Consider the following 56,588-nt stretch of genomic DNA (forward strand, 5'->3'; position numbering starts at 1 on the left):
GGACTCTGCATTTGGTAGATATTTCTTTTGATTATGTTAACGCCTTGATGTAACTGGAATATTGTTAAAAGCGGCGTTAAACCCAACTCACTTACTCACTCATTTGATTATGTTAATGGAATGGGTGTCACTACTGATTTTTAGTGGTGTATTGAAATAATTTTAACAGCTATTTTGCCTCCAAATGGAATCTGTTTCAGCAGATATTATTAGTTATGGTGTCTTTAGTTGCCGTATACGGTGTTATATTAGGTTAGCAGAAAAATATTGGGCGAGGCTTTTTCTGCTGACCGAATTCGGCAACTGGAGACAACTTAACGAATTTATCATGCCGAAAAGTTTACACTCTCTGGTATCCATATAAAATTGACACTTACAACCGTTCGTTGACGTTAAGAGTCAAAGGGAGACTACTATTCAAACCTTAGAGTGAGTGAGTGAGTGAGTTGGGTTTAACGCCGCTTTTAACAGTATTCCAGTAACATCACGGCGTGTCAGCTTAATGTGGGAGGAAAGCCCGAAGTGATGCAGGTCTCAGACGTTTACCATTTCGGTGAAACAAACGAGCACGGGTATGGTGCTGACAGGCCCAGAAACATAATCAGGGCGAACCGGGATTCGAACCCACAATCATAGGTTTCTGGCGTGCCCAAGGGACGCAACTCTGCACAGCGAATCGCGGCGCCTTAGACGACTGGGCCACCCGTGCCCCCAAAAATCTTAGAGGCCAAACCTTGTTGACAATTTTAACGATAATCTTTATCAATAAAGTCACGAACGTGATCTAAAACACAGCTTAATTATGTCCTTGCACATCACAATTTATGAGAGTAAAACACAAATAACGAATTTCGGTACCAGACTTTTCATGTGAAATATGTGCAATCTTTGTCAAGTGTAGAACATTATTAGCGTCATAAATCTCTTAATATAATACATAGTTCAGAATGCCATCCTGGCCAAGGTCTCCAGTGAGCCTTCAAACAATGCTACATGCCAGAGCTCTGTAAGTAGTCTAATCTGGACCATACACAAAAGTGACGGTTTTTCGAGCAATGAACTACGATGCCGTAGGACAATGGCAATAATTAAACATGACCACCTGTAAAGATTGGGATCTTTGACAGGGAAGTTATTGGTTAAGATGACAACATCTTCAGAATTCAATGACAAGCATTCACCAAAGTCGGACCTCCTAATCCAATTAGTCACAACTGAAGACGTGAATGTAGCGTTGGATATCTTTCTAACCCATTGTTATATGTAATAGTAGAAGATACATCTCACTCTCTCCCATAACAGGGCTTGATCTCCAATCGCCCGCAATCTGATTGATTGGCTGAGAGTGGAGAGCTGTGTCATCCCGTTTAGATTGGCTGGCTAAAAATAATTGACGGTGCTATTTTCGGATCGGGGATTCCCGAGGTCGTCTAGTACAGGAAATCCTCAGCTGTCAAAACATTACCGTAGTGACGATGTTTCAATCTCCGAAAGTTTGTGACCAAGTGAAAAGTTGCGGGGGAGGAAGGGGTGTGATATGTGGATTGTGGAGATGTATCAGAGAATCTCGGCTTCCCAATGTACGAGATAAATTAGTTGCAGAATGAGAAGACGGTAACCGAAGCGAGATACCGCATCGTATTACGGGACCAGATGAGCCACTCCGGTAGATTCTCTACTGGGCGTTTTCAAGATTAATAAAACAACTTCTTTGATAGGCATTTAGAAGTTGGAGTACTAAGTAAGGATAAGAATTTATGGATGAACAACTTCTTTAATACATGGTGATGTTCTTTATCGTCTGTTGTACTAGTTGCTCAGGATAGTGGTTATGCTGTGTAAATACTTGTTTGAGGTGGCTTAGTTCAGTAGTTAGATGTTGCTTCGTGGAACAGATGTTGTGAGGGTTGACACAATTCCTTTCTTGACTTGAGGTGGATAGTTGGAGGCTCAGAAATCTCAGAAATCCCCTCGTCAACAGTCTGCACCCTTTGAAATCAGCCTCCCCTACTTTGGAATAGTTAGCCACAAAATCCAGAGACTCTTAAAGAAACAGGCCAACATTGATGTAGTCTTCAAAAGAAGTCATACTATTCAGAACACAAATTAAAGCCACAGGGAAACCACCATCCAGCCACAAGCAAGAACCATCAGGAGCAGTGTACCACATTCCATGCAATTGTGGACAAGCTTACATAGGAGAAACATCTAGGCCCCTCAAAACCCGAATTAAAGAACATCAAAGCTCAGTCTCTAAAGATGACTCTAAATCAGACCATATCCGTGACAACCCAAGCCACAGCATCCAGTGGGAGAGAGTCACAATCCTCGCCACCAACCACAAAGACTTCAAGATCAGGAAGCTACAAGAAGCCATCAACATCAAAAGACTTCAGCCCTCAATAAACCGTGACCCAGGCTATTACATACCTCCGGCGTACAATCAACTCATCAAAGACCCCAATCAGCCATAATCCCGTTGTTTACATTACTGACTTCATCCTTTGTTTAAGGCACTGTCTTCACCGATGATTGTCATCACTGCCCTTGTGTGTACACAACAGGCTTCTCTACTCCAGTATAACAATATCTACTCTACTGTATAAACATTGCCTCCTACTTGTATATATACTTGCCTACTACACTATGTAAATCCCCCACCAAACCAGCTAACTCGCCACCTCAAAACACCAAAAAACGCAAACTCGACACATCCACTCCACCTCCATCGCCCACACCCTCCCCGGCCGCCTTCCTCACCACCTTCGCCCTCTACTTCTTCTCAGCAGGCTCAGGCACCACTCTCTCACTAGAACTTTCGGCCGATAAAATAGGACTTTGGTTTAAAAGAGAAAAAATAAATTACAACAATATTAAAAAAGCAAACAAAGGATACCAGATAATCTTCCCTAACCGAGAATCTTACAACGCAGCAAATAAAATAACTCAAATATTCCACGTCACAGTAATCAAACAAACACCTAATTGGCAACAATATACACGAGGCGTAATTAGGGTTAACCCAAGGGAAACAACTGAGGACTTACAATTATACTCTCTAGAAGCTAACATAAACAAAGACCAAAACCCTCAACCCCTAATCACCAGCACGCGTAGAATAACCTCAACTAGAAACGGAAAAACGGTCCCAACCTCCATTGTCATAATCAACTTCAAAAAGACCGCTAAATTCCCTGAAGCCCCCAAACACATATCCTTCGGAGCCCACACCAACTTAGAAGTCAAACCCTATATAAAGCAGGTTAAGCAATGTACAAAGTGCCTCAAATACAACCACACTGCCTCCCAATGCACATACCGTAAAACTAAATGTAAAAAATGCGCACAAACAGACTGCCCAGGCACATGCACACCCTGGTGCATCCACTGCAAATCCACCCAACACACTTCACTCTCAAACCAATGCCCATACTGACACACACTCACCCAGCAGGCCAACAAACACATAAACATAGACACGGCTAAAATCCAAACACGAAAATTAGCTACACCTGCATCTAAACCACTCCTCCCTACACCACACCCAAACACCATCCCACAAACAAACACCACACCCATAACCGACAGCTCTGTCTGGGGCCCCTACCGAGAAATCGCACCCACCTCACACATACAAGCAGCCACTCAACCAACCACGAACCCTCCCACATCTCACATAGCCAAAACATCAACCCCCGCATGCAAAACAAACCTCAAAATGACCACCACAACACGACCCTCATCCAAGCACCCTCCAGCCCATATGGTAACAACGCTCTCCCACAAGCAAGCACAACAACAAAACACAAACACTAAGAAATCATCAGCTACACCCATCCCACAAACACCTTCACAATCCTCCACATCACATGCCTCCCCCATGGAAACTCAATCAGCTAAACCTAATCTAACCGATGACGAAGATTTCTCCACTACTGAGGAAACAATAGACACTACTCCAACTAAAACAAACCAAACTCCCCAACCAGCCAACACCCAAAACCTAAATAACCTCACCTTACTCCTAGCATACATGCATAGTCAAAACTCACCAAAGGCTAGCATGAAATCCTTCTACAAAGTAGCTTTCAATCTAAAATTAACCGATCTTCCCTTCTTCCTCTTTAACCTCCATCTAAAAGAACTCACCGAATAAAATAAAAAATAAATCACCCATCACCCGAACCCAATATTCGAAGGACTAAATATTTTTCAGTGGAACGCCAACGGACTCACCTCCCACGGCCATGAACTAAAAACTAAATTTAAACTAAATAAAGGCCCTCACATTGCTTGTATACAGGAAACCAAATTCTCAAAAAAAACCAAATTCACACTACCTAACTACAACTCAGTTAGAACTGACAGAGCTAAACCGAAAACAAGAAGAGCCGCAGGAGGACTAATCATATTTATCAGGGAAGATATAAATTACGAAGAAATAAAAATAGACACGCCAAACCTAGAAGCCAACGGCATTAAAATCACATTAAATAACCGAAACATAAACATCATAAATATTTACCACTGGGCGGAACAAAAAGTCCAACCTGAGGATCTAAACAAACTACTCCAAATAAGCGATAAATCTACTATATTCCTAGGAGACTTTAACGCTCACCATCCTACATGGAGCATAGATGATAAAATAGATAATCATGGCAAATTAATCTCCGAATGGATAGAAACAAACGACCTAGTACTCCTTAATAGCAACCAACCCACGAGGTACGATAAGATAAACCAAAAAATGTCGGCTATCGACCTAACCATATGCACCGCAGATCTAGCCCAAAGTACTCAATGGGAAGTGCACGACGTCCCGCTAGGTAGTGACCACTTCCCCATAAACATAACCATAGGAAATACAAACGTACCAATCCAAACAGAAAACCAAGAACCAAAATTCCATTACAATAAAGCTAACTGGGACCAATTCCAAGATATCTGCAACGAAGCTAACTTAAACGAAATAGAAAATATTGATCCAGAAACCTATTGTAAAAACCTAACAGACTATATAATAAACGCAGCCAAAACCTCCATCCCCTTCAAAACATCTAAGACAGGCAAACCGACGGTACCATGGTGGAATGAGGAAATAGAACAGACTAGACGAAAACGTAAATCAGCCTTCAATAAAGCAAAACGCGACTACAAATATTTAAACATAGCCCACGAACTAAACCACCAGGTTCAAAAACTAGTCCAAATAGCCAAAAGTAGAGACTGGAAAAAATTCTGCGAAGGTATAAATAACCGTACAGATGCCAGAACGGTCTGGCGCAAAATCCACGCCATCAGAGGCTTAAAACGACATAAAAAAAACCCTAACATTGACAACTCAACCAACCCCGCCCAAAAAGCAAATAATCTCGCCAACCACTTTTCGGCCGTTAGCAGTAACACCAACTTCAGTAAAAAATTCCAAGATAAACTTAAAACAGAAAACAAACCCACAAAAGAACCAAACAATAACAATCTAGAAATAAATCAACCCTACACAATGGAGGAGCTCCTCTACGTAATCCAAAACAGGAAAAAGGGCACAGCCCCAGGGTTAGACCTAACTTCTTACCAAATAATTAAAAAACTCCCCCTAAAACTACTCCAGGCACTACTCAAACTATACAATTTCATCTACCTAAACGGACAGGTTCCTACTCCCTGGAAACAGGCCCTAGTCATACCAATCCCTAAACCTAATAAACCAGCTAATCAAGCTAACTCATATAGACCAATATCCCTAACTTCAAACTTATGTAAAGTAATGGAATCAATGGCTAAAAATAGATTACAACATTACTTAACCCAAAATAACATCATAAACCCAGATCAAAGCGGTTTCACTCCTGGCCGCCAACCCTAGATAACCTCGCCCGACTAGAACAAGATATTAAGACAGGACAGCTAAATAAACAATATACCACAGGCATCTTCTTAGACTTCTCTAAAGCTTTCGACATGGTATGGCACGATTGGCTAATACAAAAACTTAAAAAAATAGGACTCAAAGGTCAGATAATAAACTACATCCAGGACTTCCTAAACAATCGTAAAATAACCGTGGGTATAGACCAAACTCTATCGGACCAATGTCCCCTAGAAAATGGTACTCCACAGGGCAGTATCCTCAGCCCCACCCTCTTCAATATAATGATAAACGATCTATTCGAGGGCCTATCCCCTAAAGTAAACACATCAAAATTCGCGGATGATGGAGCCATCTGGATCCGCACTAAAAGCATGAACATGGTCCAAAATTTACTCCAAAAATCTCTTAATAAAATACAACAATGGGCTGACAAATGGGGCTTCTCCCTTAACTCAGAAAAAACAACAGGAATAGTATTCAAACATAAAAACATGAAACCCGCCTCCCCAATCCTCCAGCTAAACAATCAAACAATCAAATTTCAAAAACAAACCAAATTCTTAGGACTTATTTTCGATGAACATCTCACCTGGGATGCTCACATCCAAAACCTAACAACTAAATGCAGTAAAGACCTAAACACCCTAAGATGCCTAACTGGCTCTAACTGGGGAGCATCCAAAGATACCCTCCTCTCTCTCTACATATCACTAATTAGATCAAAACTAGACTACGGCTGCGCCATATACAACACCCTAAACAACTCTCTATCTAAAAAACTTGACTCAATACAATATCAGGCTCTCAAACTAATTACACGCACCCAACATGGCACCTCCTACACCTCACTTCAGGCCTTAACAGGAGAAATGCCACTAAGTCTACGCAGGGAACAGCTAAGCTTAAATTTCTGGGCCGCGTCCCAATCAAACCCTCTCATCCAAAACTTAATAAACCAAAACATCAGCCCCAAAAACCAAGCTCTAGCTCGTAAACACCCCTTACTTACCCCAATATCCCAAAGAATAACAAACTACCTAAATGAACACCAAATTAAAAATCTTAAACAAAACTGCAAACAATCAAATATCTTCACCCCTAAACTTAAAATACCCAAAATAGACACAACACTAGCTAGCCAAATAAATAAACAAACCGACCCAAACATAGCTAAAACTACCACACTAGCATACATACACGAAAATTGGCCAAATTGGTGTCACATTTCCACGGACGGATCCTCAGATCCGACCTCCAAACACACAGGTTTCGGAGTCCATACCACACAACCAACTAAAACCACACAATCCTTCCGACTCCCAAACAACCAATCAATATTCACGGCAGAACTAATGGGCATGGCCTCAGCCCTACATAATCAAGAATCCAAAAACCACAAAAAAATCCTAATACTTACCGACTCCCTAAGTGGACTGCAAGCCCTCCAAAACAAAAATACCAAAAACCGACCTAAATTAATAAATCAAATACTTAAAAGCTCCAACGACCTAACTAAGGCAGGCAAACAAATAACCTTCTTGTGGATACCCGCCCACGTAGGAATATACGGTAATGAAAACGCCGATAAAGCAGCTAAACTATCCCCCAAAATCCCAGAAATAAGCTTAAACTTACCCATCTCAAAATCAGAAATTAAAAGTGTAAACAAGCAAAAAATCACCAAAAAATGGCATAACCAATATCTAAACTCAAACAGCCAAATCAAAAAAGTGCTCAGCAAACCACTAACCAAACCAAAAATTCTCCATCCATCCAAAAAAATCGACAGAGTAATCACTAAACTCCAAACAGGACACACCAACTTAAAAAACCACCTAAAAAAATTTAAAAAACACACTACAGGTAACTGCCCACACTGCAAACAACCAGAAACCCCAGAACACGCACTCATCCACTGCACACACTACCTAACACATCGAACCGCATTACAAACCACCCTCAATCTAAACAAGGCTCTAACTCTAGAAGCAATACTAAACCCACAAAATAAACTAGAAAACTTCAAGGCCTTAGGCGTATTCTTAATAAAAACGGAACTAATAAAACGCATCTAAAAACACAATAACCTACCAAATCAAAATCACATAAACAAACAAACATCCACCATACCCAGCTCCCTTAGTTCTCCTCCCCAATCCCATCGGCATCTATTCCAAATCTCAAAATTCCCCAATTCTATATAAGCAACCCCTAAAACCCCCCTCTTGGGTTGCACAGACCACCTTCGCCCCTTTCGGAAACACATTAAATGGCCTGGCCGGGCCCGTGTGCGAAATACGCATCAGTCGGAAAGCGCACGTTAAATCTCCAAAGTAAGTAAGTAAGTAAGTACTATGTAAATCAGTTTGAACTCCAAGCGAGCAACACCTCCCAAGCCAGCACAGAGCATTGCCTGATAGCCAGCCAAGGAGAAATCCATCATCGGTAATTATCACGTTTATCCTTTCAGCCTTATTCACATACTCTTAAAATCACTCTCATCGTTTGTTTGATCGTTGTTTAACGCCGAACCTAGCAATATTCCAGCTATAGGACAGCGGTCTGTAAATAATCGAGTCTTGGCCAAGCGAGCAACACTTCCCAAGCCAGCACAGAGCATTGCCTGATAGCCAGCCAAGGAAACTCCATCATCGGTAATGATCACGTTATCCTTTCATCCTTATTCACATACATCACTCTCACCGAATTAATCACAAAACCCCTAAATCCTTAAAACCAACAACACTCAACTCTTATAAATAACCAACACCTTATCCTCACCCATCTCCCTAACACAGCTCGCACTCATTTCTACTCGCTACCCACGCCCACCACTCAAACACACCCTTTGACCCAACTCCTAAAAACAAAAAAACACCTAACCCCCCCTTCTCCTTAACACAACGCACGCTCTTTCCTACTCACCACCCACGCCCACCACTCACATACCTCCACGCCTTCGACTAAATATCTCCTAATCCCCGCTTTCCACTTGTCTCACCTAATCCCAGCCTTCCAGCAACAAAATAAATCTTTAATAATTAATCCATTTCACAAACCCTCCTACTAAAACCAACAACAAATAACCACCGCAACCTCCTCCGCCTCCTAAACACAACTCACCAAGTAAAAACAACAAACCAACTCACCTCCCCAAAACACCACTCCCACTCCACCACCACTCACCACAACACACGCTCTCCAACTCTCCAAACAACATGACTGACACCCGCAACGCCACACTCGCAGACATGCCAGCTCCTAACTCACCCACGCCTGCGGAAGCGCACAACACTTCCGGGAGGTCACTCGAAAACATCGTCCCGACCGAGTATGGCGAAAACACGACACACACCACCCCCACCAAACCAACTAACTCGCCACCTCAAAACACCAAAAAACGCAAACTCGACACATCCACTCCACCTCCATCGCCCACACCCTCCCCGGCCGCCTTCCTCACCACCTTCGCCCTCTACTTCTTCTCAGCAGGCTCAGGCACCAATCTCTCACTAGAACTTTCGGCAGATAAAATAGGACTTTGGTTTAAAAGAGAAAATATAAATTACAACAATATTAAAAAAGCAAACAAAGGATACCAGATAATCTTCCCTAACCGAGAATCTTACAACGCAGCAAATAAAATAACTCAAATATTCCACGTCACAGTAATCAAACAAACACCTAATTGGCAACAATATACACGAGGCGTAATTAGGGTTAACCCAAGGGAAACAACTGAGGACTTACAATTATACTCTCTAGAAGCTAACATAAACCAAGACCAAAACCCTCAACCCCTAATCACCAGCACGCGTAGAATAACCTCAACTAGAAACGGAAAAACGGTCCCAACCTCCATTGTCATAATCAACTTCAAAAAGACCGCTAAATTCCCTGAAGCCCCCAAACACATATCCTTCGGAGCCCACACCAACCTAGAAGTCAAACCCTATATAAAGCAGGTTAAGCAATGTACAAAGTGCCTCAAATACAACCACACTGCCTCCCAATGCACATACCGTAAAACTAAATGTAAAAAATGCGCACAAACAGACTGCCCAGGCACATGCACACCCTGGTGCATCCACTGCAAATCCACCCAACACACTTCACTCTCAAACCAATGCCCATACAGACACACACTCACCCAGCAGGCCAACAAACACATAAACATAGACACGGCTAAAATCCAAACACGAAAATTTGCTACACCTGCATCTAAACCACTCCTCCCTACACCACACCCAAACACCATCCCACAACCAAACACCACACCCATAACCGACAGCTCTGTCTGGGGCCCCTACCGAGAAACCGCACCCACCTCACACATACAAGCAGCCACTCAACCAACCACGAACCCTCCCACATCTCACATAGCCAAAACATCAACCCCCGCATGCAAAACAAACCTCAAAATGACCACCACAACACGACCCTACAGCCCATATGGTAACAACGCTCTCCCACAAGCAAGCACAACAACAAAACACAAACACTCGTTCATGACCTTCCCAAATCTCAAGTTCACAATACCTTTAAGCACGGATATCTACTGCTGCAATGGCCAGCTGTGGGTATAACTGCCAATATATCTCGTGATTACAATAGTTAGCAGTACCTACCTATGCCTGTGGTTTTCCAAGACCTGGGTCACTTCAGGTATTCAACCAACAACAAAAACTGACCACTGCTACATGATTGCAGCAACATCATCATCCACACACTGAATACTGTTGATAATGAATAATACCCCAATAGCACTCAATGTTTGCAAAACAAGTGCTGCATCAAGATGAACACATATTGTTTGTTAAGCTAAAAGCTTAGTTACAAATATTCTGATACCCATCTAGAGGATCCTACTGAGCACAACGACCTTGCACAGCAGATGCCGGACATGGTGGCGAAGTTGCGATCCCGGTTTGAGGACTACTAGAAGACGATGGTGCCAGCCAATTACCCCAAAACGGATCCTGCATCTGATCCCAGAAAATATGGAGACGCTTGGAGCCCCGGGTGGTGCTAATCATATGTACTTGTATCAATACATCTACATGCTGACCATTCCATAATGTGTGTTTTGTTGTATGTACATACAAAATGAAAACCAGCAGTCCTTTGTACTGCATGACAAAGTGATTTGGCCATGTATATCTGCGTACAGTGCGTTTAACAAATCAATAACTCATTGAGACATCGATGTGCGGGAGTAATTAAGCAATGACTGATTAAAGCCTTTACATGAGCATCCAGTATAGCTTCAGCTCTATCATGTCGGCCAAGACTCTAAAAACACGCCCATTCACGCACTGGTATACATTCTATTAAATTGGATATTTGGAAACTATTATGCATTTAATATGTTATCATTTAATGGCGCAAAGATCCTCAACACAAAAGTTCGCATATATTCATGTATAACGATATCACGGACTTAAATTGTGTTCACGTGTTGTTTTGTGGTGAATAGTTGACTTGCCTCTGCGTCTATTTGTGATGGGTACCACTGGATGTGACGGCTACTCTCACCCTTTGGCGAACACCTGGTTCCATCACTATTTGAGAGTGATCCATGGGCATATGCTCGTGATATGGTCGTAACTGTAGAGTGGACTCTGCATTTGGTAGATATTTCTTTTGATTATGTTAACGCCTTGATGTATCTGGAATATTGTTAAAAGCGGCGTTAAACCCAACTCACTTACTCTCTCATTTGATTATGTTAATGGAATGGGTGTCACTACTGATTTTTAGTGGTGTATTGAAATAATTTTAACAGCTATTTTGCCTCCAAATGGAATCTGTTTCAGCGGATATTATTAGTAATGGTGTCTTTAGTTGCCGTATACGGTGTTATATTAGGTTAGCAGAAAAATATTGGGAGAGGCTTTTTCTGCTGACCGAATTCGGCAACTAGAGATAACATAACGAATTTATCATGCCGAAAAGTTTACACTCTCTGGTATCCATATAAAATTGACACTTACAACCGTTCGTTGACGTTAAGAGTCAAAGGGAGACTACTATTCAAACCTTAGAGTGAGTGAGTGAGTGAGTTGGGTTTAACGCCGCTTTTAACAGTATTCCAGTAACATCACGGCGTGTCAGCTTAATGTGGGAGGAAAGCCCGAAGTGATGCAGGTCTCAGACGTTTACCACTTCGGTGAAACAAACGAGCACGGGTATGGTGCTGACAAACCCAGAAACATAATCAGGGCGAACCGGGATTCGAACCCACAATCATAGGTTTCTGGCGTGCCCAAGGGACGCAACTCTGCAAAGCGAATCGCGGCGCCTTAGACGACTGGGCCACCCGTGCCCCCAAAAATCTTAGAGGCCAAACCTTGTTGACAATTTTTACGATAATCTTTATCAATAAAGTCACGAACGTGATCTAAAACACAGCTTAATTATGTCCTTGCACATCACAATTAATGAGAGTAAAACACAAATAACGAATTTCGGTACCAGACTTTTCATGTGAAATATGTGCAATCTTTGTCAAGTGTAGAACATTATTAGCGTCATAAATCTCTTAATATAATACATAGTTCAGAATGCCATCCTGGCCAAGGTCTCCAGTGAGCCTTCAAACAATGCTATATGCCAGAGCTCTGTAAATAGTCTAATCTGGACCATACACAAAAGTGACGGTTTTTCGAGCAACTACGATGCTGTAGGACAATGGCAATAATTAAACATGACCACCTGTAAAGATTGGGATCTTTGACAGGGAAGTTATTGGTTAAGATGACAACATCTTCAGAATTCAATGACAAGCATTCACCAAAGTCGGACCTCCTAATCAAGTGAAGACGTGAATATAGCGTTGGATATCTTTCTAACCCATTGTTATACGTAATAGTAGAAGATACATCTCACTCTCTCCCATAACAGGGCTTGATCTCCAATCGCCCGCAATCTGATTGATTGGCTGAGAGTGGAGAGCTGTGTCATCCCGTTTGGATTGGCTGGCTAAAAATAATTGACGGTGCTATTTTCGGATCGGGGATTCCCGAGGTCGTCTAGTACAGGAAATCCTCAGCTGTCAAAACATTACCGTAGTGACGATGTTTCAATCTCCGAAAGTTTGTGACCAAGTGAAAAGTTGCGGGGGAGGAAGGGGTGTGATATGTGGATTGTGGAGATGTATCAGAGAATCTCGGCTTCCCAATGTACGAGATAAATTAGTTGCAGAATGAGAAGACGGTAACCGAAGCGAGATACCGCATCGTATTACGGGACCAGATGAGCCACTCCGGTAGATTCTCTACTGGGCGTTTTCAAGACTAATAAAACAACTTCTTTGATAGGCATTTAGAAGTTGGAGTACTCAGTAAGGATAAGAATTTATGGATGAACAACTTCTTTAATACATGGTGATGTTCTTTATCGTCTGTTGTACTAGTTGCTCAGGATAGTGGTTATGCTGTGTAAATACTTGTTTGAGGTGGCTTAGTTCAGTAGTTAGATGTTGCTTCGTGGAACAGATGTTGTGAGGGTTGACACAATTCCTTTCTTGACTTGAGGTGGATAGTTGGAGGCTCAGAAATCTCAGAAATCCCCTCGTCAACAGTCTGCACCCTTTGAAATCAGCCTCCCCTACTTTGGAATAGTTAGCCACAAAATCCAGAGACTCTTAATGAAACAGGCCAACATTGATGTAGTCTTCAAAAGAAGTCATACTATTCAGAACACAAATTAAAGCCACAGGGAAACCACCATCCAGCCACAAGCAAGAACCATCAGGAGCAGTGTACCACATTCCATGCAATTGTGGACAAGCTTACATAGGAGAAACATCTAGGCCCCTCAAAACCCGAATTAAAGAACATCAAAGCTCAGTCTCTAAAGATGACTCTAAATCAGCTCTATCAGACCATATCCGTGACAACCCAAGCCACAGCATCCAGTGGGAGAGAGTCACAATCCTCGCCACCAACCACAAAGACTTCAAGATCAGGAAGCTACAAGAAGCCATCAACATCAAAAGACTTCAGCCCTCAATAAACCGTGACCCAGGCTATTACATACCTCCGGCGTACAATCAACTCATCAAAGACCCTAATCAGCCATAATCCCGTTGTTTACATTACTGACTTCATCCTTTGTTTAAGGCACTGTCTTCACCGATGATTGTCATCACTGCCCTTGTGTGTACACAACAGGCTTCTCTACTCCAGTATAACAATATCTACTCTACTGTATAAACATTGCCTCCTACTTGTATATATACTTGCCTACTACACTCTGTAAATCACTTGCTTGATAACGGTGTTAGAACCTACACCGAAACGTCGCTCTTAATTGTAATAAGGACGTTGTTCATCCATAAATTCTTATCCTTACTTAACTAATAAAACATATAATGAAACAGCGTTTGTGTGAGGAGCTAAACCACCACACCGACGCTAGGAAGGTGTGGCGCAAAATTCACGCCATCCGAGGCATCAAACGGCACAAAAAAAGCCCCAATATAAACAACTCAACTAACCCCACCCAAAAGGCCAACAACCTAGCCAAACACTTCTCTAAAGTTAGTAGCAACAGTAACTTCAGTAAGAAATTCCAAGATAAACTAAATAAAGAAATAAAATTCTCCAAAGAAATCAGACAAGACAACCTAGAAATAAATCAACCTTACACCATAGAAGAACTAAATCACGTACTAAACAATAGAAAAAAAGGAACAGCCCCTGGCCTAGACCTCACCTCTTACCAAATTATCAAACACTTACCTACCAAACTACTCCAAACTTTACTTAAACTATACAACCTAGTTTACCTAAATGGACAGGTCCCATCCTCATGGAAGGAAGCTCTAGTAATCCCAATACCTAAACCAAATAAACCAGCAGATCAGGCAAACTCCTATAGGCCCATATCCCTAACCTCAAATCTCTGCAAAATAATGGAACTTATGACTAAAAATAGGCTACAGCACTACCTAGACCAAAACAACATCATAAACCCCGACCAAAGCGGCTTCACTCCTGGCCGATCAACTCTCGATAACCTTGCCCAACTAGAACAGGATATAAAAACAGGACAGCTAAACAAGCAATACACCATAGGCATATTCCTTGACTTCTCTAAAGCTTTCGATATGGTATGGCACCACGGGCTTATACAAAAACTAAAAAAAATAGGACTAAAAAGCCAAATAATAAACTTCATCCAAGATTTCCTAAACAATCGCAAAATTACCGTGGGTATAGACCATACGCTATCGGACCAGTGTCCCCTAGAAAATGGCACTCCCCAGGGCAGCATTCTCAGCCCAACCCTCTTCAATATAATGATAAATGATCTATTCGAGGGCTTATCCCCTAAACTAAACACTTCAAAATTCGCGGATGATGGAGCAGTATGGATCCGCACTAAAAGCATTAAAATGGCAGAAAACTTAATCCAAAAATCTCTAAATAAATTACAACAATGGGCAGACAAATGGGGCTTCTCCCTTAACTCAGATAAAACAACAGGAGTAGTATTCAAACATAAAAACATGAAACCTGCCTACCCAATCCTCCAGCTAAACAACCAAACAATCAAATTCCAAAAACAAACCAAATTCTTAGGACTTATTTTCGATCGACACCTCACCTGGGAGGCTCACGTCCAAAACCTAAAAACTAGATGCAGCAAAGACCTTAACACATTAAGATGTCTCACCGGCTCCAACTGGGGAGCCTCCAAAGATACCCTCCTCTCACTATATACAACACTAATTAGATCAAAACTAGACTACGGCTGCGCCATATACAATACCCTAAACAACTCTCTAACTAAAAAACTTGACTCAATACAATACCAAGCCCTTAAACTAATTACACGCACCCAACATGGCACCTCCTACACCTCACTTCAGGCCCTTACAGGAGAAATGCCACTAAATCTACGCAGGGAACATCTAAGCCTTAATTTCTGGGCCGCGTCCCAAACAAACCCTCTCATCCAAAACCTAATTAACCAACAAAACATTAGCCCAAGAAACCAAGCTCTAGCTCGCAAACACCCCTTACTCACCCCAATATCCCAAAGAATAACTAACTACCTCAATGAACACCAAACTCAAAATCTTCAACAAAACTGCAAAAAATCAATTATCTTCACCCCTAAACTCAAAATACCCCAAATAGACACAACGCTAACTAACCAAATAAATAAACAAACCGACCCAAACATAGCTAAAACCACCACACTTTCATACATACACGAAAATTGGCCAAATTGGTGTCACATATACACTGACGGATCTTCAGACCCGATCTCCAACCACACAGGTTTCGGAGTCCATACCACACAACCAGTTATATCCACACAATCTTACCGACTCCCTAACAACCAATCTATATTCACGGCCGAACTTATGGGCATGGCCTCAGCCCTGCAAAACCAACAATCAAAAAACAACAAAAAAATCCTAATTCTCACTGACTCGCTTAGTGGGCTACAAGCCCTCCAAAACAAAAATACCAAAAAACGACCTAAATTAATAAACCAAATACTTAAAAGCTCCAACGACCTAACAAAAGCAGGCAAACAAATAACCTTCTTGTGGATCCCCGCCCACGTAGGAATTTACGGCAACGAAAGCGCCGATAAAGCAGCTAAATTATCTCTCAAAATACCAGAAATAAGCCTAAACCTACCCATCTCAAAATCAGAAATTAAAAGTGTAAACAAACAAAAAATAACCAAAAAATGGCATAATCAATATCAAAACTCAAATAGCCAAATCCAAAAAGTGCTCAGAAAACCACTAGCCAAACCTAAAATCCTACACCCCTCAAAAAAAATTGACAGATTAATTACAAAACTCCAAACAGGACACACGAACCTAAATAACCACCTAAAACAACTTAAAAGACACACCACAGGCAACTGCCCCCACTGCAAACAACCCGAAACCACAGAACACGCACTCATCCACTGCACCCACTACCAAACACACAGAACCACACTACAAACCAACCTCAATCTAAATAAGGTTCCTACTCCAAATGAAATACTAAACCCTCAAAATAAACTAGAAAACTTCAAGGCCCTAGGCGTATTCCTAATCAAAACAGGCCTAATCAAGCGCATCTAAAAACTAATTAATCTACCAATCCAAAATCCAATAAACATACATACACCAACCTCACCCGGCTCCCTTAGTTCCCTCCTCAACCCACCTCGGCATTGATTCCAAATTTTAAAATTTCAAAAAATCGATATAAGCAACCCCTAAAAGCCCCCTCTTGTGTTGCACACACCACTTTCACCCTTCTCGGAATACACTAAATGGTCTGGCCAGGCCCGTGTGCGAAATACGCTGCAGTCGGAAAGCGCACGTTAAATCTTCTATATCAGTCAGTCAGCGTTTGTGTAATTGGTCGAACAGTCGTTCCCGATTTTGAGCAATGGTGTTAAAAAAAACAACGTTGGACACTGAATATGTATCCAGTTAACACAGATACGCAGTGCATTACTAGGGTGTGAAACAGTTTTCAATCTTTATCAAAGCTATCGTCCAATATCGATATGATTTAGTCACTTTTTGCAAGTTACTCACAGCTGAATACTTTCCCTTGTAATCCCAAGCGGGACGTTTGTCATCTCGGTAGTCTAAATAGGCACCTCGTAATATATCAACAAACACCGATATCCACAAAATCTGTCTATATATTACATCTGTTCTCCATTTGTTATCAAATTATTGCATGCAGCTGTAGCAAAAGTTTTAAGACATTCGTGAATTACATACATGTTCGTAATACATAAATATGAGAGTGGGTTAGTTCACAGAAACATAACCCATACAATGTATTATGACCAAGCAATTAGTTATAATCAGACGTATATTCACAGTTATAGACAGTGTTTAAGATCCAACTAAAGTGACACATCAAACGGGAACCTTAAACCAATAAGTGAAAATGGTTCCACTTGGTAATTGGTCATATTCCTCTTTGTATATGTATATGAGTTTATAATATTTGCAAGTGGTGTGCATGGGTACAATGCGTATGCAGAGATCCAAAGTGTGCTCTTTTCATTAACATGCACGTGCAAATTGCGAATCGAGATGTCTCCATGAATATGTTTTGAAAGTTGCATGATCTAATTTGAGAATAAATATATTTTTATTTCATTTTACAATGAACCATAGTTACTCTGTTTCCTTTGTGCTTTATATGACCATTAGGTCGGAAAGGGAAACTGATTTTTGTCTGATAATTAAGTTTAAAGTATTGGTTCCCTTGTTTGTAAATTTCAAATTCAGACTTGCAGCCTCTTTCTGATTGAGTGGAGTCTGGTTCTGCCATTCGTTTCAAAGCATATCATGAACAGTTACTATACCTTCGGCTTTCTCTGTTTGTAGACCAATGCCTTTCATGCCAAGGAAGAAGTTTCGAGAATTGAAAGTGAATACCTGTTACAAAGTAGTATATACAAGCATCTTGTATTACAGTTGTAGGTGAACATCCGCTACTTCAATTACACTCGTTTCGTTTCTTGAGGCTAACCTTAATCCAGAATGGCATGTGACTTCACAACTCCAACCGTAGAGTTCATAGTGCATATTGTTAGGTGTATTGTATAATATGAGAATAAAGTAAGGATAAACACTTGTCATATTCTACCATTGTGAAAGAGTGCAAATGTCTACAATAACACTGTAATCTGACCTAAATATATGCCAAGGTCGTTGTTACCATTCTATGATTTAGAGTCAGAAAGTTTATGTCTTAAACTGTTCTAAGTAGTGTCCTGCAGGCGTTGACATTATACATTTATATTTACATGAAGCTATTTGATATTCCATTAATCTCATTTAATTCGTTTAAATGTTCCTACTATATTAGATAAGTTTTACCATATGTGCTTATATCAGAACACGTGTACCTGAACGTGTAGGTCAACATATAGATAGCAGTCTTTATCCAGACATGGAATATCTATATATAGGCAGAAAGTAGAAAACTGTCTCACTGCTGCTGAACAAGCAAACGCAATGGAGGTTCGACAGCTCCTTGGTCTGTTCCTGTTTTTCTTATCATTGTCTTCAGCTGAGCGCCCAAACATCGTCTTTATTGTGGCAGATGACTTAGGTGAGTGCATTTATTGCAGGCAGCTACCAAGTGAGTCAATATGAATTACCTACTGAAGCAATATGTCACTCCAACTGTGCCTCAAAGTAGAGATATTTCCAGTGGTATATTGTCTGCATAGGCGTGTATTCAGGGGAGACTATGTCTTTTTACAGGTTGGAATGATGTTGGTTTCCGGAATCCTGACATGATAACCCCAAACATCGACAAACTGGCCACAGAGGGAATCATCTTCGAAAATGCATATGTCCAGCCTCTGTGCAGCCCGTAAATATGCCATATTTGTTCGTCCTCAATTTAATGAAAACCTATGACAAGACATTGATTGAAATGAAACTAAATATGACACAAACAAAACTTTGATCACTAAGAGAAGACATAACCACATAACCATGATTTAGAAAGTTGACCGTATATACGTTTGCACAATACTTCTTATTTTTGTGTTACAGAATTTGAAAAACGTCCAGTAGATTTTATCTCAAACTCAAGCATATCGGCAGATTGGCGACAACGTATTGTGCATGTAAACTGAAATATTTATTTCGCAATTTCTAATTGACAATCAAATCAAATAATCAAATCAAATCATCAGGTATATCAGTGATCTGATATCGTTCAATAACCATCAAGTAGCCACTGATTAACACGCTAAAGACCCGGGCTCGATTCCCGACATGGGTATAATGTGTGAAGCCCATTTCTGGTGTCATGATATTGCTGGAATGTGGCTTAAAGCGGTGTAAAACCATAATCACTCCCACAGTCACAAACAACCCACCTGAACTAGAAATAAGGGAGACCAGTGAGACCGCCTCGTCTGTTTCATATTTAGATCTATAGATCTATTTTGATCTATTAAGCATAAAGATTCAGGGTGACAAAGGGACGGTCGGGTAGCTTAGTGGTTAAAGCGTTCGCTCGTCACACCGAAGACCCGGGTTCGATTCCCGACATGGGTACAATGTGTCAAGCCCATGTCTGGTGTCCCCCGCCGTGATGTTGCTGGAATATTGCTAAAAGCGGCGTAAAACCATATTCACTCACTCGCTCACTCAGAGTGACAAAACACTTTCCACAAGAATGTATGACAAGAAAGATGCCTTCAACTTTCCAATAGTCAACTTTTCCTGACCTGTTCCACAGATGGGGCAGGATACACTCACCGTTTCGCGAACAACTGGTATTAAATAGTGATTCATAATATACATGATATAATCGGAATCGTACAATCGATTTCCTATGAATATGTAAAGGGTTCTGTCACTATTATTAAAAAGCACAGCTGTGGAAAAGATAACAAGAATACATTGGGTAAAGTGGTAAATTGCTTAACTTCCTTTGTTAGTTAGACTGCTTACGTCAATGGTATAAACTGGCGTTCGTCCTTTCTTTTGGCAATGGCTGCAGCGATGTCTTTGGGGTGTCGAAAACAGACTATTCATTACAATATTACAAAATCATCAGTACCATCACTGTTTCAGATCCCGTACAGCCTTTATGAGTGGAATGTTTCCATTCCATGTAGGCATGCAGGTAATTATGTCCTTGTTTAGCAAACGTGGTTAATGCAAGTCATCCATGAACTGCATGGTTAAATTCCAAACGAGTTCAAGTGTTCAAGTGTGTGAGTTAAATATTAAGTCAGCTAGGCAATGTTTCAGCCATAATGCGAATAGAAAATGTAATTGATTAATGTGAAGGATAGACAGAAAAATTAGAAGTAGCAGATTTGTAATTAAAACTATTGTGCGATCACAATGCAAAGACCGTCTTATTAAACATCAACTTAAAGGAATAAAGATGTTTAGCATTTATCTGCTACTATATAAGTGGCATGATCTTGCAAATGTTTCATCAACCAATCAGTTAAACTGTCGGCACGTCGAATTTGTCTGTTTATGTAGCTCACTTTAGATTATTTTCATGATCGTATTGAGAAACACAAAGATAACATAGACTCACGTGAGATCGTGTGAAACATGCTTCTGTTATATTCAAGGATACATGGGAGAACATACGTGAAAGTTTGTGAACATATTACTGAATTTAAAGGAGTGTTCATATGCATCATGACATACCAAATAAGCCATGAACAATATATTCAAACTATTGATCTTGAGTAGGAAGTCGTTGCAAATGGTATTGGCGCTTACTCTTGGAATGTTCATCCCCACACGCTGCATTCGACTGTTGTGGTAGACACACTATCTCACTACACTCAACGGTTTGTGAGGTTTGAATATTTCCCAGAAGGTATTCTGCGCTGTTGCCATGGTTATTCTTATAAAGACGTTATCAAAGAATCTTTAATTTGAGATTATTCTTCTTCTTAACTTGTATTCTGTTTCCTTATAGCATGGTTTATTTACAGAAAAATACCATTTACAAGTATACCTCTTGAAATTACCCATATTTATACTGTCTATACTTAAAGATACATGTATTTCTATCCTTTCACAATTCTCATTTCTGATGAAACTGATTTCTACCAAAATATTTTGATACATTCTCATGTCCTTCTGAAATAACGTAACTAACAAATGTTTTGGTCAGACAATCACAGAATGTAATTTATCAACGATATGGTTGTTGGTATAGTTCTGAGCCGTTGTTCCGCATGGGAAGAGACACAGTTTTCGTATTAGTTTTTTTATGATCACACTGGGATTCTAGGAAAGAATAGAGGTCCGCATGAACATATTCCTGTCGTAAGCGACTAAATGGATCCGTGACTTGGTGTATTTGGAGGGCATGGTATCCATTGTGCTGATCGATGCTCATTTCGTCTATTACTGGATTGTTTGGTTGAGTTCAGTTCAGTTTATTCTTAGAGAAAAAACACCTACAGTGGTACATGCGAAACAAAGTATGATGATCATTCATATATAATAATAAAATCAATTATTGGGGTTTTGTGCTAATACATTTTGAGATGGAAAGTTTCATTGAAATATAACAAAATTAAAGTAACACGAATCTCAAACACGTTTTGTAACAGCTTCAACATTTCTAAAGATTGTATTGTGATGAATTTAAACAAGTTTTCCATAGCTTTTCCTGTAAGTCTTGATAATTTCCTTCAATCTGGTCTTTCAATATTTTTTCAATATTTAATGCGGCGCATTATGAAGAACACATTAACGGGTTGTCAAATATTTCACCCAGTTGATTCCTCAGTTGTTTAATATTTCCTAAACGAATGTTCTCCATGGAAGCTTTTTCAGAGATGCTAGCGTAGTTATGAGTGATACATCTATTAATAATATTTGTTAATTTTGGAGTTTCATTACAAATTTTCATTTTATGCCAGAATAGAATAACCAGTTGGTACATTTTGATATAGAGGGGTTCCCTTCCGAGTTCTTCATAAATCATATACATGCAGTTGTGGAGTTGCACTGTGAAGGACATCAAAGTGTAAATGCGGATATAAAACAATCCAAGGGCAAATTAATATTACATGCCTTTTTTTAGTAGTGAAAACATGGCTTTTGTTGCATTTTCTTTTCAAACTGTGATGGCTTCTACAAATCTCCCGTTTCTGTGCTACTTTAGTCAACAATTTCTATAGTTTGATTGCCTAAAGCGAATGAGCTTTTCATATTGCTGTTCTTAACACCGCGTCCAAAAACTATGATTCTGGTTTTGGACAAGTTCGCATTTAATTTCCAAGATCTACGGAAATTGTCAGGTGATTGTTGTAGGCCTACAGGGTCTTCATATAACAAAACAATAATCTGTAGGCAAAGTATTAAATTGGTTTTGTTTTGGTAATCTAATTTAACACCTTTAATTCCTCGTTTCAGTAGAAAGGGCTCAATATAATTGAGAAAAATTGAAAACAGCAGTGGCAAGTTATCAATTATTTCAAAATCAACATAAAGACATTTGCTTTGTTGACATTTGTTGCTTTGCCTATTGTGTTGTCTGAGTCAAGACTACCATTACAGATTCAAACAGATTGAAATAGATTTAAATCTTTACACAGTTCTATTAATTGAAACCCAAAATTGTTAGCCCTAGCTTCAACTTTTGTGCACCTTTGATACTAATTTCATCGAACACATGCAAAGAGTTAATATCATTTTCCAATTCTGGTAGATCCATCTCAAATTCGGCAACAATATGCTTAACGAGTAAAAGGTAATCACACAGTATTAACATCCCCCATGATCACTGACTGACAGATAGTGTAATACAGTAGAACACGGATATAACGAACACGGATATAGCGAACAAACGGATACAACGAACTGTTAAAAAATCCCCGATTTATCTCCTATATAATATCATATAAAATTTACGTATATAACGAACTCTCTATAGCGAACTAACGGATACAGCGAACTGATACCTGATCACCGACAAGCCCATTTATCACTTATTAGCGACGTGTATAGCGAACTGAGAAATCTCACTCAGTGTTAAGTGTCACTGACAATTGGCTGTATGCAATCAGCGGCGAATCAAAACAATGGCGAGGAATCAATACAATCAGTGGTGACGGATCAACCTTGTTTAATTTGCATTGTGTTAATCTTACCTGTACATGTAATCTTGTCTGTACAACAAACAGTTTGGCGGATCTGAACGATGCCGTTTCAAGAATGCAGTCAGCGAAACGAGGCCAAAGTAAAATCACAGACTACACATTTCGTATGTAAATAAAAAAAATGCTAAATATGTTTAAATTTTGTACATGTATTTGATAACAATCTTCAGAAAATGTTATGAATTTAATGTTATTAAATGAATGTTGTAAATTGATATCAGTTGAATGATCACTGCTAATACAAATCAATGCTGCAGTTACGTGTGTATTTTGTTTTGTCTTATACAAGATGGCGGTCGTTTCCGAGCGAAAACGTGTATGACGAACAACGGATATAACGAACTGATTTCTCTGGTCCCTAGTAGTTCGTTATATCCGTGTTCTACTGTACGTATTGTTCAACCTCATTAAATGCATTACTGTTCTCATACTTAGAACCTCAAGGTGGGAGATATACAATACCAATATACATATCCTGATCAATGTGAAACACTGACTTTGATATCTCAATCCAATGGAAATTCATATCCATCTAATTATAGACCATCACAGATGTCAGCCCTGGTTGCAAACCAATAATGCCATACTACTTAATAAGATCAGTAAAGTCAGCATAGTCAAGTTTTTTTCTTAAGCTACGCACATGCAGATTGAAAAGTCCATACTCGATTATATACGGATTGCCTTCAGAAAGCTGGAGTATTGCTGAGTGCGGCATGTGGGCCTTATCTCAGTTATATTTTACGTTGAATCGCAACTAAGGTAGGCCATTCTCTGTTTAATGTCATTATTGCCATAGAGTATTTTTGTGTGGATTAAATGAATGCACGTAAATGGGGATGTTCTTTCTTATTTCTTGACTATATAACGTTATCTTACTAAAACGAATCAATGCTCAGCATCTGGTACTGCTCCCTGGCCAAGCAGTGTGTGTACCCCTCAACTATACCTTCCTGCCCCAGGAACTAAAGAGCCTCGGCTATGCTACGCACATGATCGGAAAGTAGGTATAATGTTTCAATGAAGAAAATTGATAAGATATACTTAGAACAACTGTAAATGTATTTAAGAATGTAGAGCAAAAAGTAGAACTACATCTGTTATTGTAGATGATACACAACGGTACGGACATTCATTTTTTCCACTGACATTTCAGATGGCACCTGGGTTTCTGCAAGTGGGAGTGCACACCGACGTACCGAGGCTTCGATACTTTCTTTGGTTATTATAACGGGGCTGAAGACTACTTCAATCACAATATTGGTGCGCATTATTCTGCCAGTCGGGTTGTAATGAGGCTCGTTTTAGATTTGCTTTCGTGTATTTACGTTTCAGTTGCAATCATGTACACGAAAGAAGATGTATAATAGTCTAAATATTTCATATTTCACCAGCACAATATTTGGACTACAGGGACAATCAGCTTCCTGCAAGAAACTATTCTGGAGAATATTCTGCTGTAAGTATGCCATGTCGACTGACATTGAAAATGATTTGTCACCAATATCAGTTGATAATTTTCATACCAATCACGATCGTTTGACAAAATGTATACGTTTTTAGATATATGTAAATCCTAGACGAGTCGTTTATTGGTTTGAATATTGCATGCATTCCTGTTATCATTTCAGTTCACATTCGCCCAGAGAGCCGTTGATATCATCAATCGTCATGATGTATCACAGCCACTGTTCATGTACCTCCCGTATCAGAATGTGCATGGTCCTATTGAGGTACATTAAAACAATAGTATTGAGAACGTGAACCAGTTAAATTTCACCTACCTATTTTAGCGTCATCACATCACAGAACAATGACGTCACATAACAATATCATGAGAAAAGGGAGATACACATAACAACTGTGATTGATACTTATGACAATGAGTCATTTATTTCAAGGATTTATTATTTAAAGGATTGTTGAGGATATTTATTAGTTTCAAATCCAAGATACATAATTTATTAGTATGATGATCCATTTGGTAATGTATGTACATCAATATTTGACATCACAGGTGCCCAAGAAGTATGAGGATATGTATCCGAATGTGATCAACGAAGGGCGAAGAAAGTACAGTGGTAAGCACTTATGACTGTATTATTTATCTCTTGCTTAAATAAATTTGTTTATCGTTTCCCGTATATTTTGTGTTTCCGAAAGCACTGTTTTAATAATTCAATAACCATTCATATGTTACAGGGAGTATGATATCAATTTACTTTTCTAACCCGGGGACAACGGTCACGCAGGTGTCTAAGGCACCGGAAATCTCTGTGAAGAGTTGTGTCCATTTTCCTTTGATCAGAATTCTAGTCCCTAGTTCATACTGATCATGATCCTTTGTTTGTCTGCACAATGCTCATACATGTAAGTTTCACTGAAGCACCTACTGACAGTATCAATGTGAACTTTTGTCGTGCATTTATTAAGGTTAAATCCTTGTCAGAGCACTGATTTTATCATTACCAACAGGAATGGTGTCCGCCTTGGATGAGGCAGTAGGAAATGTTACCAAGGCCCTGAAGGATCGGGGCTTGTTTGAAAATACTCTGATTCTATTTACCGCAGATGTAAGTAGTTGCAACAGTGGGGAGAATCTTAAAACAATTTTCCACTTCACGCAATCGGTGGAAATATGTTTAAAGTACATTTGCTTGTAGTGTATACTTACTTACATTATGACTCATAAGCAATTGAACATTCAATATAGCATTCCGTATCCCATGGTATTGTTTTGAATGTGTCGCATTTAATTCAAAAATATCTCTCAAAGTAACAACATGTTTTCGAGTGTGGAATATCTTTTTGTCAAATTGTTTTTACACTTCAATATGTTAGGCACATTATACTTTTCCCATGAAAATTGTGTAAGAACAATATCCGTTACCTATGTGCATGTTTGTTTCAAGTATAGAAACAGGGTAACGACCAAACATTTTCCATACAGTGTGTTTATGTATATTTTGATTGTTAGTATTCGTGCAAACGCGCAGTGTTGTCATGCCATTCTCCCTTGTAATAAAAACATGAAAGTTTCTTCATTCAGAATGGTGGCCCTATCGAAGTTTTTGCCAACAACTGGCCCCTGAGAGGAGGGAAGCACACGATCTGGGAGGGGGGTACGAGGGGGACATCCTTCATGTATGGTGCTGGGCTCCAGAAGACAAGGACGACATACGATGGGTGACTCATTAGAACATAATCAGATTAAACACAATGAACCTATTTGAGAAAAGTGTTACAGTGACATTTGGTTAGTCAATAAATAATTAAGGGCTCTGTAAAAGTCCGTATCAGAACTTGAAGATCTGGATGAGAAAAGATCTTCAGTAAGCCATTCTTGTCGTAAGAGGCGACTTACAGGATCGGGTTTTCAGACTCGCTGTCTTGGTTGATGCATGTCATCGCTGGATTTTTCAGACTCGAATATTGACAGATGGTCGTCATATAGCTGGAATATGGTTGATGCATGCCATTAAACAACTCCAAAACAAAGCAAAACATTTAATACAGGAAAATATCATATGCAGTATATCAGCGTTCGTGTTTCCAGAACAATGTTCAAGTTGTTGCGAAACGTTTATATCACGATAGTGATGTTATGGCAAAATAATTTATACAAATTGACCTTCATGACCTACTTTTTCTTCCCCTCATTGATTTTTAAGTACATAAAACCAAATACTCAAAACATTTAAAATGTTGAATTCAATATTAGACGGATTTTAACCTATAAATGAAAATCCCTGAACAGGATGATCCACGCTGTCGACTGGAAACCAACTTTAGTCTCTGCTGCTGGTGGAACGCCAGGCAAGGGGATTCTCATTTATATTTTCCCTGGTGTTGGTCTGAATTATAATCAAGAAAGATTTATTTGCAACTTATCGACAGAATCAGTCAGTTCGAATGTGTAATTATACTAATAGCCTGCTTCGAAACATCATCGACAAGGTACATAGGAATTTTTTACCATCTATTATTGTATGTTGGTCGTAGAAACTTCCATTGATGGAATGAGTCACTGGGATTCTATTCGAAACGGCCTACCGTCTAAAAGGACAGAGTTCATTTACAACATTGACGACTTTGAAGTTCCAGTCGAAGGGCATGCTGGAATAAGGTATTATTAACATATCGTCAACCAATCAGATTGCATGTACTAGGAAACTTAAAAGGGCATTGCCAATGAGTTTTCTTGACCAGCATATAGTAAGTGAATTTGCGTTTGATTTGCTATTCTAAGGCGATTTGCATATTCATATAACGACCTACCTCAGATGTAATTCACATGCCCTATTTGTAATAACACTGATTACACAATAACAACTGTGTCTGCATTCTTGTCTATAATATTCTATCATCACAATATCCCATACATCTGGACATATACGTTCATGATCCGAAAAGCCAAGAAATACCCATTTGCAGTATCTACATTCAGAGTAGGCGACTACAAGCTGATCCTGGGGTACCCTGGAGGTCCTGATGGCTGGCACCAACCCATGAACAGAACCCAGGATGACAAGTATGAACAGACAGTTTACACCAAAGGAGATGAACCAATCCACCTCTTCAACATTCGAGGTACACATTGTCACACATGTTTGTCTGAACTTGAATTAGCGTTCATGACCTTCCCAAATCTCAAGTTCACAATACCTTTAAGCACGGATATCTACTGCTGCAATGGCCAGCTGTGGGTAAAACTGCCAATATATCTCGTGATTACAATAGTTAGCAGTACCTACCTATGCCTGTGGTTTTCCAAGACCTGGGTCATTTCAGGTATTCAACCAACGACAAAAACTGACCACTGCTACATGATTGCAGCAACATCATCATCCACACACTGAATACTGTTGATAATGAATCCCACCCCAATAGCACTCAATGTTTGCAAAACAAGTGCTGCATCAAGATGAACACATATTGTTTGTTAAGGTGAAAGCTTATTTACAAATATTCTGATACCCATCTAGAGGATCCGACTGAGCACAACGACCTTGCACAGCAGATGCCGGACATGGTGGCGAAGTTGCGATCCCGGTTTGAGGACTACAAGAAGACGATGGTGCCAGCCAATTTCCCCAACCAGGATCCTGCATGTAACCCCAGAAAGTTTGGAGACGCTTGGAGCCCCGGGTGGTGCTAATCATATGTACTTGTATCAATACATCTACAGGCTGACAATGCCATAATGTGTGTTTTATTGTATGTACATACAAAATGAAAACCAGCAGTCCTTTGTACATCGATGTGCATGAGTAATTAAGCAATGACTAATAAAAGCCTTTACATGAGCATCCAGTAAAGCTCCAGCTCTATAATGTCGGCCAAGACTTTAAAAACACGCCCAAGCACGCATTGGTATAAATTCTATTAAATTAGATATTTGGAAAATATTATGCATCCAATATGTTTTCATTTAATGGCGCAAAGATCCTCAACACAAAGTTCGCATATATTCATGTATAACGATGACACGGAAGTGATCAGTGAAATTTGCGGGACTTAAAATATGTTCACGTGTTGTTTTGTGGTGAACAGTTGACTTGCCTCTGCGTCTATTTGTGATGGGTACCACTGGATGTGACGTCTACTCTCACCCTTTGGCGAACACCTGGCTCCATCACTATTTGAGAGTGATTCATGGGCATATGCTCGTGATATGGTCGTAGAGTGGACTCTGCATTTGGTAGATTCTTCTGATTATGGTAACGCCGTGATTTAACTGGAATACTGTTAAAAGCGGCGTTAAACCCAACTCACTCACTCACTCATTTTATTATGTTAATGGAATTGGAATTACTGATTTTTAGTGGTGCATTGAAATAATTTTAACAGCTATTTTGCCTCCAAACGGAATCTGTTTCAGCGGATATTATTAGTTATGGTGTCTTTAGTTGCCGTATACGGTGTTATATTACGTTAGCAGAAAAATATTGGGCGAGGCTTTTTCTGCTGGCTTAATAAGACACCGTATACGGCAACTAGAGATAACATAACGAATTTATTATGCCGAAAAGTTTACACTCACTTGACACTTACAACCGTTCGTTGACGTTAAGAGTCAAAGGGAGACGACTATTCAAACCTTGGAGTGAGTGAGTGAGTGAGTGAGTTGGGTTTAACGCCGCTTTTAACAGTATTCCAGTTACATCACGGTGTGTCAGCCCGAAGTGATGCAGGTCTCAGACGTTTACCACTTCGGTGAAACCCACGAGCACGGGTATGGTGCTGACAAACCTAGAAACACAATCAGGGCGAACCGGGATTCGAACCCACAATCATAGGTTTCTGGCGTGCCCAAGGGACGCAACTTTGCACAGCGAATCGCGGCGCCTTAGACGACTGGGCCCCCCCCCCCCCCCCCCCCCCCCGCCCCCAAACCTTGTTGACAATATTAACGATAATATGTGACAGTCTAATTCCAATTATTCTGATAGTTCAGAGAAAGTCCAGGTTTAAACTAATCTCACGGACATGAAATATTTCATTGTTTCAACTTGTCTCTAATTATGTTTCGCATGTCGTCGCTTCATAAAGTTTCACATCTGATCGCATCATTGAACCTGCCTTTCGCCTGCAGTGTATAGGTCATGGACATGTTGGCACATCAGATACAACAAGGCTTTGATTTCGGATTTGGCTCAGATAACATTGAAGTGTGACTCCTGTAGGGGTGCCTGCAGGTCTATCATAAACAGAAGTCAGTAAATGATGTCATTGTCATGTTTTCACTTTAAAAGGATCAAGATATTTCTTTTCAACTTTCATCAACACAGTTTTAAAATGTTAACAGTTTAGAGTAGTGTACACATATGTGTCAGTCCTAAACGTACACAAGGTAGAATAGAGTGGGCATCATATCACGTTCTCATCACAATAAAAGCGTCAAAAGCCTTTCAACAATCAGGTGCTAAAAGCAGGATATATTATACGCTCACTACTCTATTACCGGCATGTGTATATGAATCACTATCAAATAGTGATGATATAAAAGGTCTCGGGGAAAAAGTGTTCGAGCCTATAGGCCCCCACCGGTAGCATTCGTCACAAATACATGGAAAGGCAAGGCAAGTCTTAAAACAAAAGGAACATATCCTACACATCAAAATATAGAATTGCATTACACTGGTCAAAAACCATGCGCAAACAATAACTGCTTCAAATGTCCAGTAGGACAAATGCTAAGGGCCAACTATATCATGTTCTGTGTGGCTTTTACCCTGACAATAAATGTTGTCCTTAAACTTTCTTTCAAACATCACACCCCATAAACTAACTAAATGGTCGGACCTTAAGTTAAAGAAAATAAGGTCCGGGTTGACACTCTCTGTCTCTGTCTGTCTGTCTGCCTCTCTCTCTCTCTCTCTCTCTCTCTCTCTCTCTCTCTCTCTCTCTCTCTCTCTCTCTCTTTCACACACACACACACACAAACACAAACACACGCACGCACGCTCGCACGCACCTTTACGTCTAACTTCTTTGAGCCAGGATAAGCAGACTCTAGGTTTCAATTTGGAAATCACCTCATAACAGATTACAGTTTTAGACCTGTGATCGCTTGGCACAGGTGGACCGAGAATGACATGTAAGACAAAATAATCAGAATTCAGACATGGAGTGGTACCCGTACCAGTCTTAGCCATTTGGAATCTATATGAATTAAGTGTTGACGTGTTGAAACACTTTAGTTCCTATCACTATCAATGTTCACATATCGCATATGTTCATATCAATCTACCTGATAAGCGGGCGAAGGTCACCTAGTGAATGTGACAAGGACCTCTGTGGTGTTATCACTTCTGTATGACCGTGGAAATGGAGAAGTTCATTATTGTGTTCCTCTCGGTTCTTGTGTCTTGTGCGGCAACACAACGCCCCAACATTGTCTTCATAGTTGCAGATGATTTAGGTGAGCATGTTTTCTTCATCGATAAAGTGCCTATGTACTGATGCAGGATGATCACATTTTCATACAGGGTCATACGATAGGTCTCTACAAGATATTAACATACATCAGCAGATATAGCATATCTATTGACTAGAATCGTAATGCCTGACAAATTTGCGTATTCGCCACAGGCTCTTAACACACACAAATAAGTTTGATTAAAACATGTAAACCTTCATAGGCAATAATAATTGTCTATAACTCGATGACTGATTCTCTTCATTAAGATTTGCAAATACATATTGCACGAAACGTGTTTTCATTCCATAAACAAAGACATAGTTTGTAAGTTCGAAAACTGGGATTTCCTCACATGAATCGAACCGATTCGCGACACATTGTCCGACAGTCACGTGGCATATGACTTCCGGTGTTATGTTTGTTTTAAGTTTATGCCGTTCTGGTGTATTGATGCCTGGTATTAAAATCGAGTGTGGTTGTTCTTGCAGTTTTTATGGTAGAAAAACGTGATACATGATCCCATTCAGTATGTTAGGCATAAATGACCATTCATGATGAATGTTTACAATACCTTGAGTTTATACACTCATAATGATTCTGAGTTTTAATATTAAAGAAGATTTAACCGGAGTGTGTTACACGGAAGGCAACCATCCAAAGTAAACATATAGAGAAATACTGTACTGTTAATACTATTCTATTTTACTCTTCAATGATGTATACATATCCAAATCATATCATGTCACCATTTACTGCAACAAGGATGGAACGATGTTGGTTTCCGAAACCCAAACATGAAGACTCCTAACATCGACAAACTTGCTACAGAGGGGATCATCTTTGAGAGCGCATATGTCCAGCCTTTTTGCAGCCCGTAAATATCATTCCTTTAATATCACTCAAACATACATCTTATACAATCGTATACAAGTTCAACCAATGTCTCATGAAAACATCAAACGTTAGTATATGCCGTAAAGGTTTCAATTGTCAAATATATTTTTAGAATTATCTGCCTTGAATTCTGAATCTTGAAAAATATAACTATTTTAAAATAAGGATCTTTGGGATGAGATTGATATGAGCATGTTCAATATTGTCGGCTGATCTTTGCGCAATGATGATTTACAGGTCTCGTACGGCCTTCATGAGTGGAATGTTTCCATTCAAGGTGGGCATGCAGGTGAGTGAAGTAAAATGTTTCCTCTTCGACATAAAATCAGATTCATGTTGAGCATAACATATTTAACATTAATGATGTGAAAGTTTTGCAAATAAGTTTGCCACTGTTGACCAATATGACCAGGATGGGGGACAATTCCCCTTAGCCAAGAGTGTTATTAATTTTATGTGAAATGTTTCTCTGTTGCATGGAATTGGGTCTTTCTTCTAAATTTCACATTGTAGCACAGAGTTCTGAGCGACGTTCAGGCCGCATGTGTGCCCCTCAACTACACCTTCCTGCCACAAGAGTTGAAGAAACTCGGCTATGCTACCCATATGGTCGGCAAGTATGTCCAGCAACACATTATAAAACAACTGCTTCTACAGATTACGATATTGCCCATCTGATTGTGTAATCCGTATGAACTATACACTATACATAGTCCACGTTAAAAAACAAAGTATACTCTTAAGAAAGTAGGGGATACTCAATAATAACTTAACGTTTCCAAAATTGTAAGAAATATTAGCCTCCAGTAATAGTTGTATGATCATAATGAACCGATTTGAAACATATTACAACCGGTAGTAAAGTATGATAGTTGATGGTATGACCGGGGGCATTCTTTGAGGACCATACGGGTAAAATGGGAAATTTCAAAGTTGACCAATTTGGATCAGTTGTGCGTCATACCGCCACGATTTGTCAAACATTCATTCACTCGATGAGGCATACCTGAAAATAGTCTCCCAATGACGATTTGAGGGAGTCTTTCCCACCTCTCTTGAAGCGCCTGGCCAAGTTCAGCCAACGTGGTAAGCGACCTATGACGTAGACGCAAACGTCTCCCTACCATGACCCAGGTGTGTTCAAAGGGGGAACGTCTGGGCTCTTTGAAGACCATTCTATGGATTTTGTGTTACTGGAAGCGAGGACTCACCATTCCTGCAAGGACAGCACGGGCGTTGTCGTACTGAAAGGGACCCACACGCCTTACAAACAGGACCAGAAATGGGTGTCAGAATGTTGTGGGGTTCGGTCATTCATAGTGATGCCACCCCACACCATAACCAATCCACCGCCAATCTGTCATGACGTCCTAGGTTGACACTGGCTTCACGTTAAATTCGACGTAGCAAGACACGACCACGCCTATCAAGGAAATACAAAGTGAATCGGGACTCATGACACGTTACTCGCGACGATAACCCTCGTTTCGACGCTGTGTTCACCATTGATGTCTTTTGGCAATATGATGCTTTGTGAGGGGCGGCTCAACACGTGGCCATCGAGCACGATTTGTAATCGTCTGACATGTAACTCGTACTCCAGTAGCCTGATGAACGCTTGCAGCAATTTGATTCTCCGTTTGAGCTCAGTTTCGAAGAGCCTGGTTTCAGACCAATCGACCCTGTACTCATGGCGTTGACCAGGGACGGCTTTAATGGGGTGGATCGTTTAACATTTTGGGTTTGTTGGTTACAATTCTATAGTCTGTTAGAACAGTTAATGAACAGTTAGTTAACATTAAACATATTGAACATATTGGCGACTGCACTCTATGCAAATACCCCGTAGACGCTCCGCGTGTTGCAGACAGCGCATCGTTAGGTTATGCACAAGAAATGAATGAAATCAAGTATATCACCACCGTATCATAAGCAGAATAAATACGATTGACAAAATTATGGTCCACAGAGATTAATCGACAATCCTTGAAGATGTCAAAATCAGGAATAACACCCTACGCACGGATGTGACACTGTGTGCGGTACTTGCAATCTACAGAAACTGTTTGGCATAAACGTACTTGTTCGGCATGTTTGTCCGAAACATTTTTTTTTTTTGTTCTTATACTTCATATTAACATACTTTTTTATGAGTATAGATAAATTTATATCATAATGAATTTATTCTTTGTTCGATATGAATCGATAAATTGATTGTGACAAGGTTCGGTTTACAAATCAATACAAATCACTGCTAATCAACTACTACGTAGTACACAATAGGATGGCAGTACCGAATTCAATGGCGGTATAAAACATTATAGCAGTGGTTATAGAAATAGAGACAATGATAATAATATCCACCAAGCAGCAACAGCGGTCAAGCTTACAAAATAGACGGAGGCTTTATATCCAGGGTGAAAGTGATTAGTCTTTCACACACACACACACACAAACACAAACACACGCACGCACGCTCGCACGCACCTTTACGTCTAACTTCTTTGAGCCAGGATAAGCAGACTCTAGGTTTCAATTTGGAAATCACCTCATAACAGATTACAGTTTTAGAACTGTGATCGCTTGGCACAGGTGGACCGAGAATGACATGTAAGACAAAATAATCAGAATTCAGACATGGAGTGGTACCCGTACCAGTCTGAGCCATTTGGAATCTATATGAATTAAGTGTTGACGTGTTGAAACACTTTAGTTCCTATCACTATCAATGTTCACATATCGCATATGTTCATATCAATCTACCTGATAAGCGGGCGAAGGTCACCTAGTAAATGTGACAAGGACCTCTGTGGTGTTATCACTTCTGTATGACCGTGGAAATGGAGAAGTTCATTATTGTGTTCCTCTCGGTTCTTGTGTCTTGTGCGGCAACACAACGCCCCAACATTGTCTTCATAGTTGCAGATGATTTAGGTGAGCATGTTTTCTTCATCGATAAAGTGCCTATGTACTGATGCAGGATGATCACATTTTCATACAGGGTCATACGATAGGTCTCTACAAGATATTAACATACATCAGCAGATATAGCATATCTATTGACTAGAATCGTAATGCCTGACAAATTTGCGTATTCGCCACAGGCTCTTAACACACACAAATAAGTTTGATTAAAACATGTAAACCTTCATAGGCAATAATAATTGTCTATAACTCGATGACTGATTCTCTTCATTAAGATTTGCAAATACATATTGCACGAAACGTGTTTTCATTCCATAAACAAAGACATAGTTTGTAAGTTCGAAAACTGGGATTTCCTCACATGAATCGAACCGATTCGCGACACATTGTCCGACAGTCACGTGGCATATGACTTCCGGTGTTATGTTTGTTTTAAGTTTATGCCGTTCTGGTGTATTGATGCCTGGTATTAAAATCGAGTGTGGTTGTTCTTGCAGTTGTTATGGTAGAAAAACGTGATACATGATCCCATTCAGTATGTTAGGCATAAATGACCATTCATGATGAATGTTTACAATACCTTGAGTTTATACACTCATAATGATTCTGAGTTTTAATATTAAAGAAGATTTAACCGGAGTGTGTTACACGGAAGGCAACCATCCAAAGTAAACATATAGAGAAATACTGTACTGTTAATACTATTCTATTTTACTCTTCAATGATGTATACATATCCAAATCATATCATGTCACCATTTACTGCAACAAGGATGGAACGATGTTGGTTTCCGAAACCCAAACATGAAGACTCCTAACATCGACAAACTTGCTACAGAGGGGATCATCTTTGAGAGCGCATATGTCCAGCCTTTTTGCAGCCCGTAAATATCATTCCTTTAATATCACTCAAACATACATCTTATACAATCGTATACAAGTTCAACCAATGTCTCATGAAAACATCAAACGTTAGTATATGCCGTAAAGGTTTCAATTGTCAAATATATTTTTAGAATTATCTGCCTTGAATTCTGAATCTTGAAAAATATAACTATTTTAAAATAAGGATCTTTGGGATGAGATTGATATGAGCATGTTCAATATTGTCGGCTGATCTTTGCGCAATGATGATTTACAGGTCTCGTACGGCCTTCATGAGTGGAATGTTTCCATTCAAGGTGGGCATGCAGGTGAGTGAAGTAAAATGTTTCCTCTTCGACATAAAATCAGATTCATGTTGAGCATAACATATTTAACATTAATGATGTGAAAGTTTTGCAAATAAGTTTGCCACTGTTGACCAATATGACCAGGATGGGGGACAATTCCCCTTAGCCAAGAGTGTTATTAATTTTATGTGAAATGTTTCTCTGTTGCATGGAATTGGGTCTTTCTTCTAAATTTCACATTGTAGCACAGAGTTCTGAGCGACGTTCAGGCCGCATGTGTGCCCCTCAACTACACCTTCCTGCCACAAGAGTTGAAGAAACTCGGCTATGCTACCCATATGGTCGGCAAGTATGTCCAGCAACACATTATAAAACAACTGCTTCTACAGATTACGATATTGCCCATCTGATTGTGTAATCCGTATGAACTATACACTATACATAGTCCACGTTAAAAAACAAAGTATACTCTTAAGAAAGTAGGGGATACTCAATAATAACTTAACGTTTCCAAAATTGTAAGAAATATTAGCCTCCAGTAATAGTTGTATGATCATAATGAACCGATTTGAAACATATTACAACCGGTAGTAAAGTATGATAGTTGATGGTATGACCGGGGGCATTCTTTGAGGACCATACAGGTAAAATGGGAAATTTCAAAGTTGACCAATTTGGATCAGTTGTGCGTCATACCGCCACGATTTGTCAAACATTCATTCACTCGATGAGGCATACCTGAAAATAGTCTCCCAATGACGATTTGAGGGAGTCTTTCCCACCTCTCTTGAAGCGCCTGGCCAAGTTCAGCCAACGTGGTAAGCGACCTATGACGTAGACGCAAACGTCTCCCTACCATGACCCAGGTGTGTTCAAAGGGGGAACGTCTGGGCTCTTTGAAGACCATTCTATGGATTTTGTGTTACTGGAAGCGAGGACTCACCATTCCTGCAAGGACAGCACGGGCGTTGTCGTACTGAAAGGGAAAACGTTGACCCACACGCCTTACAAACAGGACCAGAAATGGGTGTCAGAATGTTGTGGGGTTCGGTCATTCATAGTGATGCCACCCCACACCATAACCAATCCACCGCCAATCTGTCATGACGTCCTAGGTTGACACTGGCTTCACGTTAAATTCGACGTAGAAAGACACGACCACGCCTATCAAGGAAGTACAAAGTGAATCGGGACTCATGACACGTTACCAGCGACGATAACCCTCGTTTCGACGCTGTGTTCACCATTGATGTCTTTTGGCAATATGAGGTTTTGTAAGGGGCGGTTCAACACGTGGCCATCGAGCATGGAGATGAGCTGCATGTAGACGATTTGTAATCGTCTGACCTGTAACTCGTACTCCAGTAGCCTGATGAAGGATTGCAGCAATTTGATTCTCCGTTTGAGCTCAGTTTCGAAGAGCCTGGTTTCAGACCAATCGACCCTGTACTCATGGCGTTGACCAGGGCCGGCTTTAATGGGGTGGGTCGTTTAACATAATGGGGTGGGTCGTTTAACATTTTGGGTTTGTTGGTTACAATTCTATAGTCTGTTAGAACAGTTAATGAACAGTTAGTTAACATTAAACATATTGAATATATTGGCGACTGCACTCTATGCAAATACCCCGTAGACGCTCCGTGTGTTGCAGACAGCGCATCGTTAGGTTATGCACAAGAAATGAATGAAATCAAGTATATCACCACCGTATCATAAGCAGAATAAATACGATTGACAAAAATATGGTCCACAGAGATTAATCGACAATCCTTGAAGATGTCAAAATCAGGAATAACACCCTACGCACGGATGTGACACTGTGTGCGGTACTTGCAATCTACAGAAACTGTTTGGCATAAACGTACTTGTTCGGCATGTTTGTCCGAAACACTATTTTTTTGTTCTTATACTTCATATTAACATACTTTTTTATGAGTATAGATAAATTTATATCATAATGAATTTATTCTTTGTTCGATATGAATCGATAAATTGATTGTGACAAGGTTCGGTTTACAAATCAATACAAATCACTGCTAATCAACTACTACGTAGTACACAATAGGGTGGCAGTACCGAATTCAATGGCGGTATAAAACATAAAAGCAGTGGTTATAGAAATAGAGACAATGATAATAATATCCACCAAGCAGCAACAGTGGTCAAGCTTACAAAATAGACGGAGGCTTTATATCCGGGGTGAAAGTGATTAGTCTAAATCTCTTCCATAATGTACTTTAGGGCGGTCGGGTAGCCTAGTGGTTAAAGTATCCGCTCGTCACGCCGAAGACTTGGGTTCGATTCCCGACATGGGTACGATGTGTGAAGCCCATTTCTGGTGTCCCTCGCCGTGATATTGCTGGAATATTGCTAAAAGCGGCATTAAGACTCACTCACTCATAATGGTCTTTACAGTCTGGTCTTATTTAAGAATACATTTGACCCAATACATCTAAAAATAGAAACTTCCACATGACTGCTTACATAAGGTTAGAGTGTATTCCTGACAAGACTTTTCGTAACCAATGTCAAAGTACAGTGTTATGAACTTCAACTGAATCTTAGTAGAAACAATATAAGGCAATTACAACATTGTTTAACAATACATTGCACGGCTATATAACAACATATGCTTTACAACCAATCAACCCCCAAAGTTTCTGTGATGTTTTCAAGATGGCACCTGGGTTTCTGCAAATGGGAGTGTACACCGACGTACAGAGGGTTTGATACGTTCTTCGGCTACTACAGTGCAGCGGAGGACTACTTCAATCATAGCAAGGGCAAGTACATCACTACCAACTCACTAAACACCATTAAAACCAGTCCAATTAATCACTAGTTTAGACCATTTCTATTAAACTCTTTCTTTACATGTCTGCACACCGAACTGTGGCGGCAAGGGCAAGTGCACAACTACCAATATACCAATATATCACTAAAGTCCATTCAAACAAGCCACTAGCTTCGAGTTATTTCAGTGAGGGCTCTTTTGCATAGTAGACCATGCATACATCACTTGGATCAGCATCAAACCACATATCACTGTTGTCAACAATGATTCGTTATCAACATGTCAGCACAACGGACATGGTGGAAGTTAGTGAAGTAGGAGAAATTACTCAGGATCGCTTGCAAATATCATAAAGTCATTCATATACAATCAGGAACATTATCAATCACCAGGTGGAACCATTTTCACTGATGGGTTTAAGGTTCTCGTTTAATGTGTCCCTTTATTTGGATCTTAAAAGCTGTCTTCCAGAACTGATGTTTCCAATATATTTTGGAACTTATGCAAAACATGGTGAATACCTAAATTGGTACTGATGAACTCAATGAACTTCAGAAAACAGTTATCCTTATACGCTTACAATTATCAGCCATGTCTCGTATGTAGTATGTACCACAGGTATTGATGCATGTGTGCTTAAAACGCATGTGGATGGACCTTCTAATTGTATTCATGGTCATGAAGGGTTATGAGTGAGTGAGTGAGTTGGGTTTAACGCCGCTTTTTACAATATTCCAGTTATATCACGGCGTGTTGCGTCATGTTGCTTTGTGACTGGCGTGCAACAAGAAATCTAACTCACTCACTATTTATTGATGAAGTATGTCATTTATGAATGTCTTAAAACGTTTGCTACTGCTGCATGCAATAATTTCATAGAGAAAGATGTGATATATGTACCTATTTTGTGGATATCAGTTTTCTTTGATTTTTGTTTTTTGATTTTTAGGTGCATATTTAGACTACAGAGATAACAAACTTCCCGCTTGGGATTACAAGGGAGAGTATTCAGCTGTGAGTAACTTTCAAAACATCGGCGAAACAAGTTAAATATATCGATTGGATGGTAATGTTTAAAATAATTAAAATGTTCCAGACTTGTAATGAAACAGGATGCGTATCTGTGCTAATGTGATACTTTTTAATGTCCAGCGTTTGGGGTGTCTTAATCCATAACTTTATTTCACATTGGGAAACAAGCTTTTTATTTAAAAGAATGAGTGGCCGTCGATAATATTTAATGGTTTATTGAACTGGCCATTGAAGTTAGGTGATAGAATAGTGAGAACAGGTTTACACTGCTCCAAAAACATGATGGCTGGGTGCACCTGCATAACGTAATACGAGACATATGTAATACAAAGGTAAGAGTAATTTATTGAATGTATTAAATACATATGATGTACTCATTCTGTCGCTCTGTTTCAGTATACATTCGCCCAGAAAGCTGTTGACATCATCCACCAGCACAACGTTTCCCAGCCTCTGTTTATGTACCTGCCCTATCAGAATGTACATGCTCCAATTGAGGTAAGGTAGTGTATTCACAAATTACATTAGAGGCAAAATGTGCATATTTAACTATTTCTAACAAAATCATTGAGATAGTCCTCTTACTAGATTACATTGAATGCAAATAGTGGTATTCTGGGATTAGATAAACAGACTGAGGGGTGCACTTGTGTTCAGATGTGTATGTTGTGATATAATAGCCAAAAGGAATTGGGCAAGTCTAGTTAATACAATACAATACAATACAATACAATACAATACAATACACTTAAAAAAAGAAACGCACAGGTAGTATGTAGTTCATTGAACATGACTACGCAAAAAATCCGCTATATAAACTGGATGTATGTTATTGGAAAATGTTGGTGGCCTGATATTCGACAAATGGTGCGTCAAGATGCAGCCATTGTCGACTTGCAATGTTTTAAACTTCATTGTATTCACACTCGTTAAAAAATGTCATGGAGGAAAATTGTAAAGCAAACTGCACGTGCAAGTTATGGCATTCGTAAGCCTATCAAGCTCAAACATGTCATATTTGTATTTATGATATTAATTCAAATATATCGACTTTATTAGGTATATTAAATTTTCTAAAAATCTACCTGTGCGTTTCTGTTTTTGAAGAGTGTATGTACAACATTCATTTTAGTTTCTGTGAATATGTGCCTGGAGGAAACAACTCCAAAGGGCTTAAATGATTATCTCTCGGTTGAAATAGCTGCAACAATCAATCGACATGCCAGTTGCTGCAAGACTCATGCCGTTTCATGATATTATTCGCCTGTCTTATTATATCCAGGTTCCCGAAAAGTACTTCAACATGTATCCAAATGTGATAAACCAAGGTCGAAGAACATATTCAGGTACTCTAAATTTCTTCAAACTATAATTACACGTGTTCCCCATTCCACTTCTGTGGTGTGGTGGATAGATCATAAGCTCAGGTTCCATTCCAAATGAAGTCAAAAGATGGTACGTGTTACTTTTTTTGTTACTCGTCACTAAGCTGATTAAACGCGGACTTTTCGTCTCTGAGTCAGTATTATATGTCTTGGTGAAGAAACCATGTTAAACTGTGAACATATTTTCTTTAAACAAATGCTTACATGATAACAGAATTATATGCTGATGTTACATATTTTTAGGAATGGTGTCTGCCCTCGACGAAGCAGTTGGAAACGTTACAAGGGCGCTGAAGGAGAAAGGGTTGTTTGAAAACACACTCATTCTGTTCACAGCTGATGTAAGAAAAATCTTCTCAATTCATCAACCGAAAAAAAACAGGAATAAAAAAGGTTGTTTATATGTACATAGTCAATCACCGGTTATCATACAAGTACCCCAATGGCAGTGGTTTAATGTTATTGGTTTTAAAGAACAATCTGATTTTAGAGATCAGTTACACTTCCTTATTATGTGCAGAGTAATAGCTGCATATTGAATCATTCAGTGTGAAGGGCGGTCGGGTAGCCTAGTGGTTAAAGCGTTCGCTCGTAACGCCGAAGACCAGGGTTCGATTCCAAACATGGGTACAATGTGTGAGGCCCATTTCTGGTGTCCCCCGCCGTGATATTGCTGGAATATTGCTAAAAGCGGCGTAAAACCGTACTCACTCACTCACTCATTCACTCATTCAGTGTGAGCAATACCATATCACTCCAGAATGGCGGTCCTGTTGAAGATTATGCCAGCAACTGGCCTCTGAGAGGAGGGAAGCACACAATCTGGGAGGGAGGCACGAGGGGGGCATCCTTCATGTATGGCACCGGACTAAAGAAAACCAAGACAACTTATAATGGGTTTGTAGGTTCATGAACTTAATATCGTACATTAATGAGAGGAATGTTGATATTGTCAAAGGAGATGAAGCGGCGATTAATGTTCCTCTGAGTTAAAGATGTTTGGTTAATGAGATTTGACAGTTTGAGAATACTAACACACATGTAACCACAGATCCATTATATTACAGAATGATGCATGCTGTAGACTGGAATCCCACCTTGGTGTCTGCAGCTGGAGGAACTCCTGGTAATAAGGACACCCTTCTTAGATTTGTTTGTTTCCTGGTTTGTAGTTTAACTCTGCTCTCAACAATATTCCAGCTATACGACTGCGGTCTGTAAATAGTCGAGTCTAGACCAGACAATCCGGTGTTGATATCGCGATCATCGATGTAAGCAATTGGGATAACATGACATGTAAGCGAGCATCATCACTCAATCCAATTAGTCCCTTCTTATGACAAGAATGCGTTGCAAGAGATTAGTTCTAAATCTGATTTACACGGAGGTCTCCGACAGCAATATGTTTGTGGTTTAACGCTGCACTAAGCAATAGTCCTGATATATGACGGCGGTCTGTAAATAATCTGGACCACAATCCAGTGATTGACAACATGAGCATCGATCTACGTAATTTGGATACGATGACATGTATCGACCAAGTCAGCGAGCCTGACCACCCGATCCCGTTTGTCGCCTCTTACGACTAGCATAGTCGCCTTTTACAGCAAGCATTGGTTGCTGAAGATCTATCTACCCGGACCTTTACGGGTCTGCAATGTGTTCATTTCAGCCGCACGCACTTGTTACGCTTGTCCATATCATCACCACCTCTATCTCCAATTTGGGAATGTTTATTTTTAATTCTATCCCGAAGAATAGATGAGAAAATGTGATTATTGTCAGACGATGTTATAAATTTGAAATGACGATTCTACGTTCACGTTTTTGTGAGATAAATCCACCAATATTGTAGAGACGTCAATCGACGGTATAAGCCACTGGGATTCTATCAGGAATGGTCTTCCGTCGTCAAGGACCGAGTTCATATACAATCTGGACGACTTTGAGCCTGCAACGGAAGGACATGCTGGAATAAGGTATTAAGTTACCAAACATATTTTGTAACATCCGTCTTTATGCACTCAAGGAACGAACACTATTTTTGTATAACTTGCGACCTACGACTTCGAGAGCTGGACGTTTACTATTGTAATTCATTACATAGTGCTCTCTAACATTGCTTAATACCGGACAATATATATTATTAACTACAAAGTGTGCAGTTGAAAAGTGAGTGAGTTTGGTTTAACGCCGCTTTTAACAGTATTCCAGTTATATAACGGCGTGTCAGCTTAATGTGGGAGTAAAGCCCGAAGTAATGCAGGTTTCAGACGTTAACAACTTCGGTGAAACCCACGAGCACGGGTATGGTGCTGACAAACCTAGAAACATAATTGGGGCGAACCGGGATTCGAACCCACAATCATAGGTTTCTGGCGTGCTAAACTCTGCACAGCGAATCGCGGCGTCACAGACGACAGGGCCACCCGTGCCCCCGCAGTTGAAAAGACGTGAACTTGTGTGGTACTGTTTGTTGACAGGGTTGGAGACTACAAGCTAATAATGGGCTACCCAGGTGGACCTGATGGCTGGCACGAGCCTATGAACAGGACACAGAACGATATTTATGAAACCACCATATATGTTGAAGGAGATAGTCCAGTGCATCTGTACAATATACGTGGTAGGTGATGAGAATAAGAATACCTATCCATTTCCCCAAATTAATTTGCTTGGGACTTGCTCAATATTGATCACATCAGAGAAGTGTTTATTCAAAAACATGTCAACCATCTATGTACAAGCAAATCAGTTTTTTTAATAAGTATTCCCTTCTCCACCTGCAGAGGATCCCACTGAGCATAACGACCTGGCAGCAAAGATGCCGGACATTGTTGACAAACTAAGAGCTCGGATTGATGAGTACCGGAAGCAGATGGTCCCCGCTCTTTTCCCTCCTCCTGATCCTGCATCTAACCCTAAAAACTTTGGGAACGTCTGGAGCCCGGGATGGTGTTGACGTCGAATTATTTGTGTAAAAACATATTGAAGAATATGTTGCTCCTGTCAGTTTCCATCTTAGTCACAATTACATTTGGTGAGTTGAGTCAAACACCACTTTGAACTCCAAATGTTAGTTACATCACTGTGTGTCAACTTAATATCAAAGGAAAGCCCAACGTGATTGAAAAGATTAATGTGTAATGTTTTAACACTTTGCTGAAACCCACCAGCAAAGGTGAGGTTCTCACAGACAACAAACCCGTGAAGATTCGGGGAAGAATAGATCCCCAGCAACCCATGCTTGCCGTAAAAGGCGACTAACGGGATCGGGTGGTCAGGCTCGCTAACTTGGTTGATGCATGTCATCGATCCCAATTGCGTGGATCGATGCTCATGATGTCAATTACTGGATTGTCTGGCACAGACGCGCTTATTTACAGACCGCCGTCATATTGCTGTAATATTGCTGAGTGCGGCGTTAAAAAACACAAAAAAACACAGACAACAGCTGCGAATCCTGGTATGGTTAAGAGACGTCGTTCTGCAAGGTAATTAATGACACTGTAGACCATTAGGCCCCGGAGGCTAGGTATCTGCTGATCATAGAAATCAGTTCAGATAATTATTGTGATAGATTATGCCAATAATCATATCATTCTTGGCTGGATTTCTTTAATGCTTTGGTTTGGTTTGTTGTTTAACGCCGCACTCAGCAAACTTCCAGCTTTATGACGGAGGTCTGTGATTAATCGAGTCTGGACCAGACAATCCAGTGATTAATATCACCAGCACGCATTTTGGATCGATGACATGCATCAACCAAGTCAGCGAGTCTGACCACCCGATCCCGTTACTCGCTTCTTACGACAAGCATAGTCACGTTGTAGGGCAAGCATGGGTTGCTGAAGACCTATTCTACCCCGGAATCTTCACGGGTCTATTTCTTTAATGTGTCAACGGATACTAGCAGTACACTTTTTGCAAGATTATCACTTGATATCCTATTCAACATTCCCCTTTTATATGGTCCCCAGTCCTACCCTGTACACTACTGCTTGCTATGTAACCTTGGTAAGTAGATCTATTATTGGACATACAAATTATTCGGACCGAATTGAACGGTCCACATAATATTAAACAAAACGTTGAAGCCTTGTACATTCTCCACATGTAACAGCATTTGCAGAACTTTAACTTGTATTAAAATAAATTTACAAACCTTTCTAAGAAGCTTCTCACTTTGAATCCCCATATTTCACAACCATATATAAGTATCAGTGCGATTTTCCTGACAAATATTCATATAATCCTTCATGGAAACATCAATTTCCTTGCACGAATACATACAAAACCGTTGTTTCGGATACTTTAGACCCTTTAATCTTGAACTCAGCATTTCAGCATTCATTGAGAAACGTCAGAGAGTTTGACTGCAAGGTCGTTGACGAATATACTCCCTACAACCCATCTTAGTGAATGAGTGTGTTTTGGTTTCACGCCGCTTTTAGCAATATTCCAGCAACATCACGGCGGGGGACACCAGAAATAGGCTTCACACATTGTACCCATGTCGGGAATCGAACCCGGGTCTTCAGCGTGACGAGCGAACGTTTTAATCACTAGGCTACCCGACCGCCCACAAAACGTAGACATGCACATCCACTATCGAAGTATCGACTTGATCCGTGTCCAGACGACAGTGACACTCTACAGTAGTGTATGAAGTTAAATCAGTATCTATCTGACACATTTCATTGAGCAATGATGACACAGGTTAACAGCTTTCGAAATCTCTCCTGTCACGTTTGTCGTGTCGGCCATTTGACGTCTAGTGTTTGATGTTAATGTATGTTCGCGAGCTGTCATTGTGACTGACTTACCGAGGTAGTTCTTTCCAGCCCTTTCTCATCCAATGATGATATTATTTGAAAGCAGTTCTTGTAAACAAACTACAACAAATGTTCCTGTGAATCAAGTTGTGAATGTATACGCATGTCACGTCTCTTTTTTGGGAACTATTTTATTCTGCATACGGCTTGTTGTTATGTGGCTGTCAGTGTAAACATGAAGTCACACGTATACATGCACACGTATACACAGCGCTACATCCGTCAAAGTATAAAATAGTGACATGCAAATGTTCAGAATTGACTTTCACTTTGTGTGAGTTCATTGGACTTTGAACTTATTTCTTGGACTATTTCTTCCTTAGTCATAACATCTGTCATCTCTTTCACAAAATTCACACATATTTAAGTCTGTGTATGTGAATATGTATAACTTCACGCACTTCCTCTGAAAAGTCTCCATCAGTAGACAGATGTGTATGAAGAAAGTATTTAAAGAAGAAGTTCCAAATAGACGGCTCCATGTTATTAGGTACTGTTGATTTCATTGAGTACTGTTTAATCAATATCCGTAAAGCTTTACGATCCGGTGTTTCTGACGCTTAAGTATTCTTCTTGCTGATGTTACTTCTATTATTGGCTTGTTTTGTTATGCATAGATCTTTATAACTATTTATAGCTACCTCTAAAATATTTACAACTCTGTCGTGATGATAAATTTCTAAAAAACATTTCAAAGTCTTGATTTATATATCAACCATACACGCTGCTTCAAGTCAACGTTTTTGCTTCATAACGATACTGATGACAGTGGCGATACAGCCACACACAGCATATCATGTAAGTGATCTCCCTGAAATGAAAACAATGAGCATTTCCTTACAATCATAATACAGTATGCAAGTGTGTACAACTTCTTATTATTCTCGTCAGTTGAGAACATCCAGATATGTTTACATCCTCACAACCCCTACACTGTGTTGACAGTTTACCGAGTCTTTGTTAATGAAATTGTCACCATTTTTCATACATAATACATGCGGGCCCCCAGTGTATTTCAGCCTTACAAAGAAACCCAACATTACATAAGTATGCAAGAAGTAAAGAAATAATGTCTTTGTCATAATCCTCATGACAAATACTGCATTCGAATACTATGGAGACAAATTATCGAGGAATCTTATTTTTTAACACTGCACACTTATTCATACACCAGATTATCAAATGCTCTCAGCTCCATGTAGCACCTAGCAGACAAAAAACACGACAAAACATTTCACTTTAGACTCGATTTAATTTTGTAATTACATTCATGCGTCTAGTGATGATAACTGTGCTCTTCTGAAATGTAAAGGCATTGATTTGATTCACTTGCTTGTTGCAAAGGACAAGCATGCCACGTGACCGAAGTGCCTGCAGACAACATGAAGGTGACAAATTAAAGAAAACCGTTAACAGGAAAACCAGACTATAGACAGCCGGCGTTATATGAATCAGATGACCAATCGGCAGAGAAGCTCATAAAGTTGACAGGGCAACAAAGGGCATCAGTTTGGCGAAGTTTGAAGACATTCGTAGGCACTGAGCATAGGCCGGATTGGGACGTCAGCCTACTCACTCAGTGTAGCTTTGATTAGCCAGTCTTGTGGCTGCTATGCTCGCACTGGTCAGCGAAACAAATAGCAGTAAGGGCAAGTCAAGGGTCAACTGAAGTTCACTTCAAAAGTGCCTAAGACAATCAGGGTATAAAACACAGTTGCCGATAAAGGATTCACCTCATGACCGCAAGTTAAGGAACACTATTCATCTGACTTGATTTTGCCTTATAAATCCAAGTTTCGGTTCTGCAAGGATATCGATGCTAGGTCAAGAGGCAAGAAGTTTTAAAATGATCGCCAAGTGGTCGATATCATGATGAGTCAATTTGGAATTACGCCGATGTGAACAGTTATAGGAAGATTGAATTCAAACAAATACTGCAAGTTATTACAAGAGAGCATACTTGATTTGCATATTGGTCAGAGCGGAATTCCCTTTTATCTGATGTTAAACGGGTGGTCAGGCTCACTGACTTGGATGATGTATGTTGCGTGGATCGCTGCTCATTATGTCAATCATGTCATAAAGCTGGAATATTGGTGAGTGCGGCGTCAAACAAACACCTTGCTCGACATGAACTGCTCACTCACATATGCAATGGAGCGGGATGCACAGCGAATCGCGGCGCCTTAGACGGCTGGGCCACCCGTGCCCCAGCAAACAACAAAGATACTGCGGAAGATTCACGGAAGACAAGGGGCACGGGTGGCCCAGTCGTCTAAGGCGCCGCGATTCGCTGTGCAGAGTTGCGTCCCTTGGGCACGCCAGAAACCTATGATTGTGGGTTCGAATCCCGGTTCGCCCCGATTATGTTTCTAGGTTTGTCAGCACCATACCCGTGCTCGTGGGTTTCACCGAAGTGGTAAACGTCTGAGACCTGCATCACTTCGGGCTTTCCTCCCACATTAAGCTGACACGCCGTGATATAACTGGAATACTGTTAAAAGCGGCGTTAAACCCAACCCACTCACTCACTCACGGAAGACAGTGACTATCATGTAGTCAGTGCATGTTGTTAGGTGTATTTTATTTTCATACTGTGGGTATCAAGCCTTGTGAGAGAGTGCAAATGTCAACACCTATGTCAGCATATGTTTGTTATCTGTCAGGAATGTATGTGACAGTCTTTGTTACCTCTCTGTGGGTCAAAGCCAGATAATTTATATCTCAAACGGTAATATAATTTTTCGTTTTGGTGTGACGTTTCATATCTATCCGTTCTTTGAATTAGTTTAAAGGTTCCTACTTTATGAGTTAGGTTTCAAAATACGTGCAAATCTCAGAAACAATGTACTTGAACATGAAGGTCAAAGTGGAGGAACAGATAGGATTAACCAGTCTAGTCTGTGACACTGAAAGGTCGAGATATTGGAAGACTGAGCCTACGGTCTCATTTTGGTTAAAGTTAAACGTGATGGAGGTTCATCATTTCTTTGCTCTGTCACTGTTTTTCATGTCATTCTCATCCGCTCAGCGTCCGAACATTGTGTTTATTGTGGCAGATGACCTAGGTAAGTGCTTATATTTCAGGCATTTACAAAGTGAGTTCATGTGAGTTCATCTCTCTCTCTCTCTCTCTCTCTCTCTCTCTCTCTCTCTCTCTCTCTCTCTCTATCATGCTGAACAATAGCTCTTTTTAAATGTGTCCTATTTTCGAAAGTAGAAATATTAACAGTTGTGCTAATCTGCATAGCCGAGTGTGCAGGGCAAACAGTCTTTTCATACAGGCTGGCGCCCCTATTATGTTTCTAGGTTTGTCAGCACCATACCCGTGCTCGTGGGTTTCACCGAAGTGGTAAACGTCTGAGACCTGCATCACTTCGGGCTTTCCTCCCACATTAAGCTGACACGCCGCGATATAACTGGAATACTGTTAAAAGCGGCGTTAAACCCAACTCACTCACTCACTCACTCATACATGTACAGGCTGGCATGATGTTGGTTTCCGGAATCCTGACATGAAGACCCCGAACATCGACAAACTGGCCACAGAGGGAATCATCTTCGAAAATGCATATGTCCAGCCTCTGTGCAGCCCGTAAATATGTGTTATATTGTTTTGCCCTAGTATTTTATGAAAACATACGGAACGACAAATAAAACTTTAATAACTTACTGAAATAACCTAAAAACCATAAACTGACCACATACACATGTACATATTACTTATATTACTTTGTAACATAAGACTTCAGCAAACATTACCTCAAACTCATACAGTTCAGCACATGAACCACACGCAATTGTACATGTAAATTGTAATAACTGTTGCAATTTCTAATTGAAAATCAAAGCATTACAAAATATAACCGCCCAAGTTAAGAATGAACTAGGTTAAGTAGTGAATTCCTGAAATGTCTTTGTTTGAAAGATCGCCAACGCATATGTTCTCAATTTGCTTTCATCCTTCGGATTTCCTCCATGGCTTCAGCAGCGTCTTTAGGATGCCGGAAGCGGACTATGCGTTACAATATTTCACAAGAATCGATATCAATACACTCATTGTTTCAGATCCCGTGCAGCCTTTATGAGTGGAATGTTTCCATTCCACGTAGGCATGCAGGTAATCATGTCGTTGTTTAAATAACGTGGTCAGTGCACAGTCATCTTAACGTCCTGGTTAAATCCTACATTAAATGTTATGCTTAAGTGAGTGTGTCAAATGTTTTGTCATGGCGGCAATATTTCAGCCATGTAATGACTAGAAAGAGTATAGGCCATGTAGTTTCTAAAGGCCTATCAAAATGTACAGTAAACTAACTAGCAACACATTTCTATTTAAAACTAATATGAAATACAGTTTGTATCTTAATATGTAAGAGCACCCATTGGGATTCAGGCAAAGAATATAGGGCCGCAGGAACCTATGCTTTTCGTGTGAGGTGACTTAACAGCTCGGTGACTCGATCAATTAAGATGTCATCGTGTTCCATTTGCGTAGATCGATGTTCATGATGTTGATCACTGGATTGTCTAGTCCGGACTCGATTATGTATAATAGAACAATCTCTATTTAGTGTCAGTATTGTCACAACGTGTTTGTATGACATCAAATATTGTTTTAACGTAAGTGGGAATGTTCTTTCTGAACCTTGAGTATCTGAGGCTATCTCACAAAGACACATTCCTATTCAGCATAGGACAGTGTTCCCTGACCAAGCGGTGTGTGTACCCCTCAACTATACATTCCTCCCCCAAGAACTAAAGAAACTCGGCTATGCTACGCACATGATTGGAAAGTAAGTAATATGTTACACTTAAGAATCAAAACAAAGATATACATAGAATATATAACATATATACGGCAATAAATGAACTAATATTATTTTTTTTAGATGAAGCATTTTCATTCACATGAGAGTGAGGAGTAGTTGTCATTGTTGGATAGAGCAAAGTCCATATGTGGTTATCGGTGTCTTTAAGAAAATGTACAAGCATTAACTGCACTGTCATTTCAGGTGGCACCTTGGTTTCTGCAAGTGGGAGTGCACACCAACGTACCGAGGCTTCGATACTTACTTTGGTTATTATACTGCGTATGAAGACTACTTCAATCACACTGTTAGTCCGTATGGGGGGCGTACATCTGGGACGTACTTAGACTACAGGGACAACAAGCTTCCTGCTAGAAACTATTCTGGAGAATATTCCACTGTAAGTATACAAAGCCGATTGACATGGAAAATATATGGTCCTTAACTTCAGGTGTAAATTTTCAGACCATTCATGATTAATTTACAAAATGAACACTTTCTGTGATATACTAGCATCTAAATCCTCGGGGAGATTTTGTTGACTCGACCATAGTGTACATTCCTATTTTCTTTTCAGTTCACATTCACCCAGAGAGCCGTTGACGTCATCAATCGACATGATGTTTCACAGCCACTGTTCATGTACCTCCCTTATCAGAATGTACACGCTCCTATTGAGGTACATTAAAACAACAGTATTGAGAACGTGAACCAGTTAAATTCTACCAAGCTTGATCAGAGGCTGAGAATGTAGTCAATCAAGAGAGAGGGAACTTGGGGTGAATTTTTCGTTTATTGCTTACATTTCCAAAGAGTCCTTCCAAGGCTGTACATACTAATAATGCGTTGCCGTGCGTAAAGACATAACAGAACAGAACAATGACTTTACAGAACAATAACAAGGGAACAAGGGAATTAATTAATCATGGTAATTTCTGACGATGATGAGTAATTAAGATGATCATGACGTATATTTATTTCCAATCCAAAATGCAGCTTAATATGATGATCCATTTGTTTATGTATGTACATCAATATTTGACTACACAGGTGCCCAAGAAGTATGAGGATATGTATCCAAATGTGATAAACAGCGGGCGAAGAACGTTGAGCGGTATGCGTGTTTATGTCTGCTTTTCGTTTCTGATTATTTTCTGGTGTTGACGCTCTATATTATACTAAAACACTTGTCTATTAGGATACTAAAACACTTGTCATATTCTCTTTCTCAGAAAGCATGTTGATCATCGTTTCAATTAGTTTTGTTGAGTTGTCCTATAGAATTGTACCCATCATGCAAGTTAGCATCCTCTTACTGGACGTTCATGTCCCAGATTCGTACTTATGAAAAACCTGTTCTCTGTAGACTCAACGACCAGCATGGAATTCATGCACCATGACATATTTTAAATTCTGCTCAAAACTCTGACCCACTACTATCATTCCGAACAGGAATGGTGTCTGCCCTGGATGAGGCAGTGGGTAATGTTACCCAGGCCCTGAAGGATCGGGGCTTGTTTAATAATACTCTGATTCTATTTACCACAGATGTAAGTAGTTGCAGTATCAACAAGCATTTTCAAGCAATTTAGCACAATATCTTAACTCTTAACTTTGACAATTTTCAATTGTTTTAACATTAAATATTATTTGCCTATAACCAATGACAGTATGACAATGTCACCCTGCAATCGAGAAAGTTTTGATTTCTTGTAAATAGTTACCAAATCATGAATGAAATAAAGTGTAATTGCATGGCTACAACAATGAAATTCACACCAAGCAGTGCTATGTTATACATTAGAAACTTAATACCTTCCCATTACAACTATATGGGTGAAGAATACATTGAACTGTTATATGTGTTTTTGTGTTTCACTTATTGAAAGTTTAAATGCACTTTCTTACATTAGGTATGTGTTTATCTCAATAGTTGTGTTTTATCCAACTACTAATCATGTCCTTCTCCTTTGGAATTAACCATTCATCGTTCAGAATGGAGGCCAGCTCGACGCGTTTTCCAGCAACTGGCCTCTGAGAGGAGGGAAATTCACGATCTGGGAGGGGGGCACGAGGGGCATATCCTTCATGTATGGTGCTGGCCTCAAGAAGACAAGGACGACATACGATGGGTAACGTCATAGAATACAACAGCCCTAACTCAATATCCTTAGAAAAAGGTGATAAGCTACAAAATGAAATGATCCAAGTTTGTAGTTCGACAGACATATGAATAGTTAATAAAAGGCTACGGGCCCTATTTCATTCCGGATTGGAACTTGAATGCAGGAAAACATAACACATGCAGCATATCGGTGTTCATGTTTCGACAACCATGTACATGTTGTTACTGTAATTTCATAAAATGACAAAAACCTTCAACTAAATTCTCTTAATATCCCTCATTGTGTACATAGTATATAAGCTAAAACCATTTGAAATGTTGAAGTCATTTGGCGGATGTAATCATGTGTCTTATTGTGTGCATTGATTCTACCTCAAAACAGAATGATTCACGCTGTTGACTGGAAGCCGACTTTAGTGTCTGCTGCTGGAGGAACTCCAGGTAGAAAAATTCTCTTTCAAATTTCCACTATTATTGATACCATTGCAATCATGAAAGATTATTTTTACTACAAAGAATCAGTCAAGAGATTTTTAACGTGTCGTGTTTTTTGATAAATTGTTTCGAAAATTCCACGGCAAGGTCATACGAAATGTCCTCACTGCTTTGTATTGTATCTTGGGTACAGAAACCACCATTGATGGAATGAGTCAGTGGGATTCTATTCGAAACGGCTTCCCGTCCAAAAGAACAGAGTTCATTTACAACATTGACGACTTTGAAGTCCCAATCGAGGGACATGCTGGAATAAGGTATTTTAAATCTGTGGAAATCTGAGATTTCGTGAGCAACAGTTTGATTTGCTATTCTACGTCGATTTGCATATTCAAATGACGACCTCGTTCAGATGCAAAACAACGCGCCCTATTTAGAATTGCACTGAATACAGTCGTGATAATAGAAGCAAACAAACACCTATTGTATGTAACGGTGTGTGCATTCTTATTTATCAGAGTAGGCGACTACAAGCTGATACTGGGGTACCCTGGAGGTCCTGATGGCTGGCACAGACCCATGAACACAACCCAGTATGAACAATATGAACAGACAGTTTATGTCAAAGGAGATTCTCCAGTCCATCTCTTCAACATTCGAGGTACACATGCATTGGCATTCAAATGTGTCTAAACTTGAATTAGCCTCCCTAAATCTCCTAAATGTACTGTACACTGCACTTTTGAACACAAATATTTACTGCTGCAATCGCAAGCTGTGGGTTGAACTTGCAATATTCCTCGTGATTATAATAGTTAGTAGTCCCTACCTCTGCATGTGTTTTTTTCCAAGACCTGGGTAACTTTTGGATTTCAACCCACAATAATGCATGACCACTACCCCATGACTGCAGCAACAACATCACCCATACAGTTAATACTGTTAATAACAAATCTGAATCCCATAGCACGCAGTGTGTACAAAATAAATGCAGCATCAAGATGAAAGTAATTTGGAAAGCCAAAAAAACATCCTCATTGTTATTTTGCTACACATCCAGTGGATCCGACTGAGCACAACGACCTTGCACAGCAGATGCCGGACATGGTGGCGAAGTTGCGTTCCCGTTTAGAGGAGTACAGGAAGACGATGGTGCCAGCCAATTTCCCCGATCCGGATCCAGCATCTGACCCCCAAAAGTATGGAGACGTTTGGAGCCCCGGGTGGTGCTAATCAGATGTACTTGTGTCAATACATCTACATATGGATCACGTCACAATGTCCGTTTTATTCTGTACTAACATCCATAAATCAGAATTCCTTTTACTCCCCAAATATGTTTTGTCAAAGAATATCTACCCATAGCGTGTTTAACTAATCAATGACTGATGGAGACATTAATGTGCGTCACCGTCGAGCTCTATTCAAACTATTACGTCGGCTAAGACGCTGTTTTGAAAATACAGTAAACTACTGTTATTAGTTATAACGAACTCAAAGGGGCGACTTATTTTAGTTCGTTATAACCGTAGTTCGTTATAAGCATTTATACAGCATGTATACAACGAATGGCCGGGACTAAAAAATAAGTTCGTTAAATCAGTCAGTTCGTTATAAGCGTGTTCGTTATAACCGTAGTTTACTGTATAAAGCATTTGATAGGGTTTCAAGTAATGAAACTAAAGGATACTCTTGAAGACAGCCTCGCGTGTTCTCATTCTTTCGATTTCGATCTCAGAAACATGACAAATATTCAACAAGTGGGAGAATGCGAAATGGAGAGATTTGGGCAAAATCACTCGTTATCGCGATCTAGCATTGTCATGTTTTATGTACAGAGTACATTCTTCTCGAGAAAGCAATATGTGCACCGGACATGATGCAAAACTCTCGCATTCTTGACTTGTCAAATGAGGCGACAAAACAGGAAATAGCGATGATGCTACTTTTCTTTTTTCTCACGTTCTCGCACTCTCACGTTTTCGCACTCTCACGTTCTCGCACTCTCACGTTTTCGACACTGTCAAGGTTAATGTGCTCTTTGTTTGGTCTTACCAGGAAGTGAACAACAGAATAAGAACTGAATGAAATCATTCTACTCTAACCTGAACACTGACTTTTACTGACTGTACAAGTCATATATCTTGCGCATAATCTTACTTGCAAATTGACTTGAACTGTTTGTATAATCTAATTTGAGATGTTATAGAACATAAACATCAATTACCTGAACCCTGTTTAGTTCAAATTTTGAAAGTGCCTCAGGTTCAGAAGGTTCAGATATACACCGCACGTACTGGCATGGTGAAATTGTTCGATGTTATTAGTTATTAGTTATTTCTGAATATGTTTCTCATATTATTAATTAGCAAAGGCTCAAATATATATCGCATTACTAAAATAAGTACCGAATATGCCACTACTTGGTAGTGCTTCATAAAGCCATGCTTATCGGAATTGTAGAATGGACTCTTATTTCTTATGATTATTGTAATGAACAAAATGCCAATCCTCTCATCGGTTCATTTCCTTCTCCGTTTCACCATTCGCTCATGTGAGACAATTAACTGTAACAAATAGAACTTAAAAGTTGTTTCACTGAGCACTAAAACATGCAACAAATATTTCAAACTCAACTTTTACCAATAAGCTTCATACATAATTCATGCTCATGTTCACTGATTACGTCCATGTTCACTGAAACAATATCCTAATGAACAG

General features: G+C 39.8%; 3 protein-coding genes across 4 annotated transcripts; all 3 read left to right on the plus strand.

Annotated features, from left to right (window-relative positions):
- Window positions 1–18,861: 18,861 nt before the first annotated feature.
- On the plus strand, window positions 18,862–28,737 carry LOC124117739 (arylsulfatase B-like). The gene is made up of 14 exons (XM_046479728.2): window positions 18,862–18,981; window positions 19,137–19,248; window positions 20,466–20,517; window positions 24,436–24,539; window positions 24,693–24,799; window positions 24,931–24,995; window positions 25,168–25,269; window positions 25,554–25,617; window positions 26,012–26,109; window positions 26,586–26,722; window positions 27,294–27,352; window positions 27,539–27,662; window positions 27,984–28,126; window positions 28,522–28,737. The coding sequence occupies exons 1-14, from the start codon at window positions 18,885–18,887 to the stop codon at window positions 28,692–28,694; spliced, it is 1,437 nt and encodes a 478-aa protein (XP_046335684.2). The 5' UTR covers window positions 18,862–18,884; the 3' UTR covers window positions 28,695–28,737.
- A 2,593-nt stretch (window positions 28,738–31,330) lies between these two features.
- Window positions 31,331–44,933, plus strand: LOC124117738 (arylsulfatase B-like). 2 transcript variants are annotated; one of them, XM_048394481.1, is made up of 14 exons: window positions 31,331–31,460; window positions 32,223–32,334; window positions 32,592–32,643; window positions 32,868–32,971; window positions 39,127–39,233; window positions 40,194–40,258; window positions 40,673–40,774; window positions 41,559–41,622; window positions 41,905–42,002; window positions 42,422–42,558; window positions 42,729–42,787; window positions 43,517–43,640; window positions 44,145–44,287; window positions 44,451–44,933. In XM_048394481.1, exons 1-14 carry the CDS (start codon window positions 31,355–31,357, stop codon window positions 44,621–44,623), a joined length of 1,446 nt encoding a protein of 481 aa, XP_048250438.1. In that variant the 5' UTR covers window positions 31,331–31,354; the 3' UTR covers window positions 44,624–44,933. The 2 variants fall into 2 exon arrangements, with proteins under 2 accessions (XP_048250438.1, XP_048250437.1); XM_048394480.1 differs by lacking the exons at window positions 31,331–31,460; window positions 32,223–32,334; window positions 32,592–32,643; window positions 32,868–32,971 and adding exons at window positions 35,134–35,288; window positions 36,051–36,162; window positions 36,420–36,471; window positions 36,696–36,799 and having other exon boundaries at window positions 44,451–44,932.
- A 4,346-nt stretch (window positions 44,934–49,279) lies between these two features.
- Window positions 49,280–55,138, plus strand: LOC124117736 (arylsulfatase B-like). Its single transcript, XM_046479724.2, has 13 exons — window positions 49,280–49,564; window positions 49,980–50,091; window positions 50,565–50,616; window positions 51,189–51,292; window positions 51,512–51,707; window positions 51,885–51,986; window positions 52,358–52,421; window positions 52,760–52,857; window positions 53,303–53,439; window positions 53,815–53,873; window positions 54,061–54,184; window positions 54,386–54,528; window positions 54,928–55,138. Exons 1-13 carry the CDS (start codon window positions 49,342–49,344, stop codon window positions 55,098–55,100), a joined length of 1,587 nt encoding a protein of 528 aa, XP_046335680.2. The 5' UTR covers window positions 49,280–49,341; the 3' UTR covers window positions 55,101–55,138.
- Window positions 55,139–56,588: the final 1,450 nt, after the last annotated feature.

Source organism: Haliotis rufescens, unplaced genomic scaffold (assembly GCF_023055435.1).
Source record: "Haliotis rufescens isolate VD_foot unplaced genomic scaffold, xgHalRufe1.0.p SCAF_13, whole genome shotgun sequence".
Taxonomy (NCBI): Eukaryota; Metazoa; Mollusca; class Gastropoda; order Lepetellida; family Haliotidae; genus Haliotis; species Haliotis rufescens.

Coding starts and splice junctions, on each gene's coding strand:
- LOC124117739 (XM_046479728.2), top strand. CDS start 18,885: ATGGAGGTTCGACAGCTCCTTGGTCTGTTCCTGTTTTTCTTATCATTG. Junction 25,270..25,553: donor ATGTGCATGGTCCTATTGAG/GTACATTAAAAC, acceptor TTGACATCACAG/GTGCCCAAGAAGTATGAGGA. Junction 27,663..27,983: donor GAAGGGCATGCTGGAATAAG/GTATTATTAACA, acceptor ATCTACATTCAG/AGTAGGCGACTACAAGCTGA.
- LOC124117738 (XM_048394481.1), top strand. CDS start 31,355: ATGACCGTGGAAATGGAGAAGTTCATTATTGTGTTCCTCTCGGTTCTT. Junction 42,788..43,516: donor TGCAGCTGGAGGAACTCCTG/GTAATAAGGACA, acceptor CCAATATTGTAG/AGACGTCAATCGACGGTATA. Junction 43,641..44,144: donor GAAGGACATGCTGGAATAAG/GTATTAAGTTAC, acceptor GTTTGTTGACAG/GGTTGGAGACTACAAGCTAA.
- LOC124117736 (XM_046479724.2), top strand. CDS start 49,342: ATGTACTTGAACATGAAGGTCAAAGTGGAGGAACAGATAGGATTAACC. Junction 51,987..52,357: donor ATGTACACGCTCCTATTGAG/GTACATTAAAAC, acceptor TTGACTACACAG/GTGCCCAAGAAGTATGAGGA. Junction 54,185..54,385: donor GAGGGACATGCTGGAATAAG/GTATTTTAAATC, acceptor CTTATTTATCAG/AGTAGGCGACTACAAGCTGA.